At 38.8% G+C, this 72089-nt stretch overlaps 4 protein-coding genes and 1 long non-coding RNA gene across 6 annotated transcripts in view; 3 read left to right on the top strand and 2 right to left on the bottom strand.

Annotated features, from left to right (window-relative positions):
• Positions 1-1279: 1279 nt before the first annotated feature.
• Positions 1280-30404, top strand: LOC122650508. Its single transcript, XM_043843919.1, has 5 exons — positions 1280-1430; positions 16887-17239; positions 18356-18451; positions 29768-29827; positions 29940-30404. The coding sequence occupies exons 1-5, from the start codon at positions 1328-1330 to the stop codon at positions 30144-30146; spliced, it is 819 nt and encodes a 272-aa protein (XP_043699854.1). The 5' UTR covers positions 1280-1327; the 3' UTR covers positions 30147-30404.
• A 4877-nt stretch (positions 30405-35281) lies between these two features.
• On the top strand, positions 35282-40671 carry LOC122648042. The gene is made up of 4 exons (XR_006331010.1): positions 35282-35364; positions 35774-35815; positions 40477-40480; positions 40661-40671. It is a non-coding gene; the product is annotated as an uncharacterized LOC122648042 (long non-coding RNA).
• A 6511-nt stretch (positions 40672-47182) lies between these two features.
• LOC122653833 (protein FAR1-RELATED SEQUENCE 5-like) lies at positions 47183-51522 on the bottom strand. The gene is made up of 4 exons (XM_043847783.1): positions 51400-51522; positions 49748-49847; positions 47317-49658; positions 47183-47233 (listed from the first exon to the last, which is right to left on the bottom strand). The coding sequence occupies exons 1-4, from the start codon at positions 51520-51522 to the stop codon at positions 47183-47185; spliced, it is 2616 nt and encodes an 871-aa protein (XP_043703718.1).
• Positions 51523-62143: 10621 nt separating this feature from the next.
• Positions 62144-69005, top strand: LOC122668608 (putative pre-16S rRNA nuclease). 2 transcript variants are annotated; one of them, XM_043865152.1, is made up of 7 exons: positions 62144-62467; positions 62570-62629; positions 62858-62970; positions 63820-63888; positions 65482-65533; positions 65635-65793; positions 68946-69005. In XM_043865152.1, the coding sequence occupies exons 1-6, from the start codon at positions 62162-62164 to the stop codon at positions 65770-65772; spliced, it is 738 nt and encodes a 245-aa protein (XP_043721087.1). In that variant the 5' UTR covers positions 62144-62161; the 3' UTR covers positions 65773-65793; positions 68946-69005. The 2 variants fall into 2 exon arrangements, with proteins under 2 accessions (XP_043721087.1, XP_043721084.1); XM_043865149.1 differs by lacking the exon at positions 68946-69005 and having other exon boundaries at positions 65635-65940.
• Positions 69006-69393: 388 nt separating this feature from the next.
• The window catches only part of LOC122668603 (putative glucuronosyltransferase PGSIP8), a 3518-nt gene continuing 822 nt past the window's right edge, over positions 69394-72089 (bottom strand). The window contains exons 2-5 of the mRNA XM_043865146.1: positions 71129-71384; positions 70812-71013; positions 70547-70694; positions 69394-70286 (exon numbers count right to left, since the gene is read on the bottom strand). Coding sequence (XP_043721081.1) covers positions 69761-70286; positions 70547-70694; positions 70812-71013; positions 71129-71384 — 1132 coding nt within the window. The 3' untranslated portion in view covers positions 69394-69760. The remainder of the gene's footprint in view (positions 70287-70546; positions 70695-70811; positions 71014-71128; positions 71385-72089) is intronic.

Here is a 72089-nt window from a genome sequence, read left to right on the forward strand (position 1 = left end):
GAGGTCAAGGATCCATGTCGCAGACCCCATTTAGCTGAGATTTTCCTGACAGGTTGGACTATGCCTCTTTCCTTCTCTTACTATCCTTTTCTTTTTTCATCTCTCTTTTCCCATCTTTTCTTTCCTTCTTTTTTTTGTTGGGTTAAATCTATGTTTTCCATATTTTGTTTTGTTTGGATCCATGTAGCCGACCCCATTAAGTTGGGATAAGGCTGAGTTTTTTGTTGTTGTTGTTATTCAACGTATTTGAAAACTATCCAAGGTAAGTACCCTGAGGTTGTGTCGTTCGGATAGAAATCTGGAGAAAAGAGACACTAAATATGAAAAAGATATACCTAAATTTTTTTTTGATTTGCATGGGGGAGAGAGAGAAAAGAGCCGTAGTGGTCTCTTTACTTCTCTCTGCCATGCTGTGGCTTCTCAAAGTGATCATCACAAGCTGGTATACATTGTTTTCAGAGCTGGTGTTGTCATGTTAATTACTGTAGAGAGAGAAAAGAGGGGAGTGGCAAAGCAATGAGATTGGAAGAAAAGAGAGAGAGATAGGAACCAGTGACCTAAAGCCAATAATCGCCAGTAAGAGGTTATGTTCTATAAATGAGAGGAAGAGAGATGTCATAGCTGGAGCTTTGTTGTCTGAAGTGTAGATGAAGAGTAGGAAGTAGATTTCAGGAGAAACCTATAATTCTGGGCTCAATTTCTTCAATTAGTAGACAACAAGAGGGGAGGAAAATCTAGATTGTTGGGGGCACGATCTTCAACATGAAAACAAATCTCTTTGTGTGCTACCCCTAAATTTCTTGTTAAAAGGTTTCTTTTCCTTCAATTTTTTATGGACCCCTCCAAATTTTCCATTTAGAAGTTTCTTTTCCTTTAATCTCTTTCCAGCTGAACATGGCCTTAGGTGGTAGAAAGAAGGGTTTCTTGATTTAGAACTTGGGCAGGAGCTGTTTTTCAATTGATTAGCAATTATAGCTCACTTAATTTCTTAAGCTAGAAATAATTTTGAATCTAGACTTCTTAATACTTAAAATTTGCTTTTTGGGAAGTCGGACTTCCTTGATTAGCACAGTTTAATTACTCATATTGTTTGTCTTTTTTTTTTTCCTTCTTCAAGTTCCTTGTTGTGCATGTCTGTGGTGTATTGGTTAACGCAGTTCAATTATTCTTATTGTTGCTCTTATTGTTTTATTATCATTATTATTGTTTATCTTTTTCTTTTCTTCAAACTTGTTAATTGTGCATGTATCTAGTGTAATCATTCGTAGTTGGAGAAGTCAAAGAACACATGCCATGACATGGATATTTATGTTTGATTGTGGTACAGATGAAATTTAGTCGCTTTCTGTCAAGAACAGCTGATGGTGACTTATTGCGGCTCTTCCACCAGCCCTGGGTAGTAAGAACTTTCTCTACAAACATCACGTCTGGTTTGTCCTCTTACAGACATCTTTGCTTAATTTTTGATCCACTAGTTAGAGTTTGCATGTAGAAATTAAAAGAGGAATTATAAATATGTGAGGGGTCTACTCTTCATTTGTCTCTCTTGGTCTCTTGCATGTTTTCTGATTGCTCGTCCCTCGTGAGTTGACCTTTTGATGCAGCACCATGTACCCACACCTGAAGGAAGAAGAAGAAGAAGAAGAAGCAGCCCTGAAATTAGGGCTTAGTTTGGAGCCATAGCGTAGGTTTACATTTATTAGGTTCTATATTTAGTTTTATTTCAGCTATTTGTAAACTTAAATTGAACCGGTTCAAACCATGGTTCAATTTAAGTGATTTAATTAAATGTCTTTTGTTTTAAGTTATTAGGGTATGACCTTTTATCTACCCCTAAAAAGCACCAACCTCTCCTAGTGAGTAGCGGGCAAGCAGTGGAGCTTTTAGTGGTGGTAAACCCTCCCCATGAAATGAAGCTTCCCCAACCTTTCTCGAATCAGCTGTTGACTGGTTGGTCTCTTTCCCTTGCCTCATCGAGTGAATAGTAGCCGGTCGATGTTCTGATGAAATGCGATAATGCTCGATCTTCGCCTCCTCTCGATTGCGTTCACTCTAGAGAATAGGGTGGCCCAACAATGAATCTATTTTCACCAACTCGACCAAGATCTCGGTTTTCCCCAGGGTCGAGTTCTGAGTTTTAGTACCATGCATCAAACTGAACAAGAACATGAATAGGTGGGGAACAATCAATATTGTAAATAGATGGTGGAGCAACAGGAAGAGAATGGTAGGATGTATAATATTCTAAAAAAAAAGTAACATCAGCACTGACAAAATGCCGATGAGTAACGTGATCTTAGCACTTGTATCCTTTTTAAGTTCTAGAATAACCAAGGAAAATACATTTAACTGCCTGGGGAGATAATTTATCAATGTGAGGTTGTATAACCTGTACAAAACACATACAACCTAAGACCTGTGGCATGATAGGAAACAAGAGAGAATGAGGATATATAATAGAAAAGGGAGATTGGTTATCTAGAATCAAGGAGGGCATCATGTTGATTTAAAAACAAGTAGTCTGGTCAGCATCGCACCAAAACTTGTTAGGAACATGCATATGAATCATAAGTGATCGAGCAATTTCCAAAAAGTGTCTATTTTTACGATCTACTACCCCATTTTGTTACGGGGTATACAGACAACTTGTTTGATGAATCATACCATTAGTAAAACAAAAATACAAAATTTCCCGCTGAGTATATTCAAGCGCATTGTCGAAACGAACAATTTTAATGGAAACATCAAAATGAGTTTTTATTTCTTGATAAAAAAGTTTTAAAGACAAGAAGAAACTCGGAACGATCTTTTAATAAATAAACCTAAGTTAATAGTGAATGATCATCCACAAAGGTAACAAAATAAGAACATCCTAAACGGTTATTGACACAAAAGGACCTCAAATATCAAAATGAATTAAAAGAAAATAAAGACAAACTCCTAGACACACTATAGAGAAGGAAACGACTACTGATGATGTTTTCCAAGTTCACAAGCTTCACATTCAAAACGAGAGTCGGATTTGCAACTTAGAACCCTCAACTACTGAAGCTTGGATAACGATAAATGCCCCCAGGTGAAGATGCCATTGAAGAGGAGAGGGTCCACTAGTAGATGTAGCAGCGACAACCGATGGTCCTATGCCATCCAAATAATATAAACCAGCCTGCTCAAGATCGCCACCAATTGTCCTCTTTGTCTGAAGGTCCTGAAAACACAATAAGAAGGGTAGAAAGTAACAAAGTAGTTAAGTGACTTTGTAAGTTGACTAATAAAAGGAAGACTTAATGGTGACTGCGGAACATGAAGAACAGGTGATAGTGTCATGGAGGTGTTGGAGAGATCGTACCATGACCTGCTACATGAGTGGAGGATTCATCAGCTAGAATAACTGGAGACAAATTTTGAACTGGTGATATGTAGGAGAATAAGTTTGACGTACCATTTATATGAGATGATGCACCAGAGTCAATAATCCATGGAGTGGTGGTAAGGAAGGCTGAGTTACCTATGTGAGTTAAAGTAGCTGTGGAGATGGAGGTAGATGACTCAAGTTGTTGTAGTCGCATTAATATCTGATTATAATTGTCGCGAGGCACAAAATAGCGGAAGATGCCCTAGATGCAGATGTAAGTGTGGCATCACCAGAAGTTACCCTCTCACTAGAACCATCGGTCATAGTTGTGTTGACTAATTCATTTGCCCAATTTGGTCGACCATGTTTAGCCCAACAAGTTTCAACAATATGATTGGGCTTGCCACAAAAGGTGCACTGACAAGAAGACCCATCTGTTTGCTGCCCACCTATACATGACCACGGCCTCTCCATTGGCCATACTCTACCAGAAAAGGAACCTTGTCCCTGGTAAGGTTCTAAATCTTGGGTTTCGACCAGTCAGAAACTGAGATATGGTCGAAACTAGTCGAAATCTGGTACTCTTTCCCGGCCAACTCGAGACTGTGATTTTGAGGCCTAGAAATGGTGTTTTAGGTTGTTTTTTTTGTATACAGCCTATTTTTGACATTCTAAACACAGTGCATGAACTATTTTCAAAAAAAAAAAACCTCAACATGGTACTTGTGGTTATTGACCCAAGTGTACTATTGTACGCTGAAAGATACTCTAAATCTGGTATTATAAATACTTAGTCCACATAAAGTTAAGTACAAGAACATTGAATAATACATGTTATCCAAATAAACCATTAAGGTGCTCAACAGTCAACACTTGCTCAATTCCGTGCGGAGTTTCTTGGTGGGTCCAATCCACGAGCTATGTAAAAAAAAGGCCGTACCCAGTGCACAAGGCTCCAGTGTTTAGCAGGGTTTGGGGAGGGTCAAATGTACGCAACGTTACCCTTGTTTCCAAAGAGGCTGTTACCAATCCACGAGCTGTGTACCATTGAATATTTCAAAGTCGTTCCTCTGAATGTACCACATATGTATGCCATTACATGCTTTGGGCCCAATTGTTCTGATAGTCCATAACTGCCCATCTATAAGCCCCATCATCAACTTGTATAAGATATCCCAACCTAGGGAAGGGCTCACCGTGACGTAAGAAGTTGGAGCCGACACACATGGTTGGGATGGATACCCGAAGAGACTGTCGACAAAGGATGACACAACACCTGACCCATCCCCATTGAGAAGAGAGGTCCACACACTGGATTAAGAGAGTTGATGTAGGTTGTGTATGCCCCAAACGAACCAAATGTGTGAAGAAATCCACACTTTTTAGCCAAACTTCCACTTCATGTGTAAAAACCACCGAGATCTCTTATGTTTCATTTATAAGTGCCAATTTGGGTTGGTTCAACTGGTTTTGACCAATTTCGATTGAAACCAGTCGAAACCAGTTGAAACCAACCGAGATATGGTATTTTTTAAACTCCCACCTTAACTTGTCTTGGTTTCTTGCGAAACCGAGATATCTCGGTAGTTTCAGTTGGTTTTGACCAAGTTCTTTTTCCATGGTCCCCAACCAGCAACAAATGCCGATCCTTCACGAGAAGTAGGGGAGGGATGAACCTTGGGTGAAGTAACCTTACACTGAAGATGAGGAAATGTTTTCATTTAATGAAAGGTACTTTTTCATCTGCAAGGAGTTGACTTTCAACAGATTAATAGTCAGAGTGGAGACCAGCCAGAATTTTTTTGCAACATGGAACTGAGCTCGTTGCAGTTTCAATTGTTCCAGATCAGTAGTAAGAGGTTGATGGATCTGGAGTTATTCAATAATACCCTTATAGCTGCTGAAATACTCATTTAACGACTTATCCCCTTGCTTGAAATTGAACATCTTCTGATTTAGTTCATAGGTTTGGGATATATTCTTCTCTTGAGAGAGGCTTTCCTTCAAATCATCCAACCCCCTTTGCAGTAGTATGGAACATAATGTTGGCGGCAATAGCAGGGTCCATACTATTCTACAACCAAATTTTGAGTGTGGAATTTTCATGCATCTATTCTTCATAGTCTGCAACAGCAGTAAGGTCTTTAGAATCAGCAGAGGGATGTTCAATGGTAAGATATTTCATCTTTCCTTTAGCATGAATGTAGACTTGAACAGCACACTCCATTAAGTTTAATGCTAATCTGAATATGAACATTGTCAACTGCAACTTTCGGATCAGCCATCATACACACAGGTAAGATAGGAATCAGGGGTAGCGTATAAGTTACTGTTGAGTTATGTTACCCGACATTATAAGGGTAGTTTTTGGTATTTTTCTCCTTTTATTTCCCTATAGCTATCATGGTCGGCTATACAGGGTTATTGCTGTAATTTCAGTTCTTTTATGAAAGTTATAAATATAAGGGCTGAATAATCACATCGATTATTCTAGCCATTCCCTAAATTCTGTTTTGTTAACATGGCATCAGAGCCAAATAATCTTTGATCTAGGTTTTCAAAACCCACCACCCTCCCTTCGTCTCTTCTTCTTCTTTCTTCTTTTTTGGTTCTCCTTCTCCCATCAGGGCAGCACTAATGAGGTGATCATTATGATCTAGCTGCTGCCCCCCAACCTACCTCCCTTTTATGTCTTTATTTCAGATCTATAGGTGCTGAGTTCTTGTCTGCGATTTGGAGATTTCCTCTTTTTCTTTGAAGATCAGGCCTCTACAACTATTTCGGCTGCTTCTTCTCTTGTGGAATCTTCCTCAGCTTTTGTTCTCAGCCTCTATCCCCTTCATCAGATTGTTTGAAGACCCCTCCCCCTTATCGATCTCTCTTCTCAGGGTTTTTTTCAAAACCCTGACACTAATCAATCTAGGGGTTGGGCTGCTGGTTGCTTCTGCATCTGTTTGGCATACCTGCTGCCTCCATTCGACATCATTCCCAGCCTTCATATCTGGGATTTTTTGCTCCAATTCAGCCATCTTCTCTTGGGGTCGAATTCTCCCCAAATCGATTCCAGGATTTTTTGAAGTTCTTTGGCTGATTACTGCTTCATTGAAGACCTTGGTTGCCTGCTGCAATGACTGGATTTGATTCTTCTTCAGCCTCTTCTGGCCTTGATGGACAGCCCCGGACTGATTTTCTTCCCCTTGCTGCACCGATTAAGCTTGATGGCTCCAACTACTTGAAGTGGTCTCGGTTTACCTATTTGACAATAGCTGGCCGTGGCCTTACTGGCCATATTCTCGGGACAACACCAAAACCAGAGGAAGAGGGTTCTTAGCTCAACAAGTGGTTATCTAATGATGCAATGGTGATGTCCTACTTGATTCATTCTATGCAAGCGGATATCTCCGACAATTTTCTCCTTCTGGACACAGCCTATACTATATGGAATGGTGCCAAAGAAAGCTAATGCGACTACCCAACAGGAGCTCTTTGTCTCCAAATACTATGTTGCCCTCAAAAACTTGTGGCAGCAATTGGATCACTACTACGAATATCAGCCCTCTACTGCTACTGATTTGGTTGCCTATCGCAAACACGTTGACAAAGTATGTGTCTATGATTTTTTGGCTGGATAACATATGGAGTTTGACCCTATTCGGGTGCAAGTGCTTGGCCAATCTCCTTTTCCCACACTAGAGCAAGCATTTGCCTCGGTTCATAATGAGGAATCTCGTCGGGCTGCTATGCTGTATTCCTCTCCTGTTGATCGCTCTGCCTTGCAAGCTACTTCTAGTGCTCCTATTACCACTACTGATGGTGGTACTGCTGTCCCTAAAGGACCTGTCAAGTGTGAACACTGCAACAAGCTCTATAATACTAAGGCTCAATGCTGGAAGCTCCATGGGAAGCCTGCTGATTTTGAGGAAAAGAAAGGCCGTGGGAAACTTAAACCCAAGGCTCATATGGCTGATTCTCCTATCACTGCTGTTGCTGCCCCTTCATCTGACATTGGGCTTACTCAGGATGAGCTCCTAGCTTTCCGTCGTATGCTCCAGGCCTCTTCCGTTGCCCCTACTACGGCATCTGCACCTGCTGCCCATCCTGGTTCTCACTTTGCCTCAGGTATTCCAGTCCGTAGTCTATGTGCATTGGCTGTATCCAGTCCTTGGATTATTGATTCCGGTGCCACTGACCACATGACTGGCTCCTCCCATGTGTTTCACCTTTATTCTCCATCTTCTGGCAAAGATAGTGTTTGAGTGGCTAATGGTTCCCTTTCTCCTATTAATGGAAAGGGTTCCATACGCTGCTCACCTACCCTTTCCTTAAAATCTGTTTTGCATGTTCTATCCTTTTCTACCAACCTTCTCTCTATTAGTAGCCTTACTAGAGATCTGAACTGCAAACTAATATTTTTCCCTTCTCATTGTATCATACAGGATTTGGAGACGGGGCGCACGATTGGGGCTAGTAAGATGCAAGGTGGTCTCTACTTACTTGACACGGGTTAGCCTTCTACTTTGCATTCGGCTTCCTCTACAGCTCATCATTTACAGTCCACCTCATCACCTGACCTTCATCTCTGGCACTGTCGGCTTGGTCATCCATCCCTTTGTACTTTAGCTATTTTGTTTCCCTACTTGATCAAGCATTGTAATAGGAATGAGTTTTTATGTGGGGCTTGTGTTTTGGCCAAACAGACTCGTTCCAGTTATTCTTCATTAAATAAAAGAAGCGAGTCTCCTTTTGCTTTGGTTCATTCTGATGTGTGGGGCCCTGTCCGTTATACTTCCATTTCTGGTTATAGATGGTTTGTCTCCTTTATAGATTGTTATACTCGTGCCACCTGGGTATACATGATGAGCCATAAAAGTGAGAACTTCCGTTGTTTTCAGTTATTCCATCGTATGGTTTAGACCCAATTCAATGCCACCTTGCGCATTTTACGCAGTGATAATGGTAGATAATACATAGAGGGTCAGTTCCAACTTTATTTGGCTGATCATGGTATTGTCCATCAGACCAGCTGTGTTGACACACCTGCCCAGAGTGGGGTTGCTGAGAGGAAAAATCGACATCTCCTTGAGGTAGCCCGGGCCATTATGTTTGCACGGCAGGTTCTTTCCCAATACTGGAGTTATGCCATTCTTACCGCTGCTTATCTCATCAACTGTATGCCTACCCGTGTCCTTGATGGTCGTTCCCCCGTTGACCTCCTCCAAGGTTCCTCCTCTTTTGTAGTTCCCCCCAAAGTTTTTGGTTGTGTCTGCTATGTTCGCAATCATCTTCCTTATAGGAAATTTGATCCACGGAGCATTCGGTGTATTTTTCTGGGCTACTCTGCGATTAAGAAAGGATACAAGTGTTATCATCCACCTTCTCGATGTACTTTTGTCTCCATGGATGTTGTCTTCCATGAGTCCTTTTCGTATTATTCCCAGACACCTCTTCAGGGGGAGTAGGATCAGGGATTTGAGATGTGTCTGCAATTCTTCCGGGTCCTATTCAGGGGGAGCCTTCTGTAACTTCAGCTCCTACAGTGGTTCCCCATTAGGGGGGAGCGTAGACCAGTCAGTCAAATCCCTGTTGATAAAGTGTATACCCGGGAGCGCTCAGGACAAGTTGAGACTACCGCCACCACCATACCACCTTTACAATCGTCTGCACTTGATCCAAATTCAGACCCTGCTACATCATCTGGTAAGGATCCTTCTCTTGACTTACGTATCGCTGTTCGTAAAGGCGTTAGGTCATGCACCCAACATCCCATCTCCAATGTTGTTTCCTATGATGTTTTATCTCCTTCCTATCGTGCATTTGTTTCTTTTCTTTCCTCTGTTTCTATTCCTCAGAAATGGCAGGAGGCGATTGCAGAACCAAAGTGGAAAGCAGCCATGATGGAAGAAATGATGGCCTTACTTAAAAATGAGACATGGGAGCTAGTTGTTCTTCCTCCAAGTAAGAAACCAGTCGGGTGCAAATGGGTATTTGTTGTCAAGCAGAAGTCAGATGGAACAGTGGATAGATATAAAGCAAGGCTTGTGACCAAAGGCTTCACTTAGACTTATGGGATCGACTACCAGGAGACATTTGCCCCTGTTGCGAAGTTGAACACTGTCCGGGTTTTACTGTCTTGTGCTATCAACCTTGGCTGGGACTTACAATAATTGGATGTCAAAAATGCATTCCTTCATGGAGAGTTGGAAGAGGAGGTTTATATGGAAGTTCCATTTTTCCTCTGACAAGACCCATGGGAAAGTCTGTAGGCTCAAAAGGGCATTATATGGCTTGAAGCAATCTCCACGGGCATGGTTTGGTAGGTTTCATAAAGCCATGGTCTCCTGTGGATGCAAACAAAGTAATGCTGGTCACACTATGTTCATCAAGCGAAAGGGAGAAAATGTCACTCTTCTTATAGTTTATGTTGATGACATAGTTGTGATTGGTAATGATGCAGATGAAGTTTCTCACCTGAAGACTTTCTTGGGACGAGAATTTGACATAAAAGATGATAGCTAAGATATTTTCTTGGGATTGAAGTTGCCCGTTCTCCCAAAGGCATCTTTCTCTCCCAAAGAAAGTATGTTCTAGAGTTACTATCAGGGACTGGTTTGCTTGGTTGTCATCCTTGTGACACTCCTTTGGAAGCTACTACTCGTCTGCAAGAGAAGGATGATGAACCTGTTGATAAGGGCAGATATCAACGATTGGTGGGAAAACTGATTTATCTCTCCCACACCAGACCAGATATTGTCGTTGCTGTGAGCCTAGTAAGCCAGTTCATGCATGATCCTTATTCCACTCACATGACTGCTGTTCTTCGTAATCTCCATTACTTGAAATCAGCCCCAGGAAAAGGGATCCTTTTGTCTCCTCATGATCATCTTCGCATTGAGGCTTACACAGATGCTGACTGGGGTGGTAATCCTGACAGGAAATCTGCCTTAGGTTATTGTACTTTTGTTGGAGGAAATCTGGTCACATGGCGGAGTAAAAAACAAAATGTTGTGGCAAGATCTAGTGCTGAAGCTGAATTCCGTGCTATGACCCAGGGCATATGTGAGTTATTGTGGCTTCAGAATTTACTCCTAGATATCCGTGGTTCTGTTTATCTTCCAATGATGTTGTACTGTGACAACAAAGCAGCTATTAGCATTGCCCACATTCCAGTGCAGCATGACCGTACCAAACATGTGGAGATTGACAGACACTTCATCAAGGAGAAGTTAGAAAGTGGGCAGATTTGTATCCCTTTTGTGAAGTCTGGAGATCAACTGGCTGATGTCTTCACCAAAGGGTTGAGTGGGAAGTTGTTTCATCCTAGTCTAAGTCAAGTTGGGCATGTGTGATATCTATGCCCCAACTTGAGGGGGAGTGTTGAGTTATGTTACCCGACATTATAAGGGTAGGTTTTGGTATTTTTCTCCTTTTATTTCCCTATAGCTATCATGGTCGGCTATACAGGGTTATTGCTGTAATTTCAGTTTTTTTATGAAAGTTATAAATATAAGGGCTGAATAATCACATCGATTATTCTAGGCTTTCTAGCCATTCCCAAAATTCTGTTTTGTTAACAGTTACTAAACAAGGGTAGTAGACTCTGATCAGCTACTCAGTCAAGTTCAACACAGTAGTCGATATAGACAGCAACAATGACATGCAAAACAGAATTGGAAACACCCAGATTTGGGTGATTTTATATAACCACAAATCAGGAGGTCAGATTGACATGAAAATAAGGTCAAAGGATCTTGTAGTCCAGAGCAATATTGCCCTAAAATATTGGGCAGATCAGCTAGTTGGATTCCACAGAATTTCAGAAACAAAGGTTCTGGTTTCTTCCTCTAAAAAACAAATTATTTCCACCCAAAGGGAGAAAATAAATACCACCAACTCAGGGGCTTTGATTTACCCTGTACCTGGATCGAGTGTACATTTATGATGTAAAGATATGCTGCCAAAGTATTATAGAGATCATGGTTGGATGAAGCATAATTGAAAAATTGAACTTTCTTCAAATACAGCTGCCAGAATAGACTCTGATAGCCTTTAGATGCAGTAAACTTGATCTGGGGAAGAGAAAAAATTCATAAACCAGCAGGTAATGTAGTGGAAAGCCCTAGTTTTTTTTCATAGTATCATCAACTAGGGCTGTAAATGACTTGTAGGCAGCATAGGTTCCTGCAACCATACAGATGAACCAAAATCAACTTCAAACCAGAATCGTATTGAAGAACAATCACTGATTATGGTAGCTCTGATACCATGTTATGATAAAAACTTGGTAACCAGAAGCAACCTAAACCAGAGAAGAGAGGAAGAATTCCCAGACCATGATAGATTGAGATTGAATGTCTATCGTGGGCTGCAGTCTTTTATTTATAAAAAGCAAACTGAGTTACAACTCTACAAATAGTTAGAAACTACAAAACAGGAAATAAAGAAAAGGGAGAAAAGACTATATGTCAGAATAGGGACTCCCCCTATCGTGATCACACCTAAGACTACCAGGCCGCGAGCAATATACCACAGGGTTGATGACATAAGTACCCCTGCAGTATGTAAAAACTTTAGCAAAGATCCTTATTAGGGTTCTATCCTAAGCATTTTAGGTCATATTTTGTTAACAGATTCAGAATTAGAGTAAGGCTTGGATGGTCTAAGGTAGACCCCAAGCAATGTATTTATAAAAAGAGTTTAAATTACAAGGACATATTTGCCCCTAACATAGCTGACATGGCTGTACATATAATAGAAAGAAGAAAATGTCCAGAATACCCCCACGGTATTTTGGCCCATACAATCCAACACTCCCCCTCAAGTTGGTACATATATGTCATGCATGCCCAACTTGACTAAAATAGGATGAAACACTTTGCCACTCGATCCCTTAGTGAATACATCGGCCAACTGATCAGCAGACTTCACAAAGGGAACACAAGTGAGTCTGGCTTCAAGCTTCTCCTTGATGAAATGTCGATCAACCTCCACATGCTTAGTACGATCATGCTGGACAGGGTTATGAGCAATGCTAATGACAGCTTTATTATCACAATATAGCATCATTGGAAGATGGACAACAACACCAATATCCTGCAACAATCCTCTAAGCCACAAAAGTTCACAGATTCCTTGTGCCATCGCACGGAACTCTGCTTCAGTACTGGACATTGCCACAACATTCTGCTTCTTGCTACGCCATGTGACAAGGTTTCCACCCACAAAAGAACAATAGCCAGAAATGGACTTCCTGTCAGTAGAGCTAGCCCAATCGGTATCAGTATAAGCTTTAACCCTTAGATGACCATTGGGAGATAAAAGTATTCCTTTTCCTGGAGCAGACTTCAAATATCGCAATATGCGAAAGACTGCCTCCATATGAGAGTAATAAGGATCATGCATAAATTGGCTTACCAAACTTACAACAATGGCTATGTTTGGTCATGTATGAGAGGGGTAGATCAGTTTGCCCACTAATCGCTAATAACGACCTTTGTCAACAGGTCACCTTCTTTCTCCTTAAGTCGTGTAGTAGTTTCCATGGGAGTATCTGAAGGATGACACCCTAACAGCCTAGTCTCAGATAATAGATCTAAGATATATTTTCGTTGAGAAAGAAAGATGCCTTTTGAAGACTGGGCAACCTCTATCCCTAGAAAATATTTTAGAGTTCCCAGATCCTTTATTTCAAACTCACGGCTAAGGAAGAGCTTCAATTTGTTGATCTCATCACCATCATTTCCGGTCACTACAATGTCATCAACATAGACTATGAGGATAGTGACCTTATCACCAACTTGTTTGATGAACAAGGTATGATCAACATTTCTTTGCTTGTATCCTACAGAAACCATAGCCTTGTGAAACCTGCCGAACCAAGCTCTAAGTGACTGCTTCGACTCATAGAGAGCACGCTTCAATTTACACACCTTGCCCTTGGTAGTATTACCCGAAAAACCTGGAGGAATGTCCATATATACCTCTTCCTCCAGTTCTGCATGGAGGAAGGCATTCTTCACATCCAACTGCTGAAGATCCCATCCAAGATTCACAGCACAGGATAACAACATTCTTATAGTGTTGAGCTTTGTTAATAGTGGGAAGGTCTTCTGGTAGTCTACTCCATATGTCTGAGTAAAGCCCTTTGCAACCAGACGTGCCTTGTATCGATACACTGTTCCATTTGCCTTTTGTTTGACCACAAACACCCATTTACCTCCTACTGGTTTTTTCCTTGGAGGAAGAGCCTCAAGATCCCACACATTATTTTTTTTCAATGCTCTCATTTCTTCCAACATTGTTGCCTTCCACTTTCCATTTATAGATGCTTCCTACCAATTTTTAGGAATAGAAACAGAAGAAAGAGAGGATACAAATGCACAAAAAGAAGGAGAAAGAGAGCTATAAGAAACAAAATGAGATATGGGATGCTGAGTGCAAGTCTTAGTACCTTTGCGATGAGCAATAGGTAGGTCGGAAGAGGAAGGCTTACTAGGAGAAGAAGGATCTGGATCCTGAGTCGGCAACTTGATAGGTATTGGTGCTACAATGGATTGGAGCTGTCCTTTGCTGGAACATCTCTTTTTATAAGTGAGAATGTTGGAATCGTCAATGGCCTTCTGAAATTTACTAATGGTTCTCTGTACTGGAGTCAACTCCCCTTGAATAGGAACATCACCTCCATTTGTTTCCATGATCTCCCCCTGTAAAGGATTCCCTTCGGGTGAAAGGGCAGCAGCCATAGGAGGCTGGACAACAGCCATAAGAGGTTGGTCATCAGTCAGAGGAGGCTGGTCATCAATCAGAGGAGGTTGGGCAGCAACCATTGGAGATAAAAAAAAGTGTTGGGGGGGGGGACCTCAGGAGAAGGAACCACATCTTCATTAGAACTCTCCCTGAAGAGGAGGGGAAGAATAATAAGAAAGGTTTTCATGAAAAATGACATCCATACTGATCATAGTATGACGGGAAGGAGGATGGTAAGACTTATAACCTTTTTGGGTAGGAGAGCAACCAAAAAATATACACCGTAACCCATAGGGTTCAAGTTTGCCAGGAGATTTGATGTCCCTAGCATAACATACACAGCCAAACACCTTGGGAGTTACCACAAAGGAGGAATTCCCAAGTAAAACATCGGTTGGACTACGGGAATCAAGAACTCAGGAAGGCAACCGATTAATGAGATAAGCTGCAGTTAGGACAGCATCACCCCAATATTGGGATGGAACATGCCGAGCAAATATCAATGCTCTTGCCACTTCCAACAAGTGGCGGTTCTTTCTTTCAGCCACACCATTTTGGGCTAGGGTATCGACACAACTAGTCTAGTGTATAATCCCATGATCAACAAAGTATTTTTGAAATTGAGATTCTTTATACTCAGTTCCATTGTCACTTCTCAAAATTTTGAGAGTAGCTTGGAACTGAGTTTGGATCATTTTATGAAAATGCTGAAAACATGCAAAAACCTGATTTTGTGTGTGCATAAGATATACCCATGTGTTTCTAGAATGACAGTTAATAAAGGAGACAAACCAACAGTAGTCAGAAAGAGAAGTTTTACGACTAGGTCCCCAAGCATCAGAATGCACCAAATGAAAACAAGAAGAACTCTTTTTATTTGATAGAGAATATGTTGAACGTGTCTGTTTGGCCAGAACACAAGCCTCACAAAAAAAATCCTCCTTATTACATTTGGTGACCAAAGTAGGAAAAAAATGTGCTAAAATTCCTAATGGAGGGTGACCTAATCTCGAGCCATTGGTAAAGTTCAGAAGAGACCAAGGAGTTCTGATATAGCGGAGAAGGTAATGTTGGTGGAGAGAGATGACCATCATCAAGCAGGTACAGTCCACCGTGCACTTTACCCAATCCAATCGTCTTCCCAGATGCCGGATCCTAAAAAACACAATGGGAAGGAAAAAAAGTGACTTTGTAGTTAAGATCACGAGTAATACTACTAATGGAAAGAAGGTTAGTAGTAAAATTAGGAATGTGCAAAACAGAAGACAAAGGAAAGGAGGAAGTGTAGTTGATGATTCCTTTTCCAGATGTGGATGAAAGGGAACTATTAGCCACTTTGACCTTGTCTTTCCCAAAAGTGGGAGAATATCGATGGAATAGGCTAGAGGAACCGGTCATGTGATCTGTAGCCCCAGAATCTATGATCCAAGGATGGGAAGCTACAGAAGCACAATGACCACCAAATGGAATACCTGACTGGGCAAAGTTTGAATCTGAAGGAGTAGAAGAGTTGGCAGTAGTAAGAAGGAATCTGTACATTATAATCAATGATTGGTTGGAAAATGCTATCTTCCATATGGGGCCTACATGGGGCCCACATGGTCAGAATATGAGAAAGAAATGTCAGTGTGGGTCACACTGTTTATTATGTGAGGAGGGTATAAAGGAATTTGTACAAGGATAGTGTAGCAATCTTTTTCCCTACTATTAAATAGTAAAATATGGATTTACTAGAAACAACAAATTCTTAGTAACCAAAACTAGCAGAAATTATTTGCAGAAGTAGTAGATAAATATAAAGTATAAAACCATGAGTAAGTGATTTTGGAGCATTGTCTTCAAAGGATTTCAGCTTTGATTTTCAAAAAATCCTTTGTTTTGATTTTCTTCTGGTTATGAGCTTTTATTTTCAGTATATTTGATTGTAATGGGAGTATGTAAAGCCCAAGTATTCAGTCCACTCGGGAGGAGGGGGGTGAGGAATTTTATTTTTATAATAGTAGTTTTGATTGGTGTGGCCCAGCTGTTTGCTTAGTTAGATTTACTTTTGTTAGGTTTACTAATAAGAGTTTGTTTAGGTAACTCAAAGGTATACTTATGTAGTTGGTTTAGGAACTCTGAAGTTTACAATTTTGGTTGATTAACTTGGTTGTATGGAATCATGGAGAAGGGAATTTCCCTCTCTTCTCATCTTCTTCTCTGATTTTCTTTATTATTATTATTTTTTTGGTACTCATCAATCAATTCAGTTTTCTGGGTTATCAGTGCATTGTTTACCTTCAGGTTTGGAAATCTGATATATTTTTTGTTTTTACTCCCATTACTTGCAGGTTTTTTAAATCCCCCTGCACCAACCCAACAGATCCATAAAAATAAAAGCATTGCAAAATTAACTGTAGACATAGTTGAAAATTTCTCTCATGTTTGCTATGCAAAGACGATCCAAAAAATAAACCAACTACTAGGTCCTTTTATGGTTTGGTTCCCTCAACTATTAGCTTGCACATGCATTTACATATGCATTGAGGTTCTAGTTGTTCATTAATAATTTTGGTTGCTGATAACCTTCTTTTCTATTTGATCTTTAGTTATTTAAAATTACTAGGATCACATGAATTTCTAAACTTCTTTTTTGAATGTTGCATGCGTTTAGAGTTTTCCTCTTTCAAATTACGATGTTTATTATTATTACAGTCGTTGGTTCCTTATGGTATAACCTTATCTAGAGATTATTTAATTGCTGCTGCTTCTTTTTTTTTTTAAACCTGTACTTTTGATCTTTATACAGGTACAGAAAACAATGACAGCATAAGTAACAATTCCTTTGAGTCCGCTGATGATTTTGAGCGACGGATATTTGGTGGCTTTTCAGAAAGTGGTCCAAATACTGATTCATTTTATCAAAAGCTTGATAGACTTGAGAAAGCCCGTGGAAGATCTGGTTCTAGGCTGAATGCTGGCAATGGTTCCCAACTATTGGATGGTCTGGATGAGAGTTTCAATACATTGTCTGATGGGATGGATGGAAAGCTGAAGAAAGCTGCAACCTATTTTGAGTATGATCCTGAGGAGATAAGTAAAGAGGACTATTCATTCAGACCAGATGTGACCTTTCGATCTGGGACGACATATACCACAAAGGTATGAAAATAACCTAGAAACTTGGTAGTTAGAGCAGCCGAGCCCCTGCTTTTAGCCATACAGGATGATGTGTACCCCACAATAGTTAGTATGACAACATGCCCTCTTGTTTTACAGTTTCAAATTTTATATTGTTGAGGCATGAGATTTTGCCACTAGAATAATATTTCCTATAATTCTTATTGTGAATGTGCAACTATGGCTCTTCCTCGCCCCACCCAACAGTTTAAAGGTTTAAAGTGTCGACCCATATGATACGATACAGATCGATACGTATCCGTATCGGTCTACCGGTACTGATACGTCTCCTTTTTTTTTTAAAATGAACGGTCTCGAATTGTATCGAAATGTATCGACTGATACGGGCCGATACGATATGACACGACACGATTGATACGTATTGATACCATCGATACGTTCAGTAAAGGGTTCTATGGGTGGTTTAATACATATCGATACGTATCGGCCGATACGGCTCGATACATACCGATATGTATCAGCCGATACGGCTCGATACATTACCGATACGTACCGATTTCATCTATATATTCCATTAAAAAACCATTTTCACTCACAGACTCGATACAACTCCTAATCTAACGAAAAAATGAAAGAAAACTCTCAACCAAGAGTCTAAAATCTTGCATTTAATCTTGGTTTTTCATACTTTTAAACTAAAAAACGAATCAAGGAGTGCTACAACATCATCCTTTGCATCATCCAATACTTCATGGCTATAGACGATTACAGCATGTAAGAAACCTCATCTTTTATAATAATTTCAATTTAATGCACTTGTTTGGGTATAAATTATTCACCATTTTAGTGTTTATGACGGACACTTATTATATATTGCTTATTTATATTATTTTTTGTTCCAAAAGTGTATTTCCATGTGTATCTTGATCATTTCTATGTGTATCTGTATTGTTCGATATGTATCTCTGAAACGATACAATACGATACAATACGATATGATACGTCTCTTAAAATCACCCGACCGATACTTTAAACCTTGCAACACCCAATTTTTTTTCTCATGTATGTGCACTGTACCTTGTGAAATATGTTGTATTTCTTATTCTTCCCATGCACTTGCTGTTTAATTGTGTGCAGGATCTAGATCTTACAAAGCCAGGTGTACGTAAACCCTTTAAAAGACATGAGTTTGAAGTAACAACTGCGGAAGTTCTCAGAAAAGCAGATTTTCGGGTGAGCATCATCCAGTTTACCTCGATTAGATATATTTCTTAGTAATTTGCTAACGAATGTGCCAGTAACTTTGTGCATTACCAGAAATCTGGAGGGTTGCTCATAATTATCACACATTTGCATCTGTCTGTCTTTGTCAAAGTGATAAAGTTTACTTTACTAGTGTTATACACGTAAAGAGAGTTAAGTCATCCTTAATGAAACATTCCTCTTTGCTCTATTTCTCGAGTAATTGATTGACCTGAACTAGTTCAATTGTTGGCTTAACATATGGGGCATATATAGCCTGGTATGAGGCCTGCTTGATACTCCATATGTTAAGCCAACAATTGAATTAGTTCAAAGTGAAAGAATGAAACTGTTTCAATATTGTATGGATATTCGCATCACTATATGGCGCAAAGATCAGGTCCAAGGGGAGCACAAATTTTATTGAGTATTTAATTATAGTCATAAGTGATAATTGTGTGTCCTTTTAGAGTTTAAGGAAGCCAATTTTTTTTGGGGATAAATACCATATTTTATTAATGGAAGTCAACTTTCTATTTGCATAAAATACGTCAGTGTTAAGTTCACTAGAAAGTTTCTCTTTTGAAGTCTTCTCTTTTTTAATTAATAAATAAAAACTTTGTTGAAGAATGATCAAAGATATATTTACAGGAAGAGGGAGCCTAACTCCCCCCCTCCCCATACCAAAAAACAAAGGGAAATGTACAAAGACACAGAAGATAGAATGCTACTATGATATTAAAGAGTTTCTATTTTAGTTGCAAGAGGCTTATATATAATTCTGTTCTTTCATACAATTGAAATGTTTGACGTAAAAAAAAATTGGTGTGTTTAAGGTGTGTGAGAGTGCAGACCTGCAATCGTGACCAGTAGAGAAGAAGAGGGGAGAAGATGGAGAAGGAGAAGAGAAGAGAAAGATGGAGACGAGAGATCGATAGAGAGAGCCAGGAAAACTCCCTCACGATTCTAATTAATTGAATCGTGAGGGAAACAATATTACTTATATTGACTAAAACACATTACAAGAGTAAATACCTAAACTACCCTTAATATAGAAAATAAACTAGAAACATAAATAAGACAGAAATCAAACCAAACACCCCCCAGACTACTAAATCTAATCGACATCCTTAACACTCCCCCTCAAGCTGGAGCGTAGACATCACCAAGAACCAGCTTGGAACAACCATCTAAGAACTGAGGTCGAAACAAGGCCTTCGTAAACATATCTCCAAGCTGAAACAGTGAACGAACAAAAGGAGTGACAATGAGCTTGTTCTAAACAGCATCTCGAACAAAATGACAATCAATTTCAATGTATTTGGTCTGTTCATGAAAGACAGGGTTGTTGGCAATGTAAATAGCAGCTTGGTTATCACAGTACATCTCCATGGGTTGATCACTGGAATAACCAAGCTCAATAAGGAATGAACGAATCCACATCAACTCTGCAGCAGTATGAGCCATGGCTCTGTATTCAGCCTCAGCACTGGAACGAGCTATAGTCGTCTGTTTCTTGCTCTTCCAAGTGATCAAATTTCCTCTAAAGAAAGTACAATTACCTGTGGTCGATCTTCTATCGCCATCAGAACCAGCCCAATCCGCATCAAAGAACCCAACCACGTTGGTATGACCATGGCGACAATACACTAATCCCTTACCAGGAGCACTTTTGAGGTATCTTAGAATGCGACAGGCAGCATCCCAATGTACTTGCTTAGGGTTCTGCATGAACTGACTAACAATCCCTACAACAAATGAGATATCAGGATGAGTAACTGTGAGATAAATAATTTTACCAACCAAACGTCGATACTGATGTATGTCACCAAACTCTTTGTCATCAGAAGCACCAAACTTGATGTGGGGATCCATAGGAGTATCAATAGGTTTACAACCTAACATCCCTGTCTCATCAAGTAAATCAAGGACATACTTTCTCTGGGATAGGCTAAGACCTCGAGAGCAGCGAACAACCTCAATGCCAAGAAAGTACCTGAGGCAACCTAAGTCTTTGATCTGGAAATTATCATGTAAATAAGTCTTCACCTGTGCAATTCCAGAAGCATCATTACCAGTAACAATGATGTCATCGACATATACTGCAAGAATGACCACGTTAGACCCCTGACGCCTAACAAAAATAGAGTAATCAGAATAGCACTGAGAAAACCCATACCAGCCACAGCATTGCTGAATTTATCAAACCATGCACGGGGAGACTGTTTCAGTCCATAAATTGCCTTATAAAGGCGACAAACTTGGACACTATCCTCCCCCTGAGCAACATACCCAGGAGGTTGCTCCATATATACCTCCTCCTGGAGATCACCATACAACTGATACAAGAAGGCGTTCTTCACATTCATATGAAATAGAGGCCAATCACAATTGACAGCCAAGGAAAGTATAATACGAACAGAATTCAAACGAGCAACAGGAGAGAAGGTCTCAAAATAATCGACCCCATAGGTCTGTGTAAACCCTTTTGCAACCAAATGGGCCTTGAGCCGTTCCACAGTTCCATCTGGATTGTACTTAACTGTATACACCCAACGACACTTGACAAGATCCTTACCAGGTGGTAGATCCACTAATGACCAAGTCTTACGAGAGATCAAGGCATCCATCTCCACATCCGTAGCATGTTTCCACCCCGGGTGAGACAAGGCGAGGGTATAAGAAGTGGGAACAAAGGTAAAGTGTAATGTAGTAGCAAAAGCACGATAAGAAGTTGGGAGATGATCAACAGAAACATAATTTGCTAATGGGTAAAGTGAACTATTTTGAGTACAAGTACAAGTACCTTTGCGCAAAGCAATAGGACGGCCATCAGCATCTAAAGGAGGATCCGCAGGCAAGGACTCAGCTGGTGGCGCTAGAGAGGCAGCAACAACATTTTGAGGCGGCACAGGCGGCGGCTGCTGTTGGGCCCGGTAGTGATAGACCCGCAGAGGATTGGCAACCAACGGAAGAGGAGGAACAGTAGTAACAACTAGACCAACAACACCAGTATCAACAGGGAGATCAATATCACTGGGAGAACCAGGAAAATAAGAAGTATTGGTGAGAAATAGGATCAAAACATCGATACCCCTTCTGGGTACGAGAATAACCAAGAAACAGACACTTGATAGCCCTAGGAGACAATTTATCAAGGCCAGGGCGAAGAATATGAACAAAACATTGGCAACCAAAAACACGAGGAGGAAGAGAGAAAGTAGCCCGCTCCGGAAAAACAACATTAAAAGGAATTTGATCATGAAGAACCGAGGAAGGCATGCGATTAATCAAGAAACAAGCAGTCAATACTGCATCAGCCCAATAGAGTTTAGGAACATTCATATGAAACATTAATGATCTAGTAATGTCTAACAAATGGCAGTTTTTGCGCTCCGCTACACCATTTTGTTGTGGTGTATAAGAGCAACTAGTTTGATGAAGAATGCCATTGTCAGAACAAAAGGAAAAGATCTCATGTTGAACCAGTTCCAGAGCATTATCAGTACGTAAAATTTTCAAATGAACACCAAATTGAATACGAATTTCATTATAAAATTGTTTGAAAACAAAAACAAACTCAAATCTATCATTCAAGAGGTACAACCATGTCATTCGAGAATGATCATCAATAAAACTGACAAAATAACGAAAACCCAATTGACTCTTGACCCTACATGGACCCCAAATATCAGAATGGACTAACTGAAATAAAAAAGCACTCCTAGACTCTGGACTCAAAGGAAAAACAGTACGATGATGCTTGCCAAGCTCACAAGCTTCACACTCAATACGGAGAGAGATTTGCAGCTAGGAACCAGATGTTGCAGCTTAAATAAGGAAGGGTGTCCTAGTCGATAGTGCCAATGTAATGGAGAAACATCAGAATAAGTAGCAACAACCGCTGTTGGAGAAGTTGCCAAATCAAAATAATAGAAACCATCCTTCTCATACCCGCCACCAATCGTCGTCCTCGTTGCGAGATCCTGGAATACACAATGAGATAGATGAAAGGTTATAGAGCAATTTAAAGATTTAGTTAACTGACTAACAGACAAAAGATTAAGAGGCAGCCTAGGTACATGAAGAACATTAGTCAAGGAAAGATTAGATGATAAGGGGATATCCCCATGACCAGTAATAGGAAAAAAAGATCCATCGGCAATGGAAATCCGAGATGTAGTAGACTGAGTAAAAGAGGAAAATAAATTAGGCTTACCAGTCATATGAGAAGAAGCACCGGAGTCAATGACCCATGGAGAGGATGAAGAGGTGAAACATGTAGTAGTACCTGAATGGGTGAGAGTAGCTGTAGGAGTAGAAGATGATGATGCCTCCAGTTGTTGAACTCGTTGTAACAGTTGAGAAACCAGGTCACTAGAAGTACTACCACCATCAGTAGGAGACCCATGATTAGTGTTAGAAGGATGCACAAAGTCAGCTGCTCCATCAGAGACTGCGGCATTGGCAAACTGCTCACGACCCCACTGTGGTTTGCCATGTTTCAGCCAACATTTTTCAATAGTGTGGTTAGGACGACCACAATGAGAACACCATCGAGAACCACCATCACTAGAAGAGGTACCAGCAAGGTTCAAACCAGCCCCTCGACCACCAGAAACAGCCCCACGACCACGACCACCTCGAGAAGAGGTACCACCACCACGACTATGCCCTCTAGTAGAAGTAAAAAGGGCAGAATTATCCTTAGAGACAGCAGCTGCATCAGATTTGACCGTGGAAGGAGAAACAACCCTTTGTATGCGATAGTAAGCCTCATTCATAGACGGGATCTTCTCACTAATCAATAATTGGCTTTTGACTGACTGAAGATCAGAATCTAACCCAGAAAGGAACTTAGCAACTAGAAATTCAGAACGTTGAGCCTTAATCACAGCAGCATCAGTAGATATAGGCTGGTACACATTGAGTTCCTCCCACATGCCCTTCAAAGAGCTGTAGTATTCGCCAAGCGATTTTCCCTCTTGCTTGAAGGAGAAAAACTTTTCATACAAATCATAAATCCGTGAAAGATTAGTGTCTTGAGAATAGCTCTCCTTGAGTTCTTCCCAAACACCCTTGGCAGTTTTATGAAACATCACGTTTGAGGCTATGGAGGGCTCCATGCTATTCCAAAGCCAGTAAAGGAGGGTTGCATTCTCAGCCTTTCTGTTGGTCGAACCGTGGGTCAGAGAGAGGGAATAAAATAATGGAATAGCTTGTATTAATGATAGAAATGCCCCTTTAGGGGAAGTTACAAATAATAGAAGCTAGGCGATGTGGGACTAAAACCCACATAGTCGACATAAGCTAATAACACTTAATAACGTAAAAATACCCCCACGGTATTCTGGAGTACATTATTCTAACACTCCCCCTCAAGTTGGATTATACAAATATTAAAGAAGGAAGATCCAGCTTGGACTAAAGAAAAAACTCTCTCCATAACAATGCTAACACTCCCCCTCAAGTTGGCGCATACAAGGTACTAATGCCCAACTTGAATAAAATGAGAAAAAATAAGTTGTAGCAGAATCCAGCTTCAAGATGAATGCAGCTCCCAAATAAACCTTCAAGAACTTTTAAAAAAAGACCTTCAAACTTGGACAGCCATGATCAGCAAACCAGGACTGGAATGTCTTCCAAAAAAGGCAGCTTTCAACGATCTTCAATAGCTATCCAGTGATGAATCTTAGATTGTCATAATGGCATAAAATCTTGAAGTTAAATAACTAGAGCAGCAAGCAACGAAAACAAACTGAATCAGGCAACGGAAAAAATACTATATCAACCCAACTGAAAGTTCTCAAATAGGCAACGACCAAATATCTTCAATACTCTTCAATACTTCAATCTCCCCCTTACGACAAACTCAACCTAATAACAAAGTAAATACCCATTGGCAATGGTGAAAACTCTGATCTTCTATGTTTTGCACCAAGTGTTTCCTGCAAGTTCTGCTTCTACAATGTCTGTAGGTGTACTGTACATAATTCCCCCCTCACATGTAGTACACGTGGACATAACAGAGATGATGTAAGGTTTAAGGGCAAAAATGTAATTTTTCAGAATTTTCCAAAGGTGCTATGGGTAAGTAAAAAGGAAGGAATGGCAAAATTGTAATTTACCAAAAGTTTCCAAAGGTGTTATGGGTAAATACCAAAGGTATGGAATATGAAGGGAATTAGAATTATTGAAAGGGAACGGTGTTGGAAAAAAGGATGGCATGGCTGTAATTTGGTGGGATCCACTTTTAAATACAATCCAAGCCAAAGGGCAAACTGGTAATAAACCATAATTTTCAAGGGTCAATTGGGTAGTCAAATAGGGGAATGCATTAAAAGATAATGGCAGTTCCGTAAATAACCAGAATTTTGTAAGGGGCCCTTGGTAAATAAAAAAGTAATGGATCAAAGAAACATTGCAAATAACATAAAGTTGAATAAGGGATGGCATTCTGGTAAATATGGTGAACAGGTTAGGATTCCTTTGGAAAAAAAACAAAGAGGGCCATAGGGTGTAGGAGTAAATAACTTCAAAAAATAAGGGTAAAGTTGGAAACTCAAATAAGGTAATGATGGCACATGATGACATGAAATTTTAGAGAATGGCTTAAGTGAAATAAAGAGAGAAAGGAGGGGTAATAATTAAAGGTAGGGTAATAGCATTAAATACTAACAACAAAGAAGCCATTCGTAAAAAGATACTTCACTAAAACAAATAGCGAGAGTAGGGGCAAACTTGGTAAATAGGAAATAAAATAAAGTGGAAACCGTGGAACCTGAAAAATAAGGTTTAACCGAGAAGGTGTTAGAGACCTTCACGGTACCAACTAGGGGAACCTTCACCTTCAATTGCGGAAAGAGCACCTGGGGCGCAAAACCAGAACCAAGACAATGGTGGAGATAGAATATCACCAGCTTGAAGTCGTATCTTCCTTCGAAAGACACGAAGAAATACTTCAACAAGTCTTTTCTTGTAAACGAGAAACAAGAAAGAAACCACAACCCTCTCCTTCTTCGATCAGCAAATCGACAACCTCTCCGGCCGAGAAATCCGCAAACGATAGCATCAGTCGATTGCACTGATCGAAGAAAAAATTAAGAGAAAACCCGCAAGGATAGATCATAATCAGTGGAAGCGGCGAAGAAATTCTGGGAACCCAAGTATTCAGCTCTCCAGGATTTGCAGCAGTATATGAATCCCCAAACTGTAGGATTTTCGGCAACAGCAAGCGATGCAAAATATCAGTCATCAGATTCTTCAACCTTCCGACTCTTCACCAAGGCGGAAAACCCATCAACAAAAAAACAAGTAACGATACTGGCAGTGGCTCAAGAGCCAGATCTGAAACAGAGTATGATGAAGTAATCGTAACCAGAAAAATTCCCCAATTGATACAACCAAAGGAACCGTGGGTAGAACAGAGAGATTTTCTGACCCAAATAAAAAATGAGCCCAACTTCAATCGATTCCAGCAAACGACAGCAACAATAGAACGATAGCTCTAAACTCCAGCCCCTCGATCAACGGCAAATCGAGAAAAAAAAATTTGTTGTACCTTCAACAATAGATTGGTTGTGGGAGGGCAGCAATTAAATCATTGGTTTAGATTTTCCTCATTAGTGCTGCCCTCTTAAAGAGGCTAAAAACCAGAAGAAAGAGAAACCGAGAGAGAGAAAAGAGGAAGAAGTCGATCGAAGAAAAAGAGGGGTTTTTCTTTCTTTCTAACCTAGATCAGACCTGCTCTGATACCATGTTGGTCGAACCGTGGGTTAGAGAGGGAATAAAATAATGGAATAGCTTGTATTAATGATAGAAAGGTAAGGGTGTCAATTTGGGACCGAAACCGGGAACTGTCCCAATACCGTCCTGCTAAAACCCAGTACCGAACCGTCCCATTAGTAAATGGGACGGTACTGGTATCTAATTTTGGTACCGAATGATAAATGGGATGGGACGGTTTTGGGATGGGATTCCCAACGGTACCAGTACCGAAATACCAATTAGGTACCGGATGGTACCGAAACTACTAGTACCATTTAAAAAGAAAAAGTATATATGATCTTTTTTTTAAAAAAAGAAAGAAAAAAGAAAGGGTATAAGAATTATGACTCATTAGGGTTTCACTAATTGCCTTTTGAATACGAAGAGGAACAACAGCTCAACAGCCGTAGCTTGAAGTCTTTCATAGAACCTGCTACAGTGCTACTCCCTCCTCCCTCCTCCCTCAACCAACTACATCTACCAGGTTCTTCCTTTTTGCACTTTGTACTTCGTACCATACTACCATGTGACATGTGTGATAAATAGAGTTTTGTTTGGGAAAATCAAAGAGGAAACACAACGGGATTCTTCCATTTCGTAGGATTTCTCTAGATTTAAAAAAATGAGAAGCTTATTACATGTGATCTTAGGGAGTTTGAAGAAGTAAAACTATGATTTCATAATTTAAGTTGCTTTATAAAAGCAGTAGACAACTTAGATTTCATGATAGTGAAAAAATTCCACAACACTAATAAACCCGCCTTGTTAGAAACAATTAAACTTCTTCTCCCTTTTTCTACAGTGCCTAGAATCGTTTAAGAACCGGTACCGTCCCGTCCTGCTAGTAATCGGGACTGGGATCTAGGTATGGTCCCGTTAACTAAGTAGGACGGTACTGGGATTGGTACTTTTGGTACCGGTACGAGTACCGTCCCATCCCAAATACCGGGGACCGTCCCAATTGACACCCTTATAGAAAGGTCCCTCTATTTATAATAGAGGAGAAGTTACAAATAATAGAAGCTAGGCGATGTGGGACTAAAACCCACATAGCCGACATAAGCTAATAACACTTAATAACATAAAAATACCCCCAAAAGGACCAGAATACCCCCACGGTATTCTGGAGTACATTATTCTAACACTTCCAATCTTCATATTTATCATCAGTAGAGGCTGGAGGAGTCATAGTAAGGTAAGACATCTTCCGGCGAGCAGTAACATATACCTCAAAGGCTTGAGACCAAAGAAGATAGTTCGAAGCACCATTCAACTTGATGGTAGTAATCTGAATATTAAAGTGATCTGTAGGAGGCTTAGAGTCAGCCATGATAACCAAGTAGATGATATCTCAAAGCTTGGACAGATGCAGCCAACAAATGGGACAGGCCAAAACAAATCGATTTCAGCCAAAAAAACCCAAAATTGGGCAGAAAAACAGAGGACCCGATAACCTTGAGAGCAGCAGCCCAAAAGGAGACCAATTTATGGCCAAATAATCACCAACAGCAGAGAATAAAACCCCAGACCAGCAGGCAATGTAGAGAATAGGAAAATCCAGGAGAAGCAAAATCGATTTCCACAGGGTTTTTCTTTTTTTTTTTTGGAAAATCGATTTCAGGTTGGGGTAGAAAACACTTCAACCATCAAACTTGCAGACAGCCAAACAGTAGCACAGCAGGGAACCCTAGTCCTTCATCATAATATGACTAGGGTTCAGGCAATATAAGGCAGCATATGGTTGCTGTGGACCACGACAAGAGAGAACACAGAAAAGTCTTCAAAGCCGCAGGAGAGGAGCAGATCGTGGATCAGAATTGTTGCTCTGATACCATGTGAGAGTGCAGACCTGCAATCGTGACCAGTAGAGAAGAAGGGAGAAGAGAGATCGATAGAGAGAGCCAGGAAAACTCCCTCACGATTCTAATTAATTGAATCGTGACGGGAACAATATTACTTATATTGACTAAAACACATTACAAGAGTAAATACCTAAACTACCCTTAATATAGAAAATAAACTAGAAACATAAATAAGACAGAAATCAAACCAAACACCCCCCAGACTACTAAATCTAATCGACATCCTTAACAAGGTGTACTCTCTCTTCCCCCCTCTCTATCATCTCTCTGTCTGTCTCGTTCTCTCTTTTCTTCTTCCTCTTTGTTCCTTGCTACTATGCTGTGCCACAATCAATGTTCTTTCAGTTTTGTTTTCTCTTCTTTTCTCTTTGTTGTTCTCTGTTTTAGATCTAACCTGCAGATGTAGAAAACATCTTCAGCAGTTCATGTCAAGCTTAAAAAGTAGCATAAAAATTTTAATCAATTTATTGGGTGGCTCTGCTGCCGTTTAATACTTCCCTTTCTGATCCTGGAATCAACACTACTCCTTTTCTCTGATTTTTTCTCTCAGATACTGTTTATGGGTTATCTCAGTCCCACTACTGTATCTTCTAATTCTTTAAACCCTTATTTGTCAATGATTGTCATAACCTTTTCCCACCATCCCTTATAGTTCAACCCTAGAAATCTAAACCCCTAGCCAGTTCATCATGTAGGAAGGGTGAAATCCAAGAAAATAGGGATTTAAGATTATAAAATTGGGGTGAGTTCTTAGGAGCAGTGTGTGAGAGAATTATATTTTGCTGCAGTTAAGAGCGATCTGTGGGGTGGGGGGATGGAGGGATTCTGCACCAGTTGAGGTTTATGGTTGACAGTTGCAATTGGTTTGTGTGCAAAGGGGGGTTCATTGTTGAGGAAGGTTAAATGTGAGTTGAATTATTGAAGTTGCTGATTGAGGGGAAGAAATAAATTACACCACCACTGAATGGTTATGAATTCGAATAAAGAATCAACATGGAAAAATCACTGTGGACCCTTGATAAATAAATAGAGCAACTACCCTTGTAAAGGAAGGGCCATTATTTAACTTTGCAAGAACTCTTAAAATACTTAAAACAACTGAGGGACTACCACATTACACCATATGACCAAGTGACATAGCTTTCTTTTATTAGAAGAAACAAATTACAAGATTCCGCCCCATGATCAAAATAATTATACAGAAAATTAACCAACTCCAAGCCATGCATGGACCCCCCCCCCTCTACAGAAAGCTACCTGCTGACCTTTAGGGTTATCTGCGTACGTTTATAGTTTCCAGCAATGGCAGATTTTTGTCAATTCCTTGCATCATTCTTTGTATCAAAGGAGTGATCCATGTGCCTTGATTTGTAGGATGTTCATTTTGACATAAAGGTTTAGAGTTGGTTTTGACTTCATCAACATTTTCTGCTGCTGTCTTGCAAAATTTCCCCCCCTTAATGGCTCTTGTCAGTGACGAAGGAGCCCTTAATCGACATGGACATGCAATGTCCATTTACTGTCAAGTGACTTCATTATGGAATCTCATCATCACATAAAAATTTTATCTAGATCCTATGCAATCATATTGACTGATCCAGCAGTTGGTTTCCTGTACCGTTTTCTCAATCTGAATCTGAACTATCAGGCATATTCTTACTAGTCTGATGTGATGCAGAATGTGAGATTTCTCGCCAACTTTCTTACTGAAGCAGGAATTATCATCAAAAGGAGCAAGGTGATTAAGTTCAAATTCAGAACGGATCTTAGCCAAGTACAAGTTTTGACTTTGATTTCATCTGAATCTTTGACTTATGTCCTCGGATTTTTTTATTAACTGTCGTGTGTAGACCCGCATTAGTGCCAAAGCCCAGAGGAAGGTAGCTAGAGAGATCAAGACAGCAAGAGCTTTCGGCCTGATGCCATTCACTACGATGGGCACAAAACCATTTATTTTTGGGAAAACAATGGAAGATCTTGAGGAGGACGATGAATATGATAATTATGATGCCAGAGTACCTGCTTATAGGGAGGCAAATCGTTCCGCTGGAGCCTAAGAAGCTAATGCAGGTTGAGGCCACCTCATTGCAACTATTTATTTAGGCTCTGAGAAAACAAGTTGACAACTTTGGAATATAAGGTGATTTTTTCCCTTGACGGTGTTAATACAGCAAGATCGATTCGCAAAAAATGTCTTTTTAAAAGTTTGATCTTATGAGAAAACTTACTGGACCTGCAGATTGTTTTTCTTTTTTAGAATGCTAAATTTGCCACTGTAACTGCCAATAATTTTCATTTGGCAGCAGCTTTGAGAGCCAAATTTAATGAACAAATTTTCCTCCAACATCACCTAGTCATGTGTTTAATTTTGGAACATTATGATTTTCACTTACAGCGGTGATGGGAGGATGTATTTGACTAAGCAAAACCACCCCAAGACAGGAATCTTACAGAGAATAATTTTTCCAGAATTCAAGAGAACTTACACTGTTTGGTATGCATTCTAAGTCAATTTCACAATCTTGAGCAACAAAAGTACTATTTCTATCATCTGAGAATGTGAAATCGACCTAGAATGCATACAAACCACTGCCTTAAATATCATGACATCTATTGGTCAGATTGAAGTGGAACTCAAGTCGAGTTCACCAAATAAACAGGAGAATATATTTTGAAAAGTTGCTCTGATCTATTGGTTAGATTATCAAATGCAAGGTCAGGGTTAGAATTGGAATTTCACAAATTCTGCAAAGGTTGATCTAATAAATCAATCTTGCAATAAATATAATCTCCGCAATCAAGCAACTCATAGGAATAAAAAATTGATTTAAAATTCAGATCAAAACATCGAGGATAAGCAATAGCCTGATGAGGATTAATCTAACACAACCTTTGTAAAAACACACAATATATGCGTATCCGAACATTTAATTGAAATGCAATTATATGAAAAAAAAAAGGTTTTTAAACAGGTATGGTATTATACACATTTTTATACGTATTAAAAGAATTATGCAGTTTTACTTAGGTTTGTTAAATTTAAAAAATAAAAAATAAAAAACAAAACTCCAAATCCCTCACTCTTGGGCTCCTTCCCAGTTCCCAATCGCAATTTGCAAAACCCAAAATCTATAGCGGCTGCTCCTTCCTAATTTCAATTAAATTTTGGACCAAGGAAAGTTCACCATGAGGAATAAGCAACAGCCCAATGTGTTGAACAGTCCATTACCGACCCACAGGTCTTCAAAATCTATAGTTAAAATGATAGAAGAAGTGGGTGATATGTTTGATCCATCAACCCTCATACGATCCGTGGATGAAAACCCACGAAGTCTAGAATGGACCGAACAACTTTTCAAAATCTGGTCTAATCTCGTCAAAATGGAATTTGCTGAAGATATCCCTAAACCCCAGGGACACTTTGAGATTAATATGATATACATCAGTGACCGAACAAATTCTGAAGCAAACATAGATACCGTAAAATGAGATATTAAAGCAGATCCAGAAAACCAAAGCAAGTATTTCAATTTGGGGGCTTCTCATGGGTTTTTTCGATCGTAGAAATGTGGTTCTGAAGGCACTCAACAAAGTCCACGATTTACCAAAAAAAACACGAAAAAAAGAAAGTCCACGTGACATTTGAGACAAAGCTACAACAGTTAACCGAAATATTAGGAGGGATCTACACCTCAAACGTGTTATTCTTCAATGAAAAAGATCTAACGACTGAAGCTGTCAATCATACCAAAGCTTTATACATCACCATTGATTGTAACGGACAGGAAATCCCATATGTACTTGTGGATAATGGGTCAACATTAAACATTTGCCCTTCAAAGACCCTCGTTCATCTAAGGCTCTACAAGTCCTGGAATTGAAATCCCCCGTCCAAGGAATAAGAGTCTATGACAATACATAGAGAGATGTCATTGGCATACTAGCCACTGAAATAGTGGTGGGGCCAATCAAATTCCCCGTAACACACAATGGATGTGCAATTTTAAGACTAAAGAGTTGGTTCAAATGATCCACACATGATCTTTAAATAATGTCTAAAGGAAGCTCAAAATATGGTCAAAAGAACTTGTCTAACAGTCAGAAATTTGCCCATCCAATCAGTGTTCTAATCGGACTGGTACTTTGTCTAGTTCCTGTTGGAAAAAATCAAATCAAGAAGGAAATTGTAATCTACTTTGAACCTCTACTCGCTATCTTAAAGGAGATATTTGTCCCCACACGACAAATTTCACCTTCAGGACTCAACAAAGCAATAAAGATAAAACACAGAATTTCTTTGAGAGATATTGATTGCAAGAGAGAGAGATGTTTCGTTTGGACACTACAATTCTATTTTGTAGAAGTGAAGCACATCTTCTGAACAGACATATCTGTTCATTTTGTGTTTGAACCGTTAGATCGATTACCATCCGATCTAATGATCCAGATTAAACAAGAGATGGAGCTGTTCACAACAGTCATACCATACCAAATGTGACTGTAGGATCTTCTAATCTGACAAATCTGATTACATCAAAATGTACCAGATCAGATCGCTTGAAGCAAGTGCGTGCGTATGCCACTATCGCCTCTATAGCTCACTACTCATGCTGCGCGTGCGCACGCATGGAGTCGTCCTTGACTATACGCCGTAGAATGTCTCATTTTTATGTTTAACTTAAGAGATAAATAAGATAATATAATAAAAGCAAAAGGTTTTCTGGTCGGCAGTGCAGGTAAGGGAATCTATGGTCAGGAATAATCTGATCCATGGAATTGGTATCAATAGATCTTGTCCGTTAATTGAATTCCAAAATATTATACGGTTTTGAGTGAAATACGATACTTAATACCGAAAGAAAAAAAAGAAATACGATCCCAAATACATTTCCTCTCTCTCCCTCTCTCTCTCTTGTCGAATGCTTCGTTCTCACTTTTGTTCTGAAGATTGTATCTCGGATGGAAGGCTAGGGCTTGCTTTTACCCTGTTTCTCTCACGCTTAAGAGAGAATTCTCCACAGAGGAAAAAGCGTAAAGCAGGTCGCTAAGAAGATTTGAGATTGGAAATCAACAGAGATCTTATTGCTTTAAGACTCAAGAGTTTCAACCTCCCTTGGCAGAGAACTGTAAAGGTTCGTTCGATTTATTTCTTTTACTCTCCATTGTTGTCCTTTCAAGTCTCCTCCATTATTTTTGTTATTATGGCATACCTTATTTCTTCAATCTCCAATATCTCTTTCTCTCTCTCTCTCTATCCTTCAACTGATCGTCTGTTTTCTGGAAAATCGGTTGCCGGAATCCGACGTGAGTCTGCTACATTTAGTTTCTCTTTTGTAATTTCTTCTGTGTTTTTTTTATTTTGGTTGGTGGACTGCACTTTCCGTTATTTATTTATTTATTTATTTTTTACTCTCAACGCTGTGTATTGGAGAAGCGGCTATGTTTCTGCTTGTTTGTTCTTTACTTTTTTGTGTTGAGATAGATTCATATCTTGTTGTTTGCCTTGCTCTTTAATCCTTACTATTTTCCCTACTCTTTTTTCTTTGAAACATTGATGCCTTTTTCTTTTTTAGGAATGTTGTATCTTTGTTCTGCTTTTGTCTTTGAGAATCTATTAGCCTGATGGTTATGACACTATAACCACTGAAATATCTGAGAGGTATGTTTGAGTGCCATTAGTGATGTATCTTTCATGCCAGATTCTTCTGAGTTGCTTTACCTTTTAGTTAAATTCACATAATACCAATTAGGAATCAAGAAACAGAGACTGCCATAGATTTGGAGTAAATGATGCCTTTCATCAAGGGAGTAATCTCATTGCCATTGTCTATCCTCTTCTCTCTTAAAACAGAACACCTTGAAGCCAAACTCTCTACAGCCATGTATTTCAATCCCCCATTCTTCCTCTACATGTATGAGACAGCATTTAAAAACAGCTCACACCATGATGAGATGTTACTTTCTATTTTCTTTATTGCCAGCTTTAGGATTGCTTCTGATAGGCCCCCAGGCCCACATGCCTTTCAATTAAGCTTTTCTTAAAGCATAAACAATAAACAAAGAGGAAGACAATGCTAAGCCTTCTAATATATCAGACCCTTTTGGGTTTTTTGTCATTCCTTAAGAAGGCAGCATCTTCCCTAATACTATGGTCAGTAAGTGAAAAAAATCCAAAACCCTATATGACATCTAACAGGTCAGAGAAAAAATTCAATAGTAAGGGAGCCGAGTACTAAAATGCTTCGCTTGATCATGGACCGTGGATGCAAGAATAAACATTAACCGAACGGTGCTGATGTAAGTCAACAAAATATGGCATTGCTGTTCTATCATTTCTCTTACTAGGTTTTGCTCAAAACATAAGATATTGATGTAAAGGCCATAAGATTTCTATCAAAGGAAGTAGAAAGAAGAATAAAGGAAATCCTATTCTCTTTCTCTTATCTAATTCAGGAACTGAGTACTAAGTAGACCTTCTTTCATATGGAAGGTCCCAAACAAAGTTAAGTAGTCTCTAACCCACAAGGTGTAGTGGGAAGAGGGCCATCCTCTCATGGTTTCAATTACATTACCACCTGCTTTCATTATGGCATTGTTGCTTTAATCAATTTCAGAAAAAAAATTAACTTTCTGGTGGCTTTGGATTTTTGAGTGCCATCAGTGATGTATCTTTCATGCTGAGATTATGGTCAAAACACTTCCATAGATTACATGACTTGAAAAGAAGCAAGAGGGAGAAAATCATGTTTCTCAGGGCCAAGCCGTTTGTTTCTGTCAAGAGTCATTTTTATCTCTGTTATCTACTTTAAATTCTTGAGCTTCAAGAAAGAGTTTTACTTTTCACTATGACAGGCTTTTGGTTTATGAAGAATGTCATTATGAGCCTGCACGGTACTCTTCTCTACTGGGCATTTCTGGACTTGAGAGAACAGAAGTACTTCTAAAAGAGTGGGAAGAACTTGGGAGTTTTCCTGAAACTCAGCTTTATCGGCTTGGATGTCAAGTTGAGGACTAAGTCTGTTCTCTCATTAAGATGATGATGACTAACCAGGTCCATGTTGTTGGAGAAGCCTATGGGTATATTTATTCTCCCATCTTCCATACTGTCTGAACCTTTTCTGTACAGTTTTTTTTTTTCACTCTAGGCATTATCAAATAAGATTAATAACAGTTATTTCACTGTTGCAGTTCAGAATAGTTGGAAGTGCTGCTTTCACTGGAAGTCATATATGGATTCATCGAGAAAACGGCATGGGGGAAGGTCATCCATATGAGGTACTGCTGGAACTAGTTCTGCTCTTGACATGTCAAATTAGGAGTGTAACTTCTTATGAATCATCCGATGTTAATAAAATGCTATTGTTCTCTAGAATATAAGTTGCTGCTTCACTTGTTGGTTGAAACATTGAAAATGGAAATTTGTGAAATAAGCTGGATTTGTTATTCCCTTTCAACGCCTTATGGCTGTCAGAATCCCTTTACTTCTTTTCTGGTTGGTATATATTTAGTATAGGAACTCGAGGGTTGGTTACAATGTTATGCATATTTGAGGAATTGATTGATTTCCATGCTGATTGATCTTCTTCTTATTTAATGATTTTTTTTCAAAGATCAGGAGTGGGTGGGTCATGTCTGGATTTGAAAACAATTTTTGTGGGGCTTATTCTCATTTTGATGCTTTCAGGTTATGGCTGAGGTGAACCACCAATTTTCAGCTGGCATGCAGGTCCCCCCCTCTCTCTCTCTCTATCTATGGTGCGATGCATTGGCTAGTTCAAGTATAAAAGCTGCCATGCAAGAGGTTTGAGTGGTGACATTTTTCAATTTTATTTTTGATTCCATTAAAATCTTCCGATCTTCAATTTCTTGTTTCAAGTATATTTCCCTTTTGAGGCAGTATATTCTACTTTCTTATCATGTTTCATCTCTAGAATTACAACAAATGAGACATTTTAGGCCTACCTTAAAACTTGTTTCAACAGAAAAAATATGGAGAAAATGGTGGTAAAAATGTATGTATTTGTATTGAAAATATACATCTACCTCCTCTATTGTCCCAGAACTAGTATCCCTTTCTCTTGAAACAATAGGGTGCTTGTACACAGTTCCATAGCTGCCCTGCCCAAGTTCTGTTGGATGTGTCAAAATTCTTGGTTTCTGAAATTGAGCTTGGACTGAGAAATGGTTGCAGAAAATCCTGCTCCATAGAAGTTAGAACATTAATTCGTCCCTCCCTGGAACTCAAGTACTGTATTGATGTCCAATTTTCATTGTGTATCTGAGTGTTCTTCATGTTGGTGCTCTTATTGTTGTTGTTCCTGTCTTTCATTTCCTTATTATTGGGTTTCTGCCTATTTTCTGTTTCTAGAAATGAAGGTTTTGAAAGTATTAAAACAATTTTTTTGCATTGTAACTTAGAATTTCAAATGTCCCAATCAAAAGCCAAACTGACACTCGATGTGTTAAACTAATTAGGTTTAGATTTTAGACAAGATTGGGCTGCTTTTAGCATTATAAAATACATGTTTTTGTTCAGTCTTCTGCATGTGTCTCTTATGGCAAAACTCTTAAAATAATAACAATAATTTGTTTTTGTCCTTAAAGTGCTATATACTGTGACTGAAACAGCGTTTACACCAATTCATCATCTTCTCCATAATGCCTCATCGTTATAAAATATTCTATATCTGAATCCTTGTGGTGACTAATCAGCTTCAGTTTCTAATACTGAACACTTGAACCACTTTCTGTTTACAAGTGAAATGGTTTATGTTTATGGGTAATGCAAAGTTTTTGTCTTTGCATCCATTCTTTTCTGTATCAGTTTGCAACCCATTGGATGAGCCCCCAAAATCATACTGGTTGGACCAATCAACTTTATGTTGAAGGACTTTCTTTTGTTGTCGTACTACTAGCATCTCAATGGGGTCGTTGGGGTTATCTCCAGGTTTTAAAGGGTTGTTGCAGGGTTGCTGTACCTGTGTGTGTGTGTGTGTGTGTGTGAGAGAGAGAGAGAGAGAGAGAGAGAGAGAGATCTAGAAAATGGTGCGAAAACACAGGATAGTCATGGTTTATGAAGGTAGGTGAGTCTTTAGCTCAAAAAGGAAGAGCACCTGGGTTTGTTCCTAGGAGATGATGGTTCGAGTCCATCAAGACTCTAATGTATTCATCAGTAGGTTCCTTATTAATGTCTGTATTCATCAGTAGGTTCTCTTCAATGCCTGTGGTGAACCACTCAAGGCTCAGGTTATTTGAATTGCTTCAGAGGTTTACAACCACAGATCATTTACAGCAAAAGATGTATGACCCAATGCCTAGTTGATTCTCAATATGGTTTCTTGTATAAATCAGTTAATTCTAGCTATGTTCATTTTAATTTGTGTACTCAAATAAATAAAACTAGTTGAGAAATATTTTAAAATAGATTGAATAAACTATACAGAGATGTCTGTTTCTTGAGTTATCGTAAACACTGTGCCGGACACTTCAAGTTGTTGTTGTACCAGGAACAAACATCACTGTTGTTGTTGGATCTGATCCTTGATGAATTGTAATTTGAATATCAACATGATACTGCTATCTTGGATAAGTAGATTTTGTTATGATGCTCCCCTAGTCCCCACAGTGAAATAGAATGGGCATCAGTTTATGACACATACATAGCTATTCACTTGGTGGCCATGCTCATGAATCAATAGAATTTGGCTGCAGCAACAGTAGCAGGGGAAGGACTTCAAACACAAAATGCTGCAGCATTGTCCAGAGGCTCAATTGGGGCTACAACAGCAGCAGGGGAAGGACTACAAACACAAAATGATATCCAAAGAAATTTATAAAATGAAGTAGTCTTCCCAAAGGATTAAGAACAAGTCTCATTTATGATATCCAAAGAAATTTATAAAAACTGCATTACTAATTCAATAATGTAATAACTCCCCTCAATAAAATTAACATGACTGATCATACAAGGAAGCAACTAGTTCATATGATGAAAGGCCAAGAAACTAAAAAACAGACTAGATTGAATCAATTCAAGATGAAAAATCCCCCCCTCTTAGCTTCAATTTTTTTGGTCAATCTCTTTCAACCTATGTACAAATAACAGGGCTAACATTAGATGAAATAAAATCGAAGAAAAACACAGTAAAACCAATCTATCATACACATTGAAATGGAAACTAAATGTTCACTGTCCAGAAATAAATGAACTGTCAAATATCATCCAAAAGAAGAAACTACTAAACTCTTAAATTCCAAATGGAAAAGACTATACGAGTCCCGATGGGTTCGAACCATCATCTCCTGGAAACAAACCCAGGTGCTCTTCCTTTTTGAGCTAAAGACTCACCTACCTCCATAAACTATGTTAGTTAAGGTCTAATAAAAATTTAATGAATCACACAACATGGAATGATGTAAAGAACAAATAGAGGAAAAAACAATTCAAAAATATACATTGATCGCGCAGGCCACAGTTTGGTTCAATCTTACAAAAATGTTAACTTATTAGATGCCTTGTAGACAAGCAAGGATAGTTTACCCTATTGCAGTTTGCACTCCTTGTGTGTACTAGCATGAAAATGAATCCATGTTGAATCTTAACTCACAACTCGAACTGGGTATCCTTTCTTACAGCTTACACGAAGAGCCTCATTCATAAATGTGAACTCCTAAAATCAACTTGGTTATGTTGCTCACTCTTTGAACAAAATATGCAGATAAGGAGACAGACTCAAGCAATTAATATGAACAATGATGCCTGAGACAGTGAGCCAAATGGTCCATGAAGAATTCAGTGAAATTGCATGTTTCCCACAGATGAAAGAAGAGACAGGCTTCTCAATTTTAACTAGGAAATAATTCTGTTTTAACTAGGAAAAATATGGCAAAGGCTAAGAAAATCAATCCTCTTTTTGCTATGTCACAAGATTATGGATTAATCTCTGAGATAATGGAGGAGATGAAGATCTTAAACACATGAAGACTCAGGCTGTGTTTGGTATGCATTCTTGGAATGCATTCCAGGTAGATTTCGCATTCTCGGACCATAAAAACTTATGAAATCGCCCCGGAATGCATTCCAAGAATGCATACCAAACACACCCTCGGTGTCCCCCAGAAAAATACCAGTAGAGAAATACCATGAATGCAAAATCCTATTGTTACATTGTAGGTGCAGAAAAGCATTTCCTAATCCATTGTCATTCTTCACACATCATTTCCTAAGCCAAAGTCGTTTCACTTTCTGGTTCTTATCTGCATCGTAAAGAAGGCAATAGGAATCATTCATGAATCCTCTCTGGTAATTACATAGCCACTACAAAGACATTGCAACCTCAAAGGATTCACATGGATTGGAGTGTAGTACTACCCAGCATGGGGAGTCCAAATTTGAGAGAAAAGAAATAACTAAAGGCAGGTCGTCCTTCCCCAGTTTTGGTGTTTTCTACTACCGCAGTGTTTTCTACCCGTCTTTCTCATTTGCTATTTAAGGCTCTTCAACAAACGTCTTCCTCATCAGACTACTAAGAAACCATCACACGTACAGAGAGAGAGAGAGAGAGAGTGAGAGATGCAAATTGGTTCCACCAACGATTTAGGGCAAATGGTTCCACCAACAAACATTAATCAACAAAAAGCATTTGGGGTTTGAAATACTTACATTGAGAAGAGGATGGAAGAAGATGAAAGGGGCAAATGGTTCCACCAACGATCCTCGGCTTCCGATTTGTGCGAACAACAGAGGTTGCAGAGGAGATGAAGCAGAGGAGAGGAAGAAGACAGGAGCCTTCACGGTTCCATTGCAGTGAGGAGATGAAGAAGAGGAATGGAAGGAAATTTCTCACTGTTCACTGTTCCCTCGGTGCTGTTCAAGTGTTGTTCAAGGTTCCATGGCGGTGAGGAGATGAAGAAGATGAGAGAGAAGCAGGGATTTCTTTTTGTTTTGAAACTTAAAACCTTTCGTTTCTATTTTCTGGTCGGTTTGGGTTTATGGTTGGCTTGCGTTTGGTGTGCTCATAAACCGGAAATCCTACCACTTTTTAGAGGATTTGTAACTTGGACGTTGGATATGGATATTGACAGGTGTCAAGCTCACAGATGCCAGCAGGACCATGGCAGGAACCTACTCGGCAGTAGAGGATCTGAATCTACTCTGCTGCCATACTGTGGCATGTTTTTTTTTGGTAGAGACTGGAGCCTGGATTTAAGAATCGGTTGACTCGGATTGGGATCGGTTGATTGTAACTCATTTTCTTTATAATCCATCTCAATTGAACCGAATCATGGGCTAATTCCAGAATTCTACATCGATTCGATTTCTGAACCGATTTAGCCTGATTACTATGTGGATATCCCATACCTGCATGAGATGGAGATGCGTAATAGACGGGTATCGATCAAGGATTGTGGTGAGTAGTTCTGACGGAGTCGACTCATTGATGCATGCAACAATTGGGGATATTCGAATACATTCGCCGTTTAGGTTGGTAGATCCGGATCAGATCAGAATAGAATTTTAAATACATTTTCAGATCCAAGACTTAACCATATTAAATTCGGTCTGGATCAGTTTCTGTTATTTGGTCCGGATCAGTTCCAGTTATTCAATCCGGCTCCGTAATTCGATACTTGGTTAATCGTTATTCATTGACACCTTTGTCGACTCATGGACACCAAGCCGAAACCGAAAAGTTCTCATTGGATTGCTCTTGGTTTCTCTAAAAACCACATCAAAACCAAAAAAACCCGAGCCGACCCATTGACACCCCTTATTGTGAGTTTTTACCTCAAATAAAGACTCGTTCAATTTTCTAAAATCTAGTTTGTTTATACAGTATGATCAGGGCATTTGGATAGTTCAGACGGAGTCGACTCATTGACGCATGTGACAATTGGGGATATTCGATTACATTCGCTGGTTAGGTTGGTAGATCCGGATCTGATCGGAATTGAATTTTAAAGACATTTTCAGATATTCAAATCCAAGACTTAACCATATTAAATTCGGTCTGGATCGGTTCCGGTTATTTGATCCGGCTCCGTAATTCGATACTTTGTTAATCATTACTCATTGACACCCTTGTCGACTCATGGACACCGAGCCAAAACCAAAAAGTTATCATTGAATTGCTCTTGGTTTCTCTAAAGACCACATCGAAACCAAAAAAACCCGAGTTGACCCATTGACACCCCTTATTGTGAGTTTTTACCTCAAATAAAGACTCGTTCAATTTTCTAAAATCTAGTTTGTTTATACAGTATAATCAGGGGATTTGGATAGTTCGGACGGAGTCGACTCATTGACGCATGTGACAATTGGGGATATTCGATTACATTCGCTGGTTAGGTTGGTAGATCCGGATCCGATCGGAATCGATTTTTAAAGACATTTTCAGATTTTCAGATCCAAGACTTAACCATATTAAATTCGGTCCGGATCGGTTCCGGTTATTTGATCCGGCTCCGTAATTCGATACTTTGTTAATCGTTACTATTGAGCCGATTTCTTATTTCTTTTGCTTCAATATCCATCTTGAATCGAACCGATTCATGGAACGATTTCTTATTCATTTTCTTCAATATCGATATTGAATCGAACCGATTCATGGGCCGATTTCTTATTCATTTTCTTCAATATCCATCTTGAATCGAACCGATTCATGGAACTATTTCTTATTCATCTTCTTCAATATCGATCTTGAATCGAACTGATTCATGGGCCGATTTCTTATTCATTTTCTTCAATATCCATCTTGAATCGAACCGATTCATGGGCCGATTTTGTATTCATTTTCTTCAATATCCATCTTAAATCGAACCGATTCATGGACCGATTTCTTATTCATTTTCTTCAATAACCATCTTGAATCGAACCGATTCATGGACCGATTTCTTATTCATTTTCTTCAATATTCATCTTGAATCGAACCGATTCATGGAACGATTTCTTATTCATCTTCTTCAATATCAATCTTGAATCGAACCGATTCATGGAACGATTTCTTATTCATCTTCTTCAATATCAATCTTGAATCAAACTGTTTCATGGGCCGATTTCTTATTCATTTTCTTCAATATCCATCTTGAATCGAACCGATTCATGGGCCGATTTCTTATTCATCTTCTTCAATATCCATCTTGAATTGAACCAATTCATGGACCGATTTATTATTCATTTTCTTCAATATCCATCTTGAATTGAACCGATTCATGGACCGATTTATTATTCATTTTCTTCAATATCCATCTTGAATTGAACCGATTCATGGACCGATTTATTATTCATTTTCTTCAATATCCATCTTGAATCGAACCGATTCATAGACCGATTTATTATTCATTTTGTTACATCTGAATATTTCTTTGGCTTAGCACAAGGCCACCCTTTTTTTTTGGGGGAGAAGTAGAAGGCCAACCTAAATCCCATAAAGGATTATCGTTTGGGTCTCTCTCTCTCTCTCTCTCTCTCTCTCTGCTTTAACACCTCATTAATTAATGGCCCTTAATTAATTATTTTGATATGAACAACTGACCACTACTAACGTAACTTGTGCTAACTTAACCACAAGTGGAATTATCAAAAAGGCCTTTTGATCTGCCCGTTAGCGTCTCTCTCTCTGCCTTAACAAGTCATTAATTAGTCCTTTGTTCGATAAGAACAACCCATTAAAAGCCTAAAACCCTTCATCACGTGGAACCGTGAGATAAGGGATGTGTACGTAAAAGACTAGATAAGTAAGAGATTCAAGGGGTTGATTTGTATTGAAGTATCAGTATGAATGTATACAATTGTTGGAGAGAGTTTTAACTCTAATAGAACAGCTAAGTGGTTTACATGACATCAAAGACGTCAGATTGCTTTTGATTGAGTGGTTCCTTTGGATAAGGAAACCAGTCTATACAAGATATAGACATCACTTATGTATTTCATTATACAACGTCTTCTCGTTAGTTATTAAAATTATTTTTTTTTTAGTAGTAGAACGTTAGTGATTTATTTGAGACTGGTTATTGAACGGTTGATTTGACAGGTGTAATTCTGTTATTAGGAAGCTCAATCGCATCCCTTAGCTTCCATTGTTATACTCTCTCACTTGTTTGCTCCTGGCCGTTTGAAATCTCTCTAAAACTGGTGCTTTAATTACTCATTGACACTCATTCCATATTTCAGAAAACGTTTTGGGAAGACGAAGCATTGATGGCTCCATGTGCGCTGGTAATTGGTAAAGGCAAATTGGGAAGCCAAATAATCTGTTTTACAACTCATTGAAAGAGTAGAATTTAAAACGTTTTCTTATTTTTTGATCAAAATTCAATTCAATAGGAATGATTTCAGTCCACTTCAAATCTAGGAAAAGAAAAAGGGATAATTCTGGAGAAGTAAAGAGACAGAGACAGAGAGAGAGAGAGAGAGAGAGGGCGGGGGAGAGGGGGGAGGGGGGAGGAGGGAATATATAAATCTGTCCTTCGTTCTATTAGTTAGGACGTTATAGGCAAAAAGTTCAAAGGATGGAAGGATATCAGTTTGATTCTAAAATGGAGATGTCTTCCCAAAGTCTGAAAGGATATCACTCTGACTCCGGCCTTCATGGAGTGAGCAAGAAGATAAGGTCAATGGAAACCAAGAGTAGCGAGGGAGATCCCTTCAAACCCAGGTTTGACAAAGGAGTGAAGTTTCATGAAGGAGAGACCAAGAAGAAGAAAAGGCCTGCTGAAACTAAGCTCGACAAGGAGAAGCTGCGTCGCAAGATCGAGAAGTTTAAGTTGATGTTACGAAAGCTGAAAGAAAAAAAAAAACAGGAGAAAGGAGGTGCTGTGCTTAAGAAGATAAAAAACGAGGTTAATGTGGAACTAAAGAAAGGTGCTGTTGCGGTGAAGAAGATCAAAAAAGAGGATATGGTGGAACTGCCACACACGCCTAACAAACCTCTAATCCGGATTGAACGGGGGAGCTCATCCTTGAAGCCAATTTATGTGCACGATCCGAAGGAACATCCCAAATCTCCTATATTCATTAATCTGTCTGACCTTGAAGGTGAAGATAACCTAGTTGGAGGACATGTTGATCCATCGGTTTTCCACCCTTGCTTCTACATGGATGACTGTGGAGGAAGTGAAGCTGAAATTGAAGTTGGAAATGGAGTTGAAATTGAAGATGTAAATGAAGGTGGGAATGGAGTTGAAATTGAAAATGCAAATGAAAGTGGAAATGGAGATGGCTTTGGAGGAAGTGGATCGGATTAAGCTACTTTTGGTTATTTTGGTCTTTTTGTTTTGTAAACCTTAGAACTGATGGGTGGTGTTTGGAATCAGATTATCGTTTCGCTTTGTAGTTTTTGTTTTTTTTTTTAGTTGTCCAATCTAAGCAGTAACATATTGAACAATGGGTATTTTCTTTTGGCTTTGGGTGAAAATCTTTGTACTTTGCTCATTTAAGGAGCAACATATTTGAAGTTAAGGTTTTGCAGTTTTATATGGTTTGACTTGTGATGGTTATCTCTTTTTGCACATCGGCTTATCATCAGCAAATTATTAATCAGTCAAGGGCTCTTCTTGATCCATCCATTACAGGTTTAAAGGGGAAGTCTGCTTCCACATCTTCGAACCCTTTAGGATTAGTTTATTTCAATGTGATATTCCCAACTGAATAGGGATAGAATGAGAAACCGAATAGGGATAGAATTGAGAAACCAATTGAATTTGAATTGTGGTATTTCCTAGGAAATTTCTGAGGACAATAAAATATGCATGGAACTCACTGTTACCACTTAATAGCATTGCACAATAGCCTAAAAGAACCGGCCAAGCTTCAATCATGAAGCCAAAAAGTTCTTGAATTTTTTTAACCGATTTCAGAACTCTGTTCAAAACTCAGTTGTGAACCCAATCCATCCAGCCTTTTGCTGTTTGTGGAGTGATTTGTAATCTCTTTTCTAGTCCATAAATGTGTCATCCTTACCGTTTGGGTTGGTGCTTAAAGGATATGGGACTTCCATGGGACCAAAATTTGGGCAAGTCCAAGAGAAATTAGAAGATACAAAGTGTTCCAATTTATAATTAGATGATATTCCATCTATCAATCATAATGAATCCAATCCGAGTTAGCATATTATATGATAAATAAAACAGAGGATGGTTGTGTCAAAGAGCAATCAATTACAAAATATGTTTCTCCATGAAGCTGCAGAAATCCAACTGGGTATTCAATACGGGTAATCAATTTACGGGGTGGGGCTTGTCATTAGGGCATAATCGAGGGGAGGGGGTAGTCAGTTACTCCCAAAAAAAAAAAAAAAAACCCATGTCATGAGAGCCAAACAAAAATTACAGCAATTCCAATTGCCAACTTAAAAAAAATTAGTTTAACACATCATGAGTTTTAACTTCAAAAAAAACCGCTTAGATAGCATAATGTGTTTGTCCAGGAACCCTTGCTCCCGAACTTCATGCCATGAACCAGGGGAGGGGGTGGGGCTTGTCATTAGGGCATAATCAAGGGGAGGGGGGAGTAATTTACTAAAAAAAATACAGCAATTCCAATTGCCAATAACATCTCATGAGTTAAACTTGAAAAAAAAAAATTACAGCAACTACAGAGCATCATGTGTTGTGTTTCTTCATGAACCCTTGGTTCCGAAATACTCTTGTATCCGAAATACTCTCCAGCATATGTATCTCCATTCCTGAGTAACAAAATACTTAAACAACAGATTGCTTTTAATTAAACTTACAAACAGAAAAATATAATAAAATAACCCAAATGCAGGACAGAACCCACCTAATAACAGGAAAAATACAGCAACTACAGAGCATAATGTCATGAGGGCACAATCGAGGGGAGGGGGGAGTAATTTACTCAAAAAAAAAAAGATATATATATTACCATGGCAATTACCAAAAAAAAAAAAAAAAAATTGCAGCAATTCCAATTGCCATTAATAAAAGTTTCACATCTCATGAGTTTAACTAAAAAAATAAATAAATACAGCAACTAGAGAGCATAATGTGTTTCTTCATGAACCCTTGGTTCAAACCTTCATACCTTGAATCATCATAACAGCAGCCATTGGCAAAGTCAAACCCCAAACCCATAGATCTTGTATCCGAAATACTGTCTAGCATATGTATATCCATTCATGAGTAACCAAATACAACAAGTACAGAGCATAATGTCATGAGGGCATAATCGAGGGGAGAGAGGAGTAATTTACTAAAAAAAAAAAAGATATATATATTACCATGGCAATTACCAAAAAAAAAAAAAATTTACAGCAATTCCAATTGCCATTAATAAAGTTTAACATCTCATGAGTTTAACTTAAAAAAAAAAACATCCCAAATGGAGGACAGAACCCACCTAATAACAGAAAAAATACAGCAACTACAGAGCATAATGTCATGAGGGCATAATCGAGGGGAGGGGAGAATAATTTACTAAAAAAAAAAAGATATATATTACCATGGCAATTACCAAAAAAAAAAATAATTTACAGCAATTCCAATTGCCATTAATAAAGTTTAACATCTCATGAGTTTAACTTAAAAAAAAAAAATATCCCAAATGGAGGACAGAACCCACCTAATAACAGAAAAAATACAGCAACTACAAAGCATAATGTCATGAGGGCATAATCGAGGGGAGGGGGGAGTAATTTACTAAAAAAAAAAGATACAGATATTACCATGGCAATTACCAAAAACAAAAATTGCAGCAATTCCAATTGCCATTAATAAAAGTTTAACATCTCATGAGTTTAACCAAAAAAAATAAATAAATACAGCAACTAGAGAGCATAATGTGTTTCTTCATGAACCCTTGGTTCACCTTCATACCATGAATCATCATAACAGCAGCCATTGGCAAAGTGATACCCCAAACCCATACATCTTGTATCCGAGTCTACCATATGTACCACCATTAATGAAACAAAAAAATTTATGCTGTACCTTTCTTATGTAAGAAATAAAAAAGACAGAAGTAGATTGACAGTGCAACCGGGGTGGGGGTTGGGAGGAGGAAGTAGTAGGAAGAAAGTGACAACACACATGAGATCAAACATACCAGACCAGACCAGAAATCTCTCTCTAATATCTATTCTTCATTGCACTGGCCATTGAAATCATTTGCCGATGCTGATACTACCTGAACAAACATAAGGCACAGTCCACATCAATAGTATTGCACTAAAAAGTACTAACACAAAACCAAATTTCTTAGAAACAAACCTTCTTACAAGTGGACTTGTTATGCCCTAACTCCTTACAGTTGCCACATCTATTCTTCCTTCCACTTGTCATCTCCATTGGATGTTTACTACGACTTTCATTAGGCCGACCCTTTGTAACCACATCCATAGGAATATGGAGATTACGATATAGGTCATGTGTAGCATTGGCAGAGGGTTGTGGGTCAACACCAAAAGTTTGTGAATTGGATTCACCCATTGCTTGTAAGATTTTCTGATTCACAATCCCCAATGCAACCGTAGCAGAATCACATGCCTCTTGTGAACCACTGATTGTGGCTATCAAACGCCTAACGGCATCTTGGAAAGCCCACATACTTGTTACTGATCCAAAACCTCCATCACTTACTTCTTTGTGACTCGACAAATAATGCCTTGCATCCATGGTCCACCGTTTTAGGAGATATTGGGAAGGTATCTCCTTGAGGTCCGTCTTATGGAAGACTCGCAAGATGTGTTTGCATAACAAACCCATAAACTCAAACAATTTACAGCTACAAGTGACAACACCGGCATCAAGGTCAAACCAAACTTCACACTTATACTCTTCGGGAACATCAAAGGGACCCACCAAATATTTTTGCTTTTGACCATGTACTTCCATTAACGAGGCTGTCAATCCTAGTGTTTGAGACCAATGTTTCTTAAAGATTTCAAAAATCTTCCTTGTGTACACTTTAGATGCATGCACCTCCAAAGGACTACCAACTAACAATGGAGGGTTTGTGTTTATACAAGCAAAATTACTACTAGCTTCCCTCTCCCGACGTCTCTCTACAGCCCTTTCGTATTGTCGTGCAAACTTGTACAATGGGATTGATTGCTTAAAGTAACCGCGAAAGTAATAGTTCATCCCCTCGCTTCTTTGTGTAGATGACATGCCGGCAAAGAAAGTACCTCTTAGATATAGTGGTACCCAATGCACCCGTTGCTCGTACATTTTCTTCAGCCACGCATGTTCAACGAGATTATAATTTACTAATAACTCTTGCCAACGTGTCTCAAATTCAATCTCCGTCTTACTACCGTATATACACCTCCCAAAATCCTGTTTGAATGACTGACTCGTCCCATACAAATGGCTCAAGTGTTCCATGCAATGTTTTTGCACATGCCAAGAGCAATACCTATGCTTTGCCCTAGGAAACACATGTGGAATGGCCGTCAACAATGATGGACATTGGTCTGTAATAATTGCAACTGGTGGTTGATCCCCCATTGCTTTCAACCATGTAGAGAATAACCAAATAAACGACTCAATTGTCTCATCAGCTACCAACCCACATCCAAACAAAATACTTTGACCATGATGATTTACTCCGGTAAAGGGACCAAACGGGAAGTGATATCGATTCTTCTTGTATGTTGTATCAAATACCACTACATCCCCAAATACATGATATGCAGCCCTCGCCGCCCCATCAACCCAAAAGATACCCCGTATAGTACCATCATCTGTTGTAGCCATTTTGCAAAAGAATTGAGGATCACACAGTTTGGAATGGTGCAAATATTCTATTAACTTTTTTAAGTCCATCCCAAGAAACTTCTGATTTTGTCTCTTCATAAAATTCTTAAATGCCAACTCTGGCAAACCCACCTTGGAGGCCCCACCAGACATAGATTTCACAACCTCATAAATAGTTGCCGGTCCAATACCACAATCATCTAGAGTGTTTGCAATCTGTACAACCAAGTCTGAGAGCCATTGATGTGAGCGAAGCCGATAAATTTCAGCGGGTTCCACGAGGCTATGGTTGTGGGCTGAAATAAATTGGTCAACAACCAAGCCCCCTTCAATTGATTTTACCCGCAAACGAGCAGGACAACCAACTCTACTATCAGCTCGACGAGTAACATCTTTCCTTTCTTGTCTTTTATCTTTGCAATCCTTAAAACCTTCCCTACTACAAACATACATGCGAGACAAGACATCCCCATCCACGTCCATTCCTTCTTTCCTTTTCCTTGACCTCTCCACTTTAGATTTCCGAACACTAAATTCCATATTCCGAGCATAATTGTTATAAAATTCATATGCAGCGTTTGCATTGGCAAAATACTTCCCAATACATAGTTCCTCATTATGCTCAACAGGATTGTCAAAGTGTTCCGTTGGATCATCAACAAACAAATTTTCTCCCCCATCACCATTCTCACTTGGTTCATCCACAAATACATGATTTACTATATTTCCATTTGTTATATCACTTCCATCATCAACTACCATGTCCCTACTATTTAATTCCTTTTCAATATCTTCCACATCTAATCGAAGAGCTTCCTCCATATCAGAGGGACCTTCATTAGCATACGCATCCTCTACAAAATGAAACACACAGCTAAATGTATCAGAGGGACCTTAATTTCTATTTGTTGTCATTTCAATAGCATTTCAAGGTAAAACTTACCTAAGTCTCTATATGGTATAATAACCTCCGCCATAGATCCATCGACAATAGTATACGATAATCCATCGTCATGTTCCATTTTTTTGTTCCCTCTAAAACTCTGTAAGTATATAAGCATAACATAATTGTTAATGATAATTGATAGAGTAGTCATAATGTGCACCAATAGTCCCTCCCATTTCCTTGTAATTTGGTGATGCAATGTGACAGAGCGATGGAAGAAAGCAACCCAATTCAACACATGAAAATTATGTATGCCTAAGCATATATTATACCATTTATTACAAATCAACACATGTATCTCCATGGTGCCTAGATCCAATGGTCCAAAATAAACCCCCCAAAAGATTCTTAAATAAACACCCCCTGCTGCCCAATACCTTGACCACACCTCAATATCAATGTTTTTTTTTTGGTAAGAAGTTAATGTCAATGTCGTCCAAATTACTTTTAGGTTCATGATGACCTAACAAGTAATTAATTTCAAACCATATCAAATTGAGCAGTCAGTTGATATGCTTTATACTTTACTAGGCATAGTGACGCCTAACAACCCGAGGCTGGCTCAGGTTCTCATACGAGAATTCTCGTACGGGTCTGAGCCACACAGATGGGATCAGGCTGTGGAACCCACCTCCCTTGGATTGCATCTGTGCAGCTAGGCCATACGCGAATGGTGCTCATACAAGAACCTGAACTGCACTCCAACAACAACCCCCCCTCCAAAAAAAAAATTCTAGAATGACAAGATTATCCGAAAAGATGAATGCATACTGCCTACTGGGAAGTAGCCAAAGACACAAACCAAATGCCGGTATCCTCATTCATATAATCCAACTATTATCTTAAGAAACAGAAATAAAGTTACTGTAGAGACCACCAAACTCATAGACCTTTACAGTAGAAAAAATGTTACTACAGTGACCACCAAACTCTTAAAACCTTTCAGTAGAACAACATTATAAACTCTTCCATGCTATCTCTGACCTAGAGACCTTAACCTCAGCTTCATACATTGAATTTTCTGAGAGCAAGAGTCGAATTCTACTTATATGGTCTATAATTACTATAAAAAAGTAGGTCCTCAGTTCTGCCCAGTGAACCAACATACCCCCTTCCAAGAAGTTTCTGAAGAGAGATCAAGAAACAAAATTAACAATCATAGTATGACCAACAGAATCTTTTATCACAACTACCTGGGGTAGGCTAGAATACTCACAGATCCACCCAATTATTATCCAACTGAGTTTTCCCTGGTCCACCAGGCAAAGGAAGGTACTGCCTATTGGATTTCTACAGCTATTTCTGCTACAAAACTCTATATAAATAGAGGTCTTTTTTTCTTGGGATAAGACACTAGAATTTTCTTGTATCCCACACAAATAATTAAACAATAAATGAGACCCATATCTAAAACGAAAAAATTGAACAACCTCAATTCATTTGTGTGGCAGCCCTCTATGCTCTATTTATTAGGAAAATTCTTTCTTTGCCATTGATTCCATAGTGAAACATCCGCTATATCTTTGGTATTTATAGGGTTCAAGCATGGAGCCAGGCTCACCAGCACTTCATGCATTAAACAACCACTCTTTTTATACAACAAATAAATATTCACATTTCCCCAACTTTCCTAATTACAAACCCCATACATGACAAGCAAAACTGAAATCACCATCTCGTTGACTCTCTACTGCTTTGTCTACATTAGAATCTGTCATTGTTCTTGTTCCTTTTGACTTCTGCCATTTACCACCTATGACAGTCTTTGACATCTCTAGTTGTCCACTACTCTACTAACAATATGCATGTCATTATTTCTTTTCATTGCACACATAATTCAACAATCATGTTTTTGGTACTTTCCTAATTATCACCTTTATACATAACAAGCAATAATTGAAGCCGCCATCTCTTTGGCAATTTTCTGCTGAGACATTTATGTTCCTTTTTCATAAACTGCTATTCATCACACATGACACTCTTAGGCAGATTGGCAGCTCCAGTTGTGCACAATAATTATGGATATGGGTATCGAAATAGGCTTGAAACAGAGAATATGGACAGCGATGCAACATAGGGCTTGAAGGGAGAAAATAAAGAAAACAGGACTAAGATCAGCAAAATATAATGGAAATTGAGTTGAAGCAATAGGAGGCACCATAAGATTGCAACCCACCGACATGGGATTTCTCTCTAAGTTTAAAGAGTGCAGCTGAACAGAAGGTGTGTTTCTCTCACCAAAACTCAACTTCTTGATTCAGGAACCCATTAGCAATGAGAGAAAAGGAGATTGGCAGTTTTGTTTAGCCATATAAAAGCTGCAGTTATGGGCTTTGATGATTTCCCTAAACCTCATTCTCAGAAATCCTGATCAGTATCTTGGATTAAATCCAAGAGTCTAGTCATTCCATGGTAGCCCCAGGTTACAGAGAAAATCAATTGCTAACATGGAGGCTCTATATTTTTATCCTCCCTATATAATCTAACCGATAGCCTATTTTTCCCCTTTCTTTGTTGCTGCCATAGGTTTTGAAATACTTCTATACTGCTGCTGGATTAAACATGTTTAAAGAACAAAAAAATGAAGTATACCTGCGGTGAAGATGTTGTATCCAAAATGCAGTGGTCTTCAGAGCTCGTGAACAGGGTATTTTCAAGCTTCAAAAAATAAAACCCACATCCAATCATTCACAAGGCCAGAAAGAGCGAGAGAGCGAGAGAGAAAGATAGAGACAGCGAGAGAGCAAGAGAGCGAGAGAGCGAGAGAGAAGACAGAGAGGGAGAGAGCGAGAGAGAGAGAGAGCAGCAGACGTTACCTGTTGCTTCTCCTGCAGGTTGTTGATGACATTCCAAGTGCGAAGCACGAATCCGCTGAGAACCCTAGGAGACTGAGGGGAGAAGACGAAAGGGTGTTTTACGTTTTTTAACTGTATTAGGTATTTTTTTTTTCAATTATAGATTGGTATTTCTTTTTTAGTAAGAGAATACATATTTCATATAAAAAAGAATACGTATTTAAGTGTATACCATTGTATACCAAATCAATGCATCATATTTAACCGTTTTAATCCTACCGTCCGAAAACTATCCCTCACAAGATTCTTAAATGGGGTGGACAGACCAGGAAACCCCCGCCCTATAATAAATACCATTTATAACTCTTATAGTTTTCCTATGTGGGACTAAAGCATTTTACCCAAATAATATAATATTTATTTAATCTCTCATTTTATTACAATCTATTTAATCGTTCCTAGTGACCGTTGTGCAATGACTCTTTTTATAGCCATTACAGAAACCAGTCAGACACCAGTGTATTGATTCTTTGGCCGGTGTTAGTTTGGCTACTGAGTTTGGGCTGGTTGCTCAATCCGATTAAGACTACATACTTTTGTGTGTTGCGGAGGCTAGGATTGTTGCTCAGTCCTATTCATCCACTAGTGATTATGTAATTGATACCTCTCTAATATATTTGTCATTCGTTGCACAAACTCATCCTCTGTCCTGCTCCTGTACACACACCTCCCAAATTTTGCCTTAAATCCTGGATGGGCATTGAAATAGAGGGCCAAGTTGCTACAAGAATATTTATTCCTCTGTCCTGCTCTTGTACACACACCTCCCAAATGTACACACACCTCCCAAATTTTGCCTTAAATCCTGGATGGGCATTGAAATAGAGGACCAAGTTGCTACAAGAATATTTACGGACTAAAAATGTTTCAAACACAAGATGAAAATGATATCTTTTACTGTTGAGAAGTTTAGAATTATAAAAGTATGGGTAAATGCAAAGATTTTAATCCTCTCTAATGCCCTAAAGCATCCAACGGTTCGAGCTGTCAGGTATCGATATCTCCATCCAAAGCTGCTGCACTGCACACTTTTAGGGAATTGGAGAGGTTTTATTTTCCTAAAGGCAGGGGATGTTGGCGTTGTGTCCAGTCTAAATCTATCTCTCTCCCACCCAATATGGAAATGATCCCTTTCCTCCCTTCCCACCCTCTCCATTGGGCACAACTATTATGTTACGATCCCATTCATTCCACATCGGTTGTATGAGAAACTTAATGTGAGTTGATAAGTCTTTGGGTTCCCTCACCTTATAAGTCGATTTATAGGGTTGAGTTTTTCCAAGATCGTATTAGTGGTATCAAAGTTAGTACCACGTCTCTCAGGAGCAATCGTGTGGCTCGGATGGGGACGTCGGTATGACGGTGTTCGATCGAGACTAATAGCTAGTGCAAAGCTTGCCTAATTCTTTAGGATGTAATTTTTTAAATACATGAATTTGATTTAAAAAAACCGTTTGGTTGAAAAAGTGATTTACCTTCCAAAAATTTACAAAATCTAAAGATCCATCGTTTTAGGGTAAAAAATGAAATCTTGAGATTTCATCTCATGAAGTGAAATCTATATTGAAACAAAAATTTTGAGCAGGGGTATAAAAGGGCATGAAGCTTGAGAAACAAAAAAAAATCGTGGAAAATTGAAACCTAGAAGAGCTACCGTTCGAAGAGACATGGAAGAGCTCCATCGAAGAGACCTGGAATAGCTCCGTACGAAGAGCGTTTGCAGGTATTTCCTTCCTCTTTCTCACTCTCAATCTCGCTATCTTTCTATGACCATCTCTCTCTGCTCTCTCTGTCCGTCTCTCTATCTCTCTCTATATCTCTTATGATATTTATTTTTTCAAATATGTGCATTTTGTAGGATCTTCTTCCTGCAAGTAGCGTTTCCTCCCCAAGAAGAGAAGCAAGGCTCCAATCTCCATCATCTTCTACCGCTTTCTACCTTTGTTAATGAAGGGAAAAGCGATCTGCATCTCCATTGTCTTCCAAGCCTAACATTACAATCTGCTAGGCATCTGCGCCTCCTTCAACTCATCTTCGACATTTGAGGTCTGCATCTCTTTCATCTCTTTCTTATTATTCTGAAATAATGCATTCATACAGCCTTAGTGACCTAGGGTTTAAAACCCCCTCTCTGATTCCTGCTTCTCTGTATCCATTACCCTCCTGTCTTCTTCTTTTTAGTATTATTATTCTGAAATAGGGCATTCTTACAATCTGCAGCTGTTTGTTTCTCTTACAACTTGGCATTCCTTGAGTGTTGGGAAGCTTTCAGCCTTCACGGTGGGAATGCAATTTGGAAGAAGATAATATTTTCTTCTGTAATTGAGATTCTGAGAAGCAGAGGCTAATCTACAAAACAGAAATTAAAATCATCCTGGGAGTATTTCCACCACTAATCACCACCACGTAAGTGGGTTTCACTTTAGTTTCTCATATATGATCTTTGGGTTGGGAAAGTGGGAACAACCAAATGGACTCTTTTTTTTTTTTTTTACTATTATATTTAATATTTGGATGGATATGCATTTATTTGGAGTAGTCTTAGAAAGAATTAAATTTAATTCATATTTTATTGTATTTTTTTTTTTTTTTAAAACCTTCAACACCCATATATATAAAGCAAGGGTTCTATGATATGAAAACAGAAATAATTTAGCTAAGCAAATTAAAAACCTGAATTGTAAACCTAATGAGAAATAAGAACTATAATTAACAAATACAGTCCACCCACGATGAAGGAAATCCTAGCAGCATAAATCCTTCCTCCACTCTCTCCTTTATACATCACCAATTGGCTTCCATACCAAGCAAGGAAAGTCCATATAGCCAACGAAAGACCAGTGCTCCCCACTGCAATTCCTTTGGCAATTCCTTGCTTGATCCCCAATTTCATTGTTCTATCAAGTATGGCTGAATACCTCTCTAGAATTCTCTTCCCAGCAGTGAATGAATGAATAGATGGTCGTAATAGAGCTTACGGCCTGTTCTACCATAGTATTTGTTTTGGTATATTCTCTATGGGTCTTCTTGGAAAGGTAGAGAAGGTACTTTCCATAAACCATCCCAAGAATTATAAGTAAAATAATTAAGGGAAAGGCTACCAAAGAAAGTCTCCATGAAAAGTAAGTTGAGAATGCAAGTCCTGAGATGAATACAGATGCATGCATCATAAATATAGGCACCTTCTTACTGAGAACCTCCTGTATGAGTGAAGAATCATTGGATATACTGTTTATAATCTCTGAAGTGGTTGCTTCTTGTGAATAAAAAACCCAACTTCTTATCTAAGAACAGCTTCTAAATACTTGTATCTAATCCTTAGCAATTGCCTTTCACTGGTTCTGCTTTAGCAATAACCTTCCATAAAAGCCACAACCAGTACTTCTAAACCCAAGTATACAAAGTACAAACTGCACTCTGGGTTCTGCTTTTTTGGAATAAGCACCAAGTTCGCTGACGTGTAACCCCTTGGCAGCAAACCCCCAGTGAAGAAAAAGGCCAATGTATAATCTCCTGCAATGGAGTAATAAGCCATGCTCTTCACCCCAATCCAGCTGCCTTACTGGTTCTTTCTTTGATCTCTTGTCCTGCAATCAAATTTTTTTTTTCGTCTTGAAAAAAAAAAAAAACTGGGCAAACTTGGGAAAGAAATAGAAAAAAACAGGGGTTTTAGTTTGATAACAAGTTGAATGGTGTTTGATAAACTATCTTCAGGCATTAAAAATTACATATGGAATTTGATGTTCCTGAATCTGATGTGATTTATTTTTGTCTTTTTAAGATACCTATGTCTTGTATATTTATATGTATATGCATCAAATGGACCACAACATAGATACCTTTCTATTTAGGGATTTTGGTGTGTTGAGTTTTGTCCTAATTTAAAAAAGGGTTTATTGTAGATATACATTTACATGGATATCATTCACATGAATGATGAGGCCTACCGGAAACGGCAGCGAAAGCGCAAGAGAATAATTATCTTAGCTGCTGTTTTAGGAGCGGAATATTATTGGAGGAAGTATCTCCGAAGGCACCCTTACCGTGATGAGAGTCGCCGTGGCTATATTGAGACACAAAGAATTATAAGGGTATCCGACACCACATGTCGTACCATCACAAGAATGACCAGGGGTGCATTTTTTAGTTTAAGTCATTTGATGAGAGAGAGGGGTCTTCTTTATGACAGCAAAGCATTGTTAGTGGAGTAGCTAGTCATTTTTCTAAAAACAATTGGCCACAATGTTAAGAATCGTATCAATGCGCATGATTTTGGCCATTCTGGTGAGACCATAAGTCGGTACTTTAACATTGTGTTGGTTGCAATACTTCAATTGTACCCAATATTAATGAAGCCTCCAAGTACCACAACGCATGATCGAATATCAGGTAACCGTCGAAGATTCTACCCATGGTTCAAGGACTGCATTGGAGCCATGGATGGTTCACATATCCCAGCATGGGTTTCGATAGACCAACACAAGAGGTTTCGTGATAGAAAGGGAAATATATCTCAGAATATCCTAGCTGCGTGTGATTTCGATACAAAGTTTACTTACCTACTCGCTGGCTGGGAAGGATCAACATCAGATGCTAGGATATTAGATATTGCCCATCGCAAGGAAGGAGAAGCAAAGCTAGTGGTATCAAGAGGTAAATACTATCTTGTTGATGCTAGATTTGCCAACAAGGAGGGGTTCTTGAGGCCATACCGTAATGTTCGGTATCATCTGAAAGAGTGGAGAAACTCTAACATGCATCCAGTTGATAAAAAGAAATTGTTTAACTTGAGACATTCGTCGTTGCGCAATATAATTGAACATGCTTTTGGACTATTGAAGTCACGATTCAAGATCTTGAAAATCAAGCAGAATACCCTTATAAGACGCAAGTCAATATTGTGCACGCATGTGTTCTTATACACAATCATATCCTTTCTAAAAATAGTGTTGAAGATGAGGAGGAATTTTTTGTGCAAGAGAGTGAAGATGAAGATTCTAGTTCTGATGATGAAACTGATGATGAAGATTCTACTTCCATTGATCAAACTGATGATGAAGATGTTGATGTTCACAGTGATGCTGAAGATGCTGATGTTCACGCTGTTGCTGAAGATGCTAATGTTGACTGGGAACAATTCCGAGAGGATATGGCTGAAAACATGTTTGGTGTTTGGAACATAGGAGATGTTGATGATGATGATACGACTGATGAAGTTGAAAGTGATGAAGATTGAACTATATAATTATCTATTTGGTTAATGTAACATGTCTTTGAGTTATCTTTTAGTTGTGCTAGATATTTTGAACTACATTTGGGTATGTTTTATATTTGTAAGAGATGTTTTAGTTGAAAGTGACTTAGATTGAACTATATAATTATCTATTTGGTTAATGTGATATTAATTTGAGTTATCTTTTAGTTGTTTCCTATTTAGTTAATGTGATATGAATTTGAGTTATCTTTTAGTTGTTTCCATCATTTTTATATAAATGTGGGTATGTTTTATATTTGGCTTGATTGTATTTACTGTTATGACAAAATGATTGTTATACTACATCTCTAAATTTTAATCTTGTATGATATTTAGTTATTTCCATCACACAAGATTTCAACAGATGGATGTAGAATTGGGTTCCCAATCGAGAGCACAAGCTAACTGGCCTACTGTTGTATCTTATATATTGCTTGAGTGTCTTATTGATCAACATAAAAGTGGATAGTCCGGAGACAATGGACTGAAGAAAGAACAGTGGCAGCAAATTTCAGGCAAAATAAAAGATCGCTGTCAATTGACATATGATTGGGAGCAATGTAGAAATCATTACAGAATCTGGAAATCAAGGATCAAAGCATTGTGTGACCTACAAAAAACAGAGTGGATTAGGTTAGAATTCAGTGGAGATGAGATTTGATGCACCCCAACATGTTTGGGCTGAATTCAAGGTTATAACAATTTCTATAGTATCTGAATCAATTTCTGCTTTAATATATTTGGATGTTGCAATTTCTATAGTGTCTATAACAATTGTCTTTTGGCAGAAAAATGAGCAAAAATTCTGGAGAGAGCATATGGTGCTTCCAATATATCTAAATGTTGCAGTTTGGATGGGAAATGAGATTGCAACTGGACAGGATGCTTCCCACCCATCAGAGGCAGCAACTAACATTAATTTTGATGGGTCTGTGCCGACCAATATTGACCTAGATATTGATTCTCAAGAGGATGTTGGTGGTGGAACACATCTTGATCGAACTCCTGTGGAAAGTAGCAATCGCTATCGTGGTAGGCCACCTTCAAAAGCCACAAGTAGTAAATCCCAGAAAAAGAAAAAGAAAGGGGGTGTTGAGAAGATCGCAAGTCCATTAAAGGCAATAGCTAACGCGATCAATGTAATAGTTAAGCAAGATACCGATGATGATATTGGCAAACGACTAGTTGCTTGCATTGATGCAATTCCAGGTATAGAGAACTCCAACAGAAATCTCTAATAAATATTAATCTTGTAAGATTGTCCCACTACATCTATAAGTATTAATTATGTATTGTGCAATTCCAGGTGTAGATTTCACCAAGAGATGCCGTGTGAAAAATATTTTCTAGAAAAGAGGTCCTTAGCCCCAATGTTATTGGAAGCAAAGGAGGAAGACAGGGCAGATTTGATGGAATATTATATGGCAGAGTAGGAAGAAGCAGTTGGTCATTTTATTTCTATAACCTTGAGATCTGAACATGTATTTAAGTATTTAGGATGGTTTATGGTAATTTGGATGTTAGATATCTAAACTATGGGTTTCTTGTAGGTTGAACTTTGGATTGTGTTTTGATGAAAAGTGGTTGAACTAGCTTATGGCTTTATTTATATAATATGAAGACTAGATCCAAAAGACTTCTTGGATTGGCTTGAAGACTAGATCCACTTTTTTGAGTGGTTAAAAGAAAAATACCATAAATACCATATTGAAGTATGGAGGTTGATAAGGGTTGTTTATTGATATACATTCTCATTGAACCAACAAATATTGCATGAGGATGACTACTTACTTATAAATGAAAACCATAATTACGATGTTGATAAGGGTTGTTTACAGATATACATGATAGGAAGACCATATCCCCTTCACGGAGATGGTAACGACCAGACCCAAATTTAAATAATGGGAACCGCATATAAAAGGATTTGCTTGAATGCTAGGTTAATTTTGCCATATAAAGGCCTTTATTGTTCAGAAGGTCCCTAGCCGACCACACTCTTTTCTGCATTTCTCCTCTCCATATGAATATTGGAATGATGGGGAATTCTATTGTCAACCAGTGATGTTGCTTTTTTAGCGGTGATTATTTTTGCTAGCCTCTTAAAGGGCCGGGTCACAACAGCAAGAGAGGTCTACAAAGTTGTAAGCCATTACAGATGACTAGAGGTTTTCCCGCTTTTCAAAACAGTGCATGAGATCTATACAGACCATGTTCCTTCATCAACCATACTTCAATATGGTAAAAATACAACCAAGCTCTAGTTGGTGGAAAGCTCCTCCTAATGTTGATTATTTCTTTGTAAATTATTCATTGTGATTGTCACTATTGATTCCAGGACCCCTTCCCTTCTTTTTTCCTCTACTTTGCTATATATATATATGGAAAAAGATCCCTGTTTGGTGACACCTTCTACGCCGTCTCATAGGGCACCATAAAATGACACCCTTACCCCCTAGGTAGATACTTAGACGTGCTCTCTCAATGGCCCTGATGCTGATGTAGAGACCATGCCTCTTATTCTTTTCATTCTTATTAAATCTCATTTCTCTCTCTTTTTTTATTGTTTCAATTGTTTTTAACTTGTTTACAAGGAAAAAATGATGGTTTTGGATTCTTCAAATTTATAGATGAGGGCGAATATTCCTCTTAAAACTAGCAACAAGGGAATAATATCAAAGATCTATCAGCCATCATACCAACACCACGTCCATCCACAGGCTATTTGGAGGGATACCTCACAGCAAAAATTAGAGATTTCGAACATCAAACAAGGTTATGTGAGAAGCATACAAAGACGTTGGAGGAGGTGCTTGCTACTGTAAAAACACTTAATCTTAACAAGTGAATATTAGTGTGGGAGGAGGGAAAGAGATGGTGTAGGACAAAAATTTGTGGCTACTTAACTTATATTGTATTCTGCAGACAGAAACAATTACTATGCATTTTTGACTATATATATCATTTTGTTATTATTATATGTATTGTAATTCTGTCGATGTGTCTAATATCATGTTCCATTCAACTTATTTTTAACATCAACCATTGTATGGATTGACTTCTTTGTAAATTAAATTTCTAACAAATTGTGTCAAATTAATATTTTTGGTTAATAATGGCATATTCATAAATTTATGTTATATTAGATTGAGTAGTAATTGAATATGATTAATTATTCAAGGGTACATTAATTGAGTAATGACATTATTTTTAATTATTGTTTAAAATGCCTTGTACTTTCAAATTTAAGATTTAACAACTAATAAAATCAGGGTAACCAAACAGTTTTTCAGATAGATTTATGATGAATCTACTTGACAGACTTAGGGTAACCAAACAGTTTTTCAGGAAGAATCACATCACAGAATTAGGGTAACCAAACAGTTTTTCAGCAAGATTCACGTCACAGAATTAAGGTAACCAAACAATTTATTTTTCGAAAATACCAATCTACAAAATGTCTATCTAGAAATTTCCATTCAAAATCAATACATACTCCCACAAATATACGCAACCAAATGCGGTATAATCCTCTCTAATGCCCTAAAGCATCCAACGGTTCGAGCTGTCAGGTATCGATATCTCCACCCAAAACTGCTGCACTGCACACTTTTAGGGAATTGGAGAGGTTTTATTTTCCTAAAGGCAGGGGATGTTGGCATTGTGTCCAGCCTGAATCTATCTCTCTCCCACCCAATATGGAAATGATCCCTTTCCTCCCTTCCCACCTTCTCCATTGGGCACAACCATTATGTTACGATCCCATTCATTCCACATCGGTTGTATGAGAAACTTAATGTGAGTTGATAAGTCTTTGGGTTCCCTCACCTTAATAAGTCGATTTATAGGGTTGAGTTTTTTCAAGATCGTATTAGTGGTATCAAAGTTAGCACCACGTCTCTCAGGAGCAATCGTGCAGCTCGGGTGGGGACGTCGGTATGGCGGTGTTCGACTGGGACTAATAGCTAGTGCAAAGCTAGCTTGCGTGGGCACCGGGCCTACGGATCATGGCGAAATATTACAATCTCATTTATCCTACATCGACTGTATGAGAAACTTAATGTATGTTGATAAGTCATTGAATTCCCTTACCTTGTAAGCTGATCTATAGGATTGGGTTCTTCCGGATCTCCAACCCACTCCCTAGAAGTATAGTCCAACATCGATTATGTGGTCCATGGACCTAATTTATGCTAGGATCATCTCCTTGGGGTGCCAACTCCTAACTACTAACAGAGGGAGAGAGGGAGAGAGGGAGAGAGAGAGAGAGAGAGAGAGAGAGAAATCTGTACTTCGCGCGAAATGGCGCACCAGCAACTGCTACCGTTACCAGTCCAACGACATTGTCTTCTCCCTTTAAACACCAAGAATCGCTCGCAACGCACTGCTACTACTCCTAAATCTACCTTGGTGCACTGCCTCTGTTCTGGGAGGGATGGTGAGACAAGAAACGCTCCTGCTAGGATTAATCTGGACGAAATCCCTCCGAATGCGCTTCGTCGGAAGATGGATTCTCTTTGGAGGGGAGGCTTCAGCTTAGGAGTCGACTTGGGAATGTCTCGTACTGGCCTTGCACTCGGCAAAGGCTTCTCTCCTAGGCCTTTAACTGTATTAATCTTTAAATTATCTTTTCTGTTTTTCTCTACCTCCCATCTTCTCTTCTTTTTTTCTTTTCCCCCATGCTTTAGGGTTTCGTTTCAACTGGTTTAGGTGTTGGATTTGCGTGGCCAAAAGCTGGAGTTGCGACTTCTCGAGATAGCAGAACGAGAGGTACATCTCTCCCTTTCCCTTTTTTGAATTTATTCAAGTTTCGATAATTTAGGAACAAATCAGCCACCGTTTTCTCCACTGGCACTGTCCAACTACTTCTAAGTTTATTTTGATTTGATATGAAGTTAAATGAGTGGGGAAGTTTCTACATTTGACTTTAACTGAATATTCTGATTTTGGGAGTAATTTCTCTTCTTTATTGATATTATTCTTGTGGAGGAATTCTAGGAAGCTGATGAATTCATAATTGGGCTCCCTAAATCTCACGATGGAAGGGAGACGCCTCAATCAAACAAAGTTCGTAGTGTGGCTGGAAGGTTTGCGGTTCGAGCCGCAGAGAGGTGATTCATACCCATCTCATTGTCACTTATTTTACTTCTTGAAAACAGAAGTTAAACATTGCAGCAGGAATTTCTGGCAGATTTGCCTTACTTTTTTTTCCCCCTAATTGAAATTCTATGCTTTTTGAAAGGTAGAAATCCTATATGTTACAGGGCATTAGTTGAGAGGGTTTTGTTCTTTGAACTTATAAGATTTACTGATAATAGTCTTTAGGTACCGGTTCTATTGACGTACTATGATATTAGCTGAGAGGATTTTGTCCTCCGTAACTTAAAAAATTCCTATTTTTATTGTCTTCCATCATGTCTTATCTATAAACTGTTTAGTTCTTACGTTCTCTACTTGGTTAGATGCCCCCTTGACCCATGTTAGCGTTTGATCACAATAAAAGTTTCTAAATTCCATTTATTAGGCTTCTTGTTAGGACTTCAGTCTGGATCATCTATCATAGGAAGTTAAGCAGCTTTTGGCTTCCATTTATTGGGCTCCTTGTTTTACTGATACTCCAATCTTCAGGGGGTATTATTAGTAGGGTGTTCTGTACTTCTTTTAGACACATCAAACCTTTACTGGTCTCCAGAGAAATTTCTGTCTTGGCAATATGTTTATACCGTCAACATTATTTTTTCCGAACCAAACTCACCTTGTTCTACCTATGAGGATGATCAAAAGTTCTGTTCCTCTTTTGGTGGTGAAGTTGACAATTCGCAAGTCTTGCCTAGTAAATTTTCCCAAAGATCAAGTATTTATTGCCACAACTACTTGCATTTTCAATGTCTCTCCATGTTTAGAGGAATCTCTATTTGCTTTCAACATTAAATAATGATTTCAGTATTCCCTAAAAGCAGAGGTTGGCGAGTATATCTGCAGGACGAACATGGGACATCAATGGAGGCTCTTGACTCTATGATTGATTTGTAAGTTTTCTGTGATGCCTAATTATTTTGGTTGCATACTTTTTGTTTGGAGCAAGCATACCTGTGAATTATCATGTTCCTGCCTTTTTATCTTTTCTTTGTTCTTTTCTTGTGAACAAATTGTCTTCAGTTTACTATGTAAAAGTAGTATTGTGCTACTTGCCGTAAAAACCACCAATATCTTTGTCCAAGCTTTGAGATCTGTAGTTAGTAGTTTCCAGTGGAGTTAACAAATGAATTGTAATATGTATTGACATCTATGACGAGGCACTTGGAGAGTGATTTGATGTCACTGCTAGACTCTTGTCATCTAGGGTGCAGTAATACATCGCTTCACCTAGCAGCACGACGCTTGTATTGCTCTCCCACAACCTCGTTTTCTCATTTTAGGCTGCTCTCATTTCGCTCACAGCTGCTATGGGAATTGCTTTTGCCCCAAGTCAATTCACGAGGTTTTTTAAAATCTATCAGGGCCGTAAGTAGGTTAATTGCCAGTACCTGCTCTTTGTCCTGATCGAGTGGAGTAAGGGGAAAGTGGGGCCTGTACCGATGTTTTAACTGCCAGATCTGTCCCATTTGTTAATGCTTAATAAGATTGAGAACCAGGATCATCATTAGAACATCATACTTGCCAACCATCGATGAACTGATTGGATTAACCAACCAGAGATCTTCTTTTGAATTGGATAATTGAGTTTACGTAATTATTCAACCACGCCAGATGACTCGGATGCCCAGGGGATTCATTAGTTAGTGCTATGTGTTATTGTCCTTTGCAATAGATTAAATGTCTCTGGTTCAGGTGACAAAGGAAGTGTCATGTCTGATTCCTCAAAGACAAAGCATCTGTCTCTAAGCACAAATCTGGTCATCCACCTTTGCAGGGAATCAGGATCCTATACTTGTGGGCCTTAACTAGAGATTTTAAAGACCAAAATCGGCATGATTGAATGCCATTCCGCCCTACGATGTCTAAACATTTCCCTGAGATTAGGGAATAATTCCATTGTCCAGTGGAATAGAGAAAAATTGAATGGTAGAATTCATTCAACTGTTTTTATTTTTCAGCTTGTAGATATATTATCAGTCAAATTTTTTATTTTGATACTCAGGTTAGATAAATGGTCACTTATATCTATGTATGTATTAGGCTTAAAGATTATTCAGACTTAAGATCCTGAACATAGAATCCGATTATTTGAATTACTAATTAATGTCTAAGCTATATCACGGCCTGTTTCCCTCCAGCTGCTTCCAATGAATTTCTTGGTCATTTATCTTTCTTTCCATTGCTTGGTATGACAGTAAAAGCTTGGGCTGCTAGGGTGAAATGGTTCGAGTTTGAGGGTGGCCACTCTAGCAAAAAATGGCAAGAGGTTAGGACCACCTCCTCCTAACCCCTACTGGGACCCTGCAAAAGTGGGATTCATATCAGGATATGCCCCCCTCCCGCCTATAACTTATGATGCTTTAGTATTAGTAGAAATTGCAGTGATTTTATTGTTGAATTGTCATAAGATGTAAATTATTAAATAAAATGGAAAAGGACTGAAATGCTTTCGGCATATGAAAATTCTACCAATAATCTTTCAGGGGTGTCAAAAAGTCTGCTCGCCAAGGAAGAGTTGATGCCTTTGCTGCAATGGTATGTAAAATCTCTCTTCAAATATTTTCTTTCTTGATCAGTTGAAAGATGGTGTTTTATTTAAATATATTTTCAACTTTATTGTTTCTTCTCTCTCTCAGATGGTATTGGAGAGATATTTCTCCATGTCAGGTTATGGAGCTGAACTTGTGCTTCCCAAGCAGTTGGACCTTCAACAAAAGCTTCTAAGGGGTCCTGCCAAGGACAAGGATTTTTTCCCAGAAAATGTTGAGGCTTGACCATCTACAAACATCTAAACAGTACGTTTCTGAAACCTTCAGGGAAATTATTTTTGAATATTATGATATTGTTCATTTATTCCCCAATATTACTGTTGATTGAACTGTTTCTACCATGGTTCACATTTTAGATTGCCTTGGAGGGTGTGTTTTTCAATGTCCATAGTCCATACCTACCCAATGTGCATTGGTCATCTTTTCAAATTTATATCAGTACCTTTATATAAAAACAAAATCCATCAATACTTCATACTTCCAGTCATAAGCAAACTGTGGATTAGATATCCCTTTTTTATTGACTAGTGTTAGTTTAGATATCATCTACTTATACAAGCAGCTAGTTTCTTAAGAAGTTGGTCCTCCAATTAGGCAAAATCAGGAAGTTGTTGCAAGGCTAATTTAGTTTTTTGAGTATGTAGGCCATAAATTTTAGGGTAGTTATTGGTATCATAAGTGTTTGTGGTGTTTCTGGAAGTAACGAGACAGATATGAGCCATCAATTTTGATGTTTTTTCCTATCTAATTCATCTGTTCCTGCTCAGAGTTGGGATAGTACAAGTGATGGCTAGCGTACTCCTACACATGCATGCCAATAAACATGATTACTTGATCGAATTAGACTCTGAAATTTGACACATGGTTAATCTAGACCATGTCCTCTCTAACCAATAGTTGGAATGGACATATCTGTCCACGTGGTAGAATAGGTGTCTTGTGAGGTTTGGCTAAGTAAAACTTGTGACAATAGCATCTCACCTAAATTTTACTTTTTGAGGCCATTAATCCATTCTATCTATACTGTTTAGGGAGGGATTGATGACTAGGAGAGTGTTCCACAAATAATTAAAATAGGGAAATTTATGTTTACCACCCCTGTGGTTTCAAATAATTACGTCTACCACCCTTGGAATTTCATCTATTTCATAAACCTCCCCTGTATTTTGAAAGATTCTTATGAACGTACCCCTACCGTTAGATGAGAACAATTAAGTGATGATGGCATCGCCCAAATATTAACTAAATGCTCATAATACCCTTAATGAAGGTGCTTTTACATAAGAGAAATTTACGTCTACCACCCCTGTGTTTTCAAACAATTATGTCTACCACCCTTGGAGTTTTAAAAATTACATATGTACCCTTGAGTGCTAATTCTGTTAGTTCTACTTTGAAAAGACAATTTTGCCCTTTCTTATTTGTTATTAATAAACTCACCCCATCCAACCTTGTTACCGTTGCATACCCTATTATTTGGAGCGACAAGGGTTTGGGAGCCGACGACCTTCCATTTTGCGATCACCTGCTGCTCCGGCAATCACCTGCTACTCTGGCGGAAGCAAGGTTCTAAAACTCGGGTTTCGATTAGGTTTCGACTAGCCAGAAAATGAGTTCGTCTCGGTTTCGATCATATCTCGGTCAAAACTTGGGACTTTCTCCAAGCTAACTCGAACATTGGTTTCAAGGCGCAGAAGTTATTTTTTTGCCTTGATTCTTGTTGTGCTGCCTATTTTTGACATTTTAAACTCAATCCATTCATTAGTTTCACATAGAGAACACTAAAAATATTACTTGTGCTTTTGATCCAAGTTTGATACTGTATATTGTTCTTGAACATGGTATCAAATAAGGTTTGACTAGAACATAACTCCTTCAATATAAATGAGATTTAAGCAATCTTGAATTTGTTAAAAAGTTTTGTTTTGATAGCTTTCCAATAAGTCCAAGATTGCTTAAATCTGATTTATATTGAAGGAGTTATCTACCGATCAAACTTAATTTGGTGTGCACGAATGCTGTGTAAATGAAAATATTTTTTTGGACATCAAAACAAATGAATATTTTACCGCACTTTGGTTTTTAGCAATGTTTTATCATATTAAGATTTATGAAAATTTTAAATTTGAGAAAAACCCCAGCATTAGAAAGTTGAAAATTACACCTACCGTAAAAAATCCAGATTTTGTTCTTGAACTGGGGGTTTGACTTTTTTTCCTTTTGGAATTTGATTTTTTAACTATTTTTATTGGATTCAAATAGGGGGTATTTGCTTATTTATGAACAATATCTTAAGTTTAAATGATATTAGACGTAACTAAGTGTCTGTCCTGGTTTCTGACATAAATACTTGTCTATCCTAGTTTCGAGCTAAGTTTCCCCTAGTTTCAATGGGCATATGTGTTGAAACCACCGAAATATGGTCGAAACTAGTCGAAACTATCGAAACCCGGTCAAATCCAGGGATTTTATAAAATCCCCCTTCAACTCGTCTCGAAAACCTGGGAAATCGAGTTAACTCGGTGGTTTCGACAAGTTTCGGTCGAGTTTTTGTTCCATGGGCGGAAGTGCTACGCTTGATTTTGTGGAAGATATGTGGGCGATGACTTTCCCTTTTGAGACGATGGTGTTTCAATCAAATGGGGGTAAATATGTAAAAACATGTATTTTTTTTTATGAATTAAAAAAAAAATTCAGGGGCGGTAGACATATTTGTTTGAAACCACAGGGTTGGTAAACATTAATTTCCTTAATAACAAATAAGAAAGGGCAAAATTGTCTTTTCAAAATAAAACTAACAAAGTTAGCACTTAGGGGTACTGATGTAATTTTTAAAATTTCAGGGGTAATAGATGTAATTATTTGAAAACACAGGGGTGGTAGACATAAATTTCCCATTAAAATAAGGGTTTTTTTATTGCTACCCCCTAGGTGTCAAATAATTTATCTTTTTAGTATGGCACATTTTTTTCTAATGAGAGTAATTGTATCATTTCATATGTAGAAAAATGTGCATGACAATTACACCTTTTGATAATGACAAGTCACGCTCAATTTATTTTTAAAAACCTTTTTATACCCCTATCTTAAATAACTTTTGGGAATAAAACAAAGGGCAATTAAAAGAAAGGAAAATGGTTTCTTGGGAGGGAGGGGAGGGGCGTGGTCTTTCTGCCCAAACACAGCCCCGCTGCCATGAAAGGTGAAAATGCCCGTCCTGCTGATGCTTCCATGAGTGTGGGTGCCACGTTCTCCCACAGAGAACTGTTCTCCTTACAAGTTCTAAATCATTCAGACACTCCCATTAAAATATATCTGAATGGCTTCACTTATTGTTAGTCTAAAACTGAAATTACTCATATTCAGTAACATTTCCTTTTTCTTGATTTGAAATAAAGAAATTATAGGTACAATGAACAGCGTCCACCAGAACAACACAAGCATTATGGATAGAATGAACAGAAAGTGCATGGAAATGAAGACAACGAGACGCCAATTTTGAAATACCGGACATGCAGCTGGAGCCCAAGTAAATGGTTCCCTGGCCATGTGGTTGGAGCTTGATCGCCCTACAATTTGGATTGTTCATACAGACAAAGTATCTAAATGTTGTTTACAGTTTCTTTGTTTACATCATGCCCTTGATAAACCTTATGTCCATGGTTTTGAGATTTTCAAGTACAACATGGAGAGGTTTTAGACTCTGCCCCTGCACGATCACTCCATTTTCTTCTTTTGAGCAGGTCATTAACATTAATAGTTCATTACTCTAGCGCAGGGTGTGGATTTGTAGGTTAGAACAGTAATAGTAGGAAATATGTGTTCCGATCTAAAATTACTTATGTGAGTACATTGATGCCAAGTTATGATTCTGTATGCTATTATAGAAATGGGATCATCACCCAGAAATGTGTTTTTTTTACTTCTCAATCTCATAGGGCCGGTGTCTGGCCGAAAATGCCTAACAATCTCAGCTAGGCTTTGAACACAATGTCCTTTCAATTCTGTTTCTTTTTACAAAAGATAAAATACGCGTTTCTTTTGCACCGCATCATTTGTTGGTTCTCTGCTTGTGCATGGTCAAATTGTAATCTGGCCACTTGTACAGGTTGGAAGGCCGAAATTTCAGAGTCTGTCTGGGAACTCTGAGAGGTCAACCTGATCTCTTCTTCAGGAAGGCAGGGTCCTCCGGAGTTAGTTGTGGGCTTGTGGCTCAATACAACTTGCTGAACCCAGATGGCTGTTGAGATGGCAAGGAAAATTCCCTTTCAAGTGAAACCTGCAAACTTGCCATCACTTTAGCTAATGATGTCCAAAGGATTGGAGCACAACAGAAAGCATATCCGAACACAGCAAGGGCTCGCACAACCCCATCTTTGTACCAAGGGCATGCCATGACAATAAGTGCACCAGCAATCTCTAGGCCAGGCATTAATACAGCAAGTGGTGCCAACTGGAAAGAATTAATTGCAACCGACGCAAGCGCTGAAGAGCCAAACAAGTATAATGTCCAGCCTACGAGTGGGTGCACCGTCCGTGGTATGACAAAGAAGGGGATTGTGTAGGCAGCTACGATGGACCACATGACAACCATCTTGAATCCCGTTTGCAAGGATAGACTCTTGTCTGGTTTTCTGTAGCAAAACTTGGATAGGTTCGGCCGTGCAAGTCGGGTCAGTGCCATTACCGCTAGGTACATTGCTGATAGGATCAATACCATGGGAACCTCGGCACTGTACCTGTTTGAAGATAAGGAACACCCAGAGGACAAGTCAAACAAGGGGTGGGATTTGAGCTGGGAAAATAGCCTATGATACCTTAAAATTAACCATTACTTGCATAACAAAGCTATATGAGACAGACCTTATAACTACAGTATAGAGAGATTGGTTTGGAGTCATCATATAGATGCAATCACAGTTCAGATATCCAGTAGAAGGCCAAAATTCAGGATATATCTTAGCACAGGAAAAAGCATACAAGTGATTTGTTATCTTACCCCAGTGTTTGTCGGCGTTGCTCATGCCATTGAAGACCCAAAGGTAGGACTGGCCACGCCCACCAGTACCATGGCTTTAACCACGGAACGCTAGGGAATGTGATGACACTATTAGGACCACAGGGTATGCTCCATCGGAGTTTCAAATCTGCCAGCCAATAAAGAACATGTAATTTGTCATTTGTATCACAAGTATATTCAAGTGGTATGGATTGGATATTTCAAATACCCGCAATGTGTAATGGGCAAAGAACTGATTACTTACAGTAATATGAAGCATCCATCTGGTAGCCCAGCGGAAGTCTGTATGTGCCCTCAAGTTTGGTTCCATTTGATGGTGGATGGAACATTGGCCGGTCAAGCAAGTCCGAGAAGTAGCTAACCAGGAAACCCTGGTCTGCACCATCTGGGTTTTCACGTCCAATCTCTAACTCATGAATCATTTGCTGGAACACTTCCATTGATGGCTGAAGTCACAGGGAAATAAAGTGAAAGAGAACACACAATCAGTGATTGCAAATTTCATTGGAGCCACAATTTTAGACCTAACTGGGTTTGAACCAACAGTGCGCGAGGGAATACCTGTAACACAAAGAGGCCAGTGTGGAAGATGCAGGGGTTGATGAAGACAGCACAGAATTGGCCACACTGGAAGAGTTCATCAGTCTTTTGGAGGAAGAGATTATCAGAATCAAGCATGACCACCCTATCATACTTCACCAGGCTCCAAGCATAGAGCTTGTTCATCGTCAACTTAAACCTGTCATAGTTTCGTTCCGTCTGGTATGGATTATGCAGGTTCTCTACCCTCATCACTTTCACTCCATCTTCCTTTTCCCTGCACCAAAAAGCGAGTTGGTAACCAAATCCAGCTTAACAGATGCCATTTGACTGAAAGTGGAGTTTACTTTACAGATCATTGCAGCAGTCTTGATCTCCATAATTTTCAGGTTTTCTTCATAAAATCTAAGGAAAGTTTCTTTGCAGAGTGAGAGTATAATCTACTCTGATTGATGAGAACCATTCGTCTATAACTGTTCTTGATCAATCAGGCAATTTTCAGTTGATTTATGCTAAAAATTACCGTTTATTAAGAAAAAGATTCATTGGTCCATGACTGTTTTGCGATTTCCCTTGCTTTGTTTGGAGGGGACTTCAAGGATGTCCGACCAAGTCAAACGAAGTTAACCCTCATCATCACAAGCCTCCGAAAAAATCCAACTCGTTTTCGTCAATTCAATCACGCTAGATCATTTACAGGTCCACGCAGATTAGGTGATCTTCTCCCCAGATTATGAAGAAAAAAAAAAAGAGTCAAAAATCAAAAGATCTTGAAGACCGAAAGGTATTGAATTCGAGGACATTATTGTCAGTCCACATGTTATCTTCTCCGTGAGTTCCTGAACCAAACGGTCGTTTTCGCCAAACCTATCCGACTGCCCCTCCCCTCCTCATGTGCTTCCGCTGCTGCTCCCCCCCCCCCCTCCCCCTCTCGGGGTGGGGAACAGTCACGGACGGAATGAAAATAATGAAAAGGAGAAAA

Source organism: Telopea speciosissima, chromosome 1, assembly GCF_018873765.1.
Source record: "Telopea speciosissima isolate NSW1024214 ecotype Mountain lineage chromosome 1, Tspe_v1, whole genome shotgun sequence".
NCBI lineage: Eukaryota > Viridiplantae > Streptophyta > Magnoliopsida > Proteales > Proteaceae > Telopea > Telopea speciosissima.

Excerpts from the sequence above, each read along its gene's own strand:
- LOC122650508 (XM_043843919.1), top strand. The coding sequence starts at position 1,328 with ATGAAATTTAGTCGCTTTCTGTCAAGAACAGCTGATGGTGACTTATTG. Across the intron at positions 18,452-29,767 it reads TCAGAAAAGCAGATTTTCGG|AATGTGAGATTTCTCGCCAA; the intron begins GTGAGCATCATC and ends GATGTGATGCAG. Across the intron at positions 29,828-29,939 it reads TTATCATCAAAAGGAGCAAG|ACCCGCATTAGTGCCAAAGC; the intron begins GTGATTAAGTTC and ends TGTCGTGTGTAG.
- LOC122653833 (XM_043847783.1), bottom strand. The coding sequence starts at position 51,522 with ATGTCAAAGACTGTCATAGGTGGTAAATGGCAGAAGTCAAAAGGAACA. Across the intron at positions 49,848-51,399 it reads ATTTCAGTTTTGCTTGTCAT|AGTTTTAGAGGGAACAAAAA; the intron begins GTATGGGGTTTG and ends ATATACTTACAG. Across the intron at positions 47,234-47,316 it reads ACAAGTCCACTTGTAAGAAG|GTAGTATCAGCATCGGCAAA; the intron begins GTTTGTTTCTAA and ends ATGTTTGTTCAG.
- LOC122668608 (XM_043865152.1), top strand. The coding sequence starts at position 62,162 with ATGGCGCACCAGCAACTGCTACCGTTACCAGTCCAACGACATTGTCTT. Across the intron at positions 62,468-62,569 it reads TCTCTCCTAGGCCTTTAACT|GTGTTGGATTTGCGTGGCCA; the intron begins GTATTAATCTTT and ends CAACTGGTTTAG. Across the intron at positions 65,534-65,634 it reads TTGATGCCTTTGCTGCAATG|ATGGTATTGGAGAGATATTT; the intron begins GTATGTAAAATC and ends TCTCTCTCTCAG.